This window comes from Lissotriton helveticus, chromosome 11, assembly GCF_964261635.1.
Source record: "Lissotriton helveticus chromosome 11, aLisHel1.1, whole genome shotgun sequence".
In the NCBI taxonomy this organism is placed as follows: domain Eukaryota; kingdom Metazoa; phylum Chordata; class Amphibia; order Caudata; family Salamandridae; genus Lissotriton; species Lissotriton helveticus.
Genome location: NC_136072.1, coordinates 633,352,208 through 633,424,296, shown reverse-complemented (window position 1 = coordinate 633,424,296; position 72,089 = coordinate 633,352,208).

The window sequence follows — 72,089 nt, the reverse complement described above, 5'->3', positions numbered from 1 at the left end:
TGTGCCTCACTCTCAGACGGCTGTGGTGCTGGTTCCCAAGTTTGATCCGTATCATCAGAAGGAGGTGTGCTTGAAGAGGATGTAGACACCACCCTTGATCTCTTCCTTGCTAGGGGTGTGGAAGACAATGAAGGATCATCAGGAGGAGTGGCTTCCTCAAATGATACCTCGCCTTGATTGTCGATTTCCTGATGTGCCCCTACTTCGGGAGGTACAACTATTGTGGGCACTTGTGACCCTCCATGCACCTCTGCTTGCGCATCTCCTTGCGCTGCCTCTCCTTCCACATGTACTTGGGCTTGTACTTGCACATGTGATTGTTGTTGCGGCTGTGGTTGTTCAACACTCGTCAGATGAGCTACAACAACCTGTGTTGATTGAGGGACATTGCTGCTGCTTTCTTGCGATGAGCCAACATCACTGGTCGATGGTGATTGAAGAACTATACTGGCTGCCTCTGCAGCACTCAAGGGCTTGGACTTAAGTTGGCGTGGTGGTGGTGGTGGCACTGAGCCCAATGGAGCGGGGGTGCTGCTGCCAGCTTGGTCCCCAGCAGATCCCGCTGCTGCTGCTGCAGGCATACTTTTTTTTTTACTCCCAAAAAAAGGGGCGGGCGGCACACCAGTCTCCTTGGTAACTTGCTTCTTCTGCTCCTTACTGGCACCTTTCTTGCTAGAGGAGCTACGGGTTACTTTTTTTGGGGCCATCCTCTTCAGAGCAGGTCAGCAGGCAGCAGTTGCACGAGTTGCAGAGGGTTCTGTGTCCAGACGTGACGTCGCGTGACGTTATGCTGCACACACCGCTGCAGGACTTCTTCCTGGCACTGGTGGTTCTCTTGAGTCTTCTTGTGCACCTAAAAGCAATGGAAGACAGAGGAACATCAGTTCAGTTATACACCCCAAAAAATCGACAAAACACAGAAAAATGAGCACAATCCCATGCCATCCTTGATGTTTACATTGAAGACACCCCACAGAAAGACTACGGACATGCAAGTATGCAACACTCACTACCCCTGGGCATAATGGATGAAAAGTAGGCAAAATAAGTGCAGGCCTCAGACACTGCCTCTCCTCAAAATGGCCCCCTTACACCCCAAGCACATGTTGCCTGTACCAGCCAGCACTCAAGATGGCCACCACCACCACCCACATGGCCAGTCCACATCAACAGTACACCCCCAAAAAACAGAAAAACAGCCAGAAATCACCACAATCCAATGCCATCCATGATGTTTACATCAAAGAGAGTGAGACCACACCACAGGCACACTCAGTCCATGCACCATCACCACCCCTGGGCAAGCAAAAGGCCACACCAGCAGCCCCCCAAAAACGACAAAAAACAATAAAATAAGCACAATCCCAGCCCATCCATGGCCTCAATTATGTTTAAATTCAAGAAGACACCACACAGAAAGACTAGGCCCATGCAACACTCACCACCACCCCTGGGCAAAGGGCCACACCAGCAGGCCCAAAAAAACGACAAAAAACAATAAAATCTGCACAATCCCAGCCCATCCATGGCCTCAATAGAGTTTAAATTCAAGAAGACACCCCTCAGAAACACTAGGCCCATGCAACACTCACTACCCCTGGGCATAAGGGATGAAAAGTAGGCAAAATAAGTGCAGGCCTCAGACACTGCCTCTCCTCAAAATGGCCCCCTTACACCCCAAGCACATGTTGCCTGTACCAGCCAGCACTCAAGATGGCCACCACCACCACCCACATGGCCAGTCCACATCAACAGTACACCCCCAAAAAACAGAAAAACAGCCAGAAATCACCACAATCCAATGCCATCCATGATGTTTACATCAAAGAGAGTGAGACCACACCACAGGCACACTCAGTCCATGCACCACCACCACCCCTGGGCAAGCAAAAGGCCACACCAGCAGCCCCCCAAAAACGACAAAAAACAATAAAATAAGCACAATCCCAGCCCATCCATGGCCTCAATTATGTTTAAATTCAAGAAGACACCCCACAGAAAGACTAGGCCCATGCAACACACACCACCCCTGGGCAAAGGGCCACACCAGCAGGCCCAAAAAAACGACAAAAAACAATAAAATCTGCACAATCCCAGCCCATCCATGGCCTCAATAGAGTTTAAATTCAAGAAGACACCCCTCAGAAACACTAGGCCCATGCAACACTCACTACCCCTGGGCATAAGGGATGAAAAGTAGGCAAAATAAGTGCAGGCCTCAGACACTGCCTCTCCTCAAAATGGCCCCCTTACACCCCAAGCACATGTTGCCTGTACCAGCCAGCACTCAAGATGGCCACCACCACCACCCACATGGCCAGTCCACATCAACAGTACACCCCCAAAAAACAGAAAAACAGCCAGAAATCACCACAATCCAATGCCATCCATGATGTTTACATCAAAGAGAGTGAGACCACACCACAGGCACACTCAGTCCATGCACCACCACCACCCCTGGGCAAGCAAAAGGCCACACCAGCAGCCCCCCAAAAACGACAAAAAACAATAAAATAAGCACAATCCCAGCCCATCCATGGCCTCAATTATGTTTAAATTCAAGAAGACACCCCACAGAAAGACTAGGCCCATGCAACACTCACCACCCCTGGGCAAAGGGCCACACCAGCAGGCCCAAAAAAACGACAAAAAACAATAAAATCTGCACAATCCCAGCCCATCCATGGCCTCAATGGTGTTTAAATTCAAGAAGACACCCCTCAGAAACACTAGGCCCATGCAACACTCACTACCCCTGGGCATAAGGGATGAAAAGTAGGCAAAATAAGTGCAGGCCTCAGACACTGCCTCTCCTCAAAATGGCCCCCTTACACCCCAAGCACATGTTGCCTGTACCAGCCAGCACTCAAGATGGCCACCACCACCACCCACATGGCCAGTCCACATCAACAGTACACCCCCAAAAAACAGAAAAACAGCCAGAAATCACCACAATCCAATGCCATCCATGATGTTTACATCAAAGAGAGTGAGACCACACCACAGGCACACTCAGTCCATGCACCACCACCACCCCTGGGCAAGCAAAAGGCCACACCAGCAGCCCCCCAAAAACGACAAAAAACAATAAAATAAGCACAATCCCAGCCCATCCATGGCCTCAATTATGTTTAAATTCAAGAAGACACCCCACAGAAAGACTAGGCCCATGCAACACTCACCACCCCTGGGCAAAGGGCCACACCAGCAGGCCCAAAAAAACGACAAAAAACAATAAAATCTGCACAATCCCAGCCCATCCATGGCCTCAATGGTGTTTAAATTCAACAAAACAGTTGTATCATGCACCCATAACCAACCCTGGTCCTACTGGATACTGTGGCTACCCACAATATAATTTATTTAATTTTCTGAAAAAGTTCAAAAATTGTACTTGCAGCAACTGTAATGCCCCAAACAAACTTACTTGTGAAAGTTGATTTCTAATCCAAAAGTGATCCAAAGACAGTCAAAAAGGCCTCAAATCCAAATATCCAGCAGCACCCACAAAAAGTAATCCTTCCAGCTCCAGATCCAAATGAAAGTGACCAGGAGATGGACAAAGCACTGGGAGGAGCCTGCTGGACAGGAACAGGAAGTTGGAGACTGTGGGGCACTTCCTTACTCCCCCCCCCCCAAATGGACTCCTTGCAAAAAAAAAGGCCATGCAAATGTCAACCTGAGGAGTGATTCTGATAAAAATCATAATTTTCTGAAGGTTTATCCTGTTTGCTGGTGATTTTCTTGTGCGAAATTGCAAAATCTCTATTTCGCAAGTGCGAGATTGTTCCTTTCCGCCGCAACTACGTGTTCGCAATTGCGAACTCTCGCGAGGTGTGCTGTGCAAGGTGGCAAGCCGCGAGTACGTATTCGCGGGCGACAAACTCCCGCGGGAACACGCAGCAAGATCTAAAATGGCGCGTCACTCGCAAAGAAAAACAACTCGGCAAACGCTAAAATGACGGAAAGTGAACGCCGTGCACCACGCCGCGCGCCGCAACCAAGCAAAAAATCCGCCGCGAGCGGATTCACGGATTTTTGACAAATTCGCGAGCGTTCGCGGATTGCGAATTTGCCGAAAATCCGAAAAATCCGCGAGCGGAGCGGATTTTACGCCCATGCTTAGTCAGTACACTTGACATCGAAGCTCTCTACACCAACATGCCCCAGGATGCTACCATTAACACAATTCGGAGCATCTTGGGGCATACATATTGTAGAGGGGCCAATGTCGATTTTATTATATCCTGTACAGAATTAGTACTGAAATGTAACCAATTTCTCTTCAAGGTTGACCTCTTCCTGCAATGCAAGGGGACCAGTATGGGGGCCACTTGTGCCCCCAGGCTGGCACGCTTGTATGTGGGGCAATTCGAAGAGAGGCATGTGTTCAATGAATCTGCTCCTTTTTATGAGAATGTTATCGCTTGGAGCAGATTCATTGACGATATCTTCTTTATATGGGAAGGAACAGAGGAACATCTGCATGACTTCCTGGAGTGGCTAAACCTTGGTGATGTGAATTTGAAGTTCACATCAGAATGCAGTACAGAGAATGTACACTTTCTGGACCTCAACATTAAAGATGTGAGGGGGAGGTTGGAAGGTAAACTTTTTGAAAACCCACTAACAAGAACACATTATTGTACTACTCCAGATTCCACCCTAAAGCCCAGAAAGATAATATCCCCTTTGGACAGTTCCTGCGGCTCCGCAGGAACAGCTCAACATTGGAAGATTTTTACATACATTCGAAAAACCTCAAATCCAAATTAAAAGATAGAGGTTATCCCAATAAATTGATTTCCAACTCATTTAAGAGAGCAAGGTTCTACGACAGAGAGAGTATGTTCACCCAGAGAGAAGCAGGGCCAGAAAACTAAAATAAAAATGAAAGCCAGAAAATGGTCTTTGTTAGTCAGTACTCTAATCTCAGCAATAAGATCAACAATGGCATTAATTCAACCTGGAGCATCCTAAATGATAACCAGTTAGGTAAATTGGAAAAACCATTATTCGCCTTTGAAAGAAAAAATAACCTAAGCCGTGACCTGGTGCACACATACAGAAAAGGTCCAAAACAACATCAACTAACAATTGCAGGTAATACAGCAACAGGCAATTACAAATACAGAAATTGCCTCATGTGCGATCAATGTATTCTAGGAAAGGAGTATACTTACAATACTTACAATGGACACACTCTGAGACCCAGAACATTAAACAATTGCAGAACAAAAAACGCTGTATATTTAATTGTATGTCCATGCAATTTAGGTTATGTGGGCGAAACGGCATGTGAAGTTCATGTCCGATTACTGGAACACAGGTCAGCTATTAAAAACCAAAAACTCAACTCCCCCTGGTGGACCACTTTAAGGAGAAAGCACATACTCTTTCAGACTTCAAGTGGTTTATTATCGAACGTATAGAGGGGAATAGGAGGGGTGGTGACCCCATGGTAAAGAGAAAAAAACGCGAACAGTGGTACATTTCCATTCTCAATACCATTAGAAATGGTTTAAATGCGAAGGAGGATTAGATGCGCATAGTAGAAGGGTGAACAGAATCGTTGTTGAATTCTGAAATTTAGAGAAGGGCAAAATTATCTTTAAGAATTGGTATGAGAGGGTACTGGATGGGAGGTGTTGACATGTATGTACCAGCCGTACATTCACCTCTGTGTACACACCCCCACAAAGTCACCCTTGAACTAGTTATGATTCTTAAACAATAGAATACATTCTTTTTTTTTAAACAAACTTGTTTTAAAACACTTCTGGTGTCTGGATAAACCCACTCATATTAAAATACTTCCTAGTATGAGTCATGATGATAATGAATGTAAGGCATTTCCATGATGCCATGTATTTGTTTTGTAGAGTAAGAGTACGACTCTAGCCCCAATTTTACAAGTTTAGTGTACGAACAGATGTGGGCGGCGTTATATTAGTGGGAATCTATTAAAATCAATAGCTGATGCAGTATTTAGAACGCAGCATATGTAAGGTAGTTTTTGCTATCACAATAGTTTATGGTGGGGCTCAACGAGGATGTTAGAGGTGATGTTGCCCTTTTAACTAATCCTGAATTGCACGGCCCAAACCGGTCGACCATTGCCCTTTTAATTCACCTTTGGGCAGAGTAGAGCTACTAACAAAACGGAAGAACTGACGTAGCTGCAATGACTGAACGCCCTGGGGCGACATCAGCGCCACCACAGGTGTTCCCAGTTTGGCAATATATTTAAAGTGCAGGTCATGTGCGGCTTCCGTGTATAAGAGAATCACTGTATCTCGGAGGGGCCGCACACGCGAGTGGAAATTAGCAGTAGACGTAAGGTAAGCCAGGGTGCTTGGGGCACGATTGAATTGAACTTTACTCCATAAAGGGGAGGATTGCTTTTATCTTGTTACGAAGGACAGTTTTTATTATAACTTGGAGACTAAACACGGGCAATATATTTACAACAAGTCCAGTAGTGATTAGTAAAGATAGGTGGGATCGCCAGGATCTTTTAGACCGTAACTTGAAGACTGAATGCGGGTGGCACGTTTATAATAAGTCGGGTAACAATTAGCAAAGACTGTCACTTTTCCCCGTAGCGGTGAGGATGATGATGCTCCAAAATTCTAGTTTGAATCTTGAAAAAGCGGACATCTAGTTTAAACGGCAGGAGCTATTTCAATCCGATTTACAGCTATAGGGCAACATGCCTGGAGATGAATATAGCAATCCCCACACATATATATATGTATATATTTCTTCATTGTTTAGCATTTAGGGTAACATGTGATACTCTTAATAGTGATATATCCCTCTAAAAAATAGGTGGACACATTTTTTATACTTATAGGTCCAGTTGTAATTGGAGAATATTGTGGGTCCGATGCATCTGGACTAATCAGCATACGGCTCTTGGTTTTAACTTAATACTGAAGCCCATCTCATCCAAAATAACTTCTGGTGAGTGCTCATGCTGTACAATTTAAGCGTAGAAGCTTGGCAGTGGGGATATTGACTTACCGTCTCTTATATGTATAATTATTTCCTCAGTATTCCTGAAATGGAACGACATTAAACGGGGTGAGCGGTTGGATCTTCAGAATTAGAATACCTGAGGTGCAGGGTTTGGAGCGCCCTCTAGGTAGGTTGCCCAAGGAAACGAGGGTGTGAAAATGGTGAAATTCCTAACATTTTTCAGACAACTGGGTCTTACATCAAAACTTGTTTTCTATCCAAACATATTGTGAATGTTCACGCTTGGAGAGCTAAGGAGCCCCTTGTATGGAAATCTAAGGATATTATTTCTAAACCTCTCTGGATTTTATGAATATGCTGAAAATAGTACCCATTATGGGATGAGGGGGGTAGAGACTGTAATGAGCCGCCCCACAAGATGTGTGCGATAGATTGAGAATGGTTGTTTGGAATTGGACCCTATGGACAATTATATATAATAACTCAGTGTTTAGACACTGATATTAGCAATAGGATTATTCCTAGTGAAATGCACTGTATTTATTTTGGAAAGACTTTGTAATCATGAATGCTGATATATATATTGATACAATGTGATCCTTCCTAGTGAAATGCACTGTATTCATTTTGGAAAGTTTTTTTTAATAGTTTATGTTTATATGTATATTGAGGCAATGTATCTATTATGGAAGGTTTTGCTTAATTATGAATGATGATATGTATATTCATGTTTGTATTAGGTTTTTTGTGATTTAACACAAGAGAGACTATTATGTTTTTGTCTTGAAGAAGGTGGTTGGTATCAAGGTAAACACCACCGAAACGCGTCGATGCCTTTGTGTCTTTATATGTGGTTGTATTCAAGGAACATGTTCATACCCAATAGATGATCAGGTTTATGGACATTTGAACAAACAAATGAATGAATTCCATGTGGAACAACCGAAACAGAATGTGATTAATAGTTTACACTTTTTTTGTGTTAGGTCTCTCATTATCATATTTGTATAAAATTGTGGTTTTAATGTACTGTTGAGGAGTGGATCACTCCATGATTCTCATGAAATTATACCCTTGTTTTTAAAGAAAAATATATATTCTTGGAGCACCGCATGTGTGTATTATAATTGCCAAGTAGGGTTCATGGTTTTAAATTGAGTGTGTATGGATTGTGTGTCTTTAGTTCATTGAAAAAAGGGGAATCAGATAACATTAGAAGTAATTGTGAAGCTTTTCGTTTTCCCAAGAGATTTCCATATTTTTTTTTACGCTCCTCCCCTCTCCCTGGTGCAAGGGCAGAATTATGCTGCGGAGCGCCATGCACACACTTTTGTGCTATAGTACAAGAGTGTCTGCTTGCATCTTCCAGTAAAAAATTACTATGCCTAGACCAGTTTAAAACTTTTTGGGCCTCATTTACAGGAAAGTGCCTCAGTGCAGCGCTGCAAGACCTTTGGCTGTGCCACGCTGCAACACTTACAAAGCACAGGGATGCGTCACATCTACAAAGATATGACTGTTCCCTTTGCTCTCGCCTGCACTTGCACACAATTAGCTGCCATGCGCCGACACAAGCACCCTTGCACCATGGTGCAAGGATGCCTGCATCATGGGATGATTGTTTATGTACAGGAAAGTGTCCCTTCCTGCAAATAAACAATCTGAAATGGCAATTTTCAACTTCTACGTGTGCTGCATTAGCACACATAGAACTCGTAAAACATCATTTTTTTTAAATGATTCTTTATGTGCAGGAAGAAACAACTTCCTGCACTTAAACAATCATAAGAGGTGATTTTCTCGTCCTATGTATGCTGCAGATTGCAGCACGCATAGAAAAAGGAAAAGAAACGAGGCAAAATGAATACCTTTGTACTTGTGCCTCCCTACACTTCCCCTAGGGAGATGTAGCATTCAGATGCATTTCCAGGTTTTACGATTCCTTGTAAATCTGGAAATTTGTCAGGTTCCATAGGTGTTGTGTGGGAACACCCATGGAATGCCCCTTTCACGCAAAGTGCTGCATGTAAAGGGGCCATTTTTACAAGGACAGGAAAAGCCACACAGGGTGGCTTTTCCTGTCCTTGTAAATATGGGGCAGCAAAATGCGCCACCAGTGTATCGAAAAAAGAAACAAACCGGTGGTGCAAGGGGCTTGTAAGTAAGCCCCTTCCTACTTTGTATATGTGCTGTACAGTTCTGCACACATGCACTGTCTGAAAAGAAACAGTACAAATTCTATGCTAGTCTCACAAACACCCTTAAACTATGGCATAAATGTGTGTACTTGGTGGTCAGCAGCAAAATACTGTGCTGGTGCTAGCGAGAGAGAAGGAGAGTGCTGTATATGTGTAGATATGGAGCTTTCCTGCTCTCTCCCTATCACATAATGCAGAGTAGTACCTTTGGGTGCTGCGCAGTGTTGTGTGACACCTTTGTAAATCTTGGCCGACATGTTTTCCCATGAGTTTTTAAACCCATACCGTTTGGGACATGCATCTGGCTCATAGCACTTTTTGTCAACATAGAGGATTAAGAATTTTGACACAACAGCAGCTTTGTCACATTGGTCCATCTCCCAGTGTTCATGCTGCATCATGTACATGTGTGAATCTTAGCTTTGAAAACTTCTGATCCAGAGACAAGAGTCTCAGGCAGCCATGTTGCACCCAAAAACACTCGTCCAGGAACAATGCTGAAACAGGCCATGGTGGAGAGGCAGTCAGGTCATCCCATGGAAGCAGTCAGTGACAGTCTCAGATAGAAAGAGTAAACTCCTGGCCTGAGAGAGAAGGGGTCTGTGAAATACCCCCTGCAGTGAAGGAAGGATGTCCCAAGCACAAGTAGGCAAAATGTTACAGTCCTGGAAGAGGAGAGTCACAGTTCATTTCCTCATCCATCTTCCTTCATACAGGCCACATATCATAAAGGTTCAAATTCCCACTGTGGAATACCCTGGTTGGTGGGCACAAATAGAAATTTTAGCAGACGCAGCAGGGGGCAAAGATGTATAATACATTTCAAGTATGCTTTATTGATATGAGTAAACTATATTTCCAAAGCTCAGCTGAGCAGAGTATTCCTTTCACATAATCATGAGTCACACCTTACATATCAATGAAGGGTGTGTGTTGTATTGTGCAGCATTGTCCTTAAACTGAACAACCCTATAATGGTTGAAAGTGGCCTAGACAATATCATGACATGCTTTTGATATAGTGCTTCATACTACACGTCTACTGTTTCTAAGCACCGTAGATACAGGTGTTACCATTACTGCATTTAATGGAATTCTGGTATGTCTCTACTCAAACTCTGGGCCACACCTCATGGTCCCCTTTGCAAGGTAACAGCTTTTGACATTGTTTCTGCCGTGAAATACATGTTTTGAGTTTTCAGTAGGATCCTGTAAGAAAAGAGTATGCGACAGACCCAGCAAAAAGATTTTAGCAACTGTGTAGTTGTTTTGAGACTGTTCACAGACCTCAACAGTGTGACCAAAGTGTCATTTGTGAAATATATCTAATTACATGGACATGACTGCTTCGCTCCACTCACGATATTGCTAGTCAAAGTGTCACACATAAGTCATTGAAATATCACAAATCATACCCATCGCAGAAATATCGAAAATAATAAAAATCTGGCAGTTATGAACAGGGTAAGTACAAATATAAAAGTATTAGTAAATAGTAGTGTTACACGTGAAAATGCAAATTAATAAACAATTTATAAACAAATGGACCTATATCAACCATATGAACTGGGTAACTGGTGTTATCCACGGAGAGTAATTCCCAAGTTTGCTAGAACTGTACACACGCAAAAACTTTTTATAGTGAGAAATGGCATTTAAAAAACATACTTTTCAATTCCTTTTTGAAGATGTTGTCCTGATGTTTAGTGTGTTCGTCAAGGAAAGTTTTCTCCCAGAGTTCTGCTTCCGGCGAAGGATTATTTGATTCCTTTGTATTCTGTAAGGATGGCATTTCAACAAGCAAGCGGTCCGCACCTTTAAGTTGGTGATGACCTCTGAGATGGGCAGGTTTTGGGGAAAATAGTTTTAGGTAACAAAGTGGAAGGCTGTCCTGGTATCGCATAGATGGGTACGAGAATTGGATGTGCTGGCGTCTTTTTCAAAGGATACTGAGAATCAATTCAGTACTGCATTGTTCAGTCCCATTCTATTCTTAAGGAATCTCATTGGATGGAGTGATTTGCTGTGCCAAACACACCCGAAAGGTCTAGGAGAATAAGGACACTTAACTCACTTTTTCTTGAATGTTAATTACGTTATAAATTCTTTTGGAAATTGCAGTTTCTAGGCTGCATTGTGGCTTGGGGCCAGAATATAGCTCATGTAATAAATAGGTCATTGTCAGCTATGAAGGGACTGAACTGTGCGTCATAACGGCTTTTTCAACAAAGAGCAAGTAGTGCACGGGTTGGGCGTTATTCCTATTTTCCAGGTCCACTCATGTTTTTTCCGAGAAGGATGAGACGCCCTTCTTTTACACAGCTAAGAACCATTCAACCAGTAGTATGTAAGGGACAACTAATCTCTTTGACATTGTAGATGATAAGAGTTCTATAAATGTGGTGGTGTGGCCTTGTTAAAGCTGCTGAGTTATTCCATGTTTGTGATTTCTCTGAAAGTTGACCAGGTGACCTCAGGTTTCTGAACGTTATCACATGAATTATGGACAGCTGGGACATGTGCAACGTAGAAATCAAAAATGTTCTCTTTGGCCTCAAAAATGGCAAACCTCCCACATGGAGTATATTTTCTTACTATTTTGAAATGTTTTTAGGGTGTTTCTTGCAATGCCAACCTCTGTTTTGATAACAGAAGATTTGGTTTTGAAAATATGGAGTTGGTATTTTCTTCTCCCAGTCTTCAGTTGTGCAATGATTTCTGGTGGAGGGATTTCCCTCATCATAGTCCTAGTGCAGCTCTATATGGCATTTTAGTTTATAAAGAGTGGTTCTGCCTGTGCATGAATCTGTGTGCTTAAATAGTCTGGACCCAACAGATGAGGAGGCTCTGTGTGCGAGGATAGGGATTGAAGTTCAACAGTATTCTTGATGGGTGATACATGAGATTTGGTGATTGTGAGTTCATTAGACAAAGATCTAGTCTTCCTGAAGATGTCAATTTTAGATGAGATAGTATTTAGTGTATGTAGAAGGTGAAATCAGTTACATGTTGTTTTCGTAGGTGGCCACAACCTTGTAGAGGTCCCAGGAATTAAGCAGTTAGAGAGGGTGCTATTCTTTCAAACTTATTTGTGGTGCTATTCTTTCATAATTAATGTCAAGTGTACATGGGAGGTAAAACAACTGACCTTGTGTAATGTACCTGGGACTCATGTAAAGCATTTCAATAGTTTTGGCCCAAGTTCACACCATATAATACTATAAAAGAGGGAGGGTATATCTAGAGGAAGAGGAAGGGTTAATCCAGAGGAAGAATGTTTGATGTGTCAGAAAGGGAATTTTGTGGAGGGTATATGCTAGTGGATGCTAGAAGAAGAAGGTGATGAGGTAAATGTAGGGGTATCGACAATTTATATCCAGGAAAGCTCTAGGATGGAGGAAAATTAATGTTTATATGATGAAGAGGAGATGAGGGAGATGAAGAGGTGTCCCAGCATTCCATCGCCATGGTAGTGTGAGAATATTTGGTCATGGATGAGACTACTGGGCACACCGGACAAGAGTGATTCTTCCAGGTTAAAAGAACTGTGGTGAATAAGAGATCAAGTTCTTCAAATATGTCTGTGGATTGTTATTATTTCAGGTGAAAATCAATAGATTGGTTCTGTTTGCATTGAGGTCAGCTCGATTTTCACATTTGAGAGAATGTCCAAATCATTCAATTTCTGTTCACAGTGGTATGTCATGGTTCAAAAAAATGTGGTTGGTTTTAAAATCTATGGGCTCGATTCACGAAAGTAATCTGAAACAAAATCCTAACTTTATGACTTTCGGTTTTTTACAGAAGACATTTAGGAGTACTAAAGTTAGGATTCCTAACTTCACTACTCCTAAACTGAGAAAAATCCTAAATTTATGACATTCGGTATTCACAGAAGGCATTTAGGAGTACCAAAGTTAGGAGTCCTAACTTTACTACTCCTAAACTAAGAAAAATCCTGACTTTCGGCACTCACAAAAGGCATTTAATTAATAATCATTTAGGCTCCTATTAATCATCAATGAAGGGACTGAACTGTGCGTCATAACGGCTTTTTCAACGAAGAGCAAGTAGTGCACGGGTTGGGCGTTATTCCTATTTTCCGGGTCCACTCATGTTTTTTCCGAGAAGGATGAGACGCCCTTCTTTTACACAGCTAAGAACCATTCAACCAGTAGTATGTAAGGGACAACTAATCTCTTTGACAGTGTAGATGATAAGAGTTCTATAAATGTGGTGGTGTGGCCTTGTTAAAGCTGCTGAGTTATTCCATGTTTGTGATTTCTCTGAAAGTTGACCAGGTGACCTCAGGTTTCTGAACGTTATCACATCAATTATGGACAGCTGGGACATGTGCAACGGAGAAATCAAAAATATTCTGTTTGGCCTCAAAAATGGCAAACCTCCCACATGGAGTATATTGTCTTACTATTTTGAAATGCTTTTAGGGTGTTTCTTGCAATGCCAACCTCTGTTTTGATAACAGAAGATTTGGTTTTGAAAATTTGGTGTTGGTATTTTCTTCTCCCAGTCTTCAGTTGTGCAATGATTTCTGGTGGAGGGATTTCCCTCATCATAGTCCTAGTGCAGCTCTATATGACATTTTAGTTTATAGAGAGTGGTTCTGCCTGTGCATGAATCTGTGTGCTTAAACAGTCTGCACCCAACAGATGAGGAGGCTGTGTGTGCGAGGATAGGGATTGAAGTTCAACAGTATTCTTGATGGGTGATACATGAGATTTGGTGATTGTGAGTTCATTAGACAAAGATCTAGTCTTCCTGAAGATGTCAATTTTAGATGAGATAGTATTTAGTGTATGTAGAAGGTGAAATCAGTTACATGTTGTTTTCGTAGGTGGCCACAACCTTGTAGAGGTCCCAGGAACTAAGCAGTTAGAGAGGGTGCTATTCTTTCAAACTTATTTGCGGTGCTATTCTTTCATAATTAATGTCAAGTGTACATGGGAGGTAAAACAACTGACCTTGTGTAATGTACCTGGGACTCATGTAAAGCATTTCAATAGTTTTGGCCCAAGTTCACACCATATAATACTGTAAAAGAGGGAGGGTATATCTAGAGGAAGAGGAAGGGTTTATCCAGAGGAAGAATGTTCGATGTGTCAGAAAGGGACTTTTGTGGAGGGTATATGCTAGTGGATGCTAGAAGAAGAAGGTGATGAGGTAAATGTAGGGGTATCGACAATTTATACCCAGGAAAGCTCTAGGATGGAGGAAAATAATGTTTGTATGATGAAGAGGAGATGAGGGAGATGAAGAGGTGTCCCAGCATTCCATCGCCATGGTAGTGTGAGAATATTTGGTCATGGAGGAGACTACTGGGCACACCGGACAAGAGTGATTCTTCCAGGTTAAAAGAACTGTGGTGAATAAGAGATCAAGTTCTTCAAATATGTCTTTGGATTGTCATTATTCCAGGTGGAAATCAATAGATTGGTTCTGTTTGCATTGAGGTCAGCTCGATTTTCACATTTGAGAGAATGTCCAAATCATTCGATTTCTGTTCACAGTGGTATGTCATGGTTGAAAAAAATTTGGTTGGTTTTAAAATCTATGGGCCCGGTTCTCAAAAGTAATCTGAAACAAAATCCTAACTTTATGACTTTCGGTTTTCACAGAAGACATTTAGGAGTACTAAAGTTAGGATTCCTAACTTCACTACTCCTAAACTGAGAAAAATCCTAACTTTACAACGTTCGGTATTCACAGAAGGCATTTAGGAGTACCAAAGTTAGGAGTCCTAACTTTACTACTCCTAAACTGAGAAAAATCCTAACTTTCGACTTTCAGCACCCACAAAAGGCATTTAATTAATAATCATTTAGGCTCCTATTAATAATCATCATCAGCGTCTTGTGTCTGAAGACAGAAAGGCATGCCTTCACAAATCCCCCATTGATATGCATCCAATTACCTCTGGAGTGTACTCCTTTTGTCATTGTCCTTGAGCAAGACCCACCCATTACAGCCAAATAAGTATGAGGACTGGCTGGTTTTAAACTATAAGGTTATTCACTGGATTAACGAGAACTCAGGATGGCCAGGTAACCTAGCCACGGAGATTTTGGCAGTCAGGAGGGTGTCTTGGGTTGTTCGAAAACCAGAAAACCTAATTGGTGATTGAGATGTCATCAATTTCAGAAAACTTCAGCCAGTGGAAAATGTACTACTACACCTGAAGCATCTGGCGGGATCTCAAGGTCGAATAAAAGCTTAACTGTTGGATTTCTTGTAGAAGATTACAAACAATATTATCCAGGGGGCTAGCAGAGCCACCCAGGGAGGGACACAAATTTTGGATCTGAGTCTGGCCCCTAACATCATTTTAAGCAACCAATTTTCCCCTGAGCTTATCTCCAGGACACTGACTGACATCCCATATTGAATAACTCTCCGGACCCGACCATCCCTCCTGCAGTTCCTATTTCACAACACAGGGTTGCATCTGGGGTCTCACTAACCACTTCAACAGCAAAGATAATAAACTCAGAGAGTATGGAGACGTTAGATTCTTATCCTGGAATATTGCAAGTGTGTATTCTAAATTGCTAAGTGAAAATTGGGTAACATTTATGAAGGAGTTTGTTATCATTTGTGTCCAAGAGACCTGGTTAGTAGGGAACTTTTATGTTGCTGGTTTTCAATCACATTGCAACCCCACAGTTCTATCATCTTTCGGGAGGGCAAAGGGTGGTTTTCCTGTTCTTATTTCTGTTAAGCTCCCTTGCTTAAAAGTGAAGACCCTGTGCACTACCATTTGGTACCAATTATTGATGTTGGCAGGTGCAGGGTTTGTTGACTTATTAATTATAAATGTATGTCATAATATTTTCGATCACCATTGTACTGTGGTAGTAAACATGTTCAACAAATTTAAATTTAAATGATACATCTTGCTGTAAGATCTGGACTGGTGACCTTAATTGTTCATTATGCATGTTTAGCAGAACCTTGGTATGTGGGGTGGAGGATACGAAAGCCACGAGATGGCCCATTTTAACACACTCAGTAGAGGGACATGTTAAACAGGATTATTCTAAATAATGATTTTATTTTTGTCAATGAGTGTGGTGTATCAACCTCTAATGACCATCCAACTTACACCGGGGAAGGAAAATGTAACATCATTGATTTTATATTAATGTCAAAAGATTATAAATTATTCCAAATTGCATAGGTGACCACAATCCACTTGTATTGTATTTGAACATTGATCAGAAAAAGGGATGGGGAGACCCTGGATGAGGCAAAATTGTTTTTTTCTGCAAACAAGTTCTTGAGACTTAAATGGGATACAGTGGACAAACAAGATTCATCGGGGGTTAGGGCCAAATTTAGGAGTCCAATTGCATCGCTCTTACACCACACAACATGGTTTTCTTTGTATTGCCCTAAGTGTCTTCAGAAATCTGGAGTAAAGCAATGCAGTGCAAATCACTGCATTGCGTTACTCTGTCCTGGGAAGGCGCTCCGTGGGCATTGTTAGGTTGTTCCCATGCAAATTCCATAGTTTGTTATGCATTCCCAGATTTAGTGGTAGACTTGGAAATGCAGAATGCAAAACTACTTGAGGGTAGTGAAGTCACTGCCGAACAATCGCAGTTCAGACTTTCTTGAACAGAGGGTCATCAAAAGCTTTTTGAGAGCTCATCTCACCCTTAACTTATCAAGGAATTCTTAATCATTTGGCGACCTCTCATACTCGTTTAGGAACAATGCCTCTCCTGTGGACTCCACTGAGGGAAGCTATTCTTAACCCTGGGAGTTCCTAGAAATCAGGACAATACCTTAGGTACTGTTAGTTTGGTCATAAAAAGAGCTTTAAAAATACCTATGGGTATACTCAAAACGATACTTTATTACTTAGTACCTCTTGTATGGTTAAAATCATGAACTAAGGGTCATAATGTTAAAAACAATCACTCACTTGACCTCCAAAGGACACTGCGATTTCCAACATGCTTCTGACCCTATGGCAGCCTATACAGGTCTTCTTCAGGGTAATAAATAACTCAACAGTATATAATAACACCATGCACGAAGGGTAAATATTAAAACCCCATCAGTCCCTAGAACTAATAGCACAAAATGAATCTTATTATACCACAAGCTTCATAGCAAACTTTGGGGAGAGTCACCTCCGTAGTTACACATTCTTCAGAAGGATGACACATCTATGTCACCTAAATGATCAACCTCCACTGCCGCATCCTGTATCTTCTTGTTACTTCCTCTTTCTATGTGTGCTGCATCTTGCAGCACGCATAGAAAGAGGAATATGCCTCTCAGGATTGTTTTTGTACAAGAAGGTGTCTCTTCCTGCATAAAAACAATCCTGCCTGCAACAAAAGCACCCTTGCACCATGGTGCAAATCGGCCTATGTTGGCTCTATGCAGCCCATTGTGCGCCAGAACTGGGGAAAGGACAGGAATGAGATGAAGTGCAATAAATACCTGTAACACAGCTCAGCATAGCAAGGTGACTTGCTATGCTGCATTGCATTACAATCCCATAAATATGCCCCTTAGTGCCTGAAACTTTAGATGCACTAAATAAGTGTCTGTTCATTGATGCCCCAGCGAATTCCATAATAAATTGTTTTGCCATTATTTGTCAATTAGTTTCCCATTCACTAACTTCAGATTGAAGGTCAATCACTCCACTTCCACGTCGTTGGTTTAACGCTACCTGCTCTGAAGCCCATAAATGACTTAAGATAACCTTGAATAGTCAGCCGAGAAATAAGGAGGGCACTAAGTCAGCTCACAGGGCCTATACAGCCGGGCTTGGGGCCAGTAAGTTAGAACAAGCAGCTGGGAGCGCAAGGGACCCTAAACTCTTTCGGTAAGTAGTAAACCACCCTATTATTCACGGAATGTCTGCCCTTGAAGGTTGGATTTATAATTTCAGTAGATCCGTGGGTCTCTCATGTTTTTGGGGTGTTTAAATCTGACAGCCTTCTCCCAAAGACTCAGGGCTTTGAGAAGTTTTAGTGTTTGATAGGGAGGCTGCTTTACGGTTTAGTAACACTTTGGGGTAAATGAAATAGCCCAAGCAATTAAAAAGAGTCAACGCGGAAAGTCCCTAGGCCCGGATGGAGTCCCTATGGATATTTTTAAAGAAAAAATTGATCTTTGGGCACCTCTGTTCACTAATGTGTTCAGTACTGCAAATACGGGTCCATTAATACCCACATGGAAAGAAGCAATTATTTTTCCTGTTTTTAAAAAGGGCGTGAGAAACAATATAGCTTGCTACTGCCCAATATCTTTCCTGGATTCCACGGTAAAGGGTTTGGTCTGGGTACTCCTTGCAAGGCTGGAGGAGTGGGCTGAGACAAATAAAATGTTGTTAGATATTCAATATGGTTTCAGATCAGGAACAGGCACAGTGGCATAATATTTAAATCTCCCCTCTCTTGGAAAGGATGTCTAAGTTAGGAAAAGTGCATTGTACTTAGCTTTTATGGATCTTTTGAGTGTGTTCCATACAGTGAACTGCTCTAAATGATGTTTAAAATTAGAAAACATGGGGCTGAGAATGCACTGGTCACTTTATTGCATCGTCTCCATTGGGATTCTACGGCCAAAATAAGCTATGGATTAAGGGGGGAATGCACTTTACCCTTACGCAGTAACCCGGGAGTACGACATGGACTAGAAGAGTATTTGTTGCAAAATAAGCCTGATATCCCAAGGGTGGACAATCATTATGTACCCACGCTTTTATATGCAAATTATGCTATCCTTTTTCCGAGGGACGCAAATGGGCAATAGATTTGGATGGATGCCTTTTGTGAGTTTATGGCCCCTTTGGATTTAGAGTTAAATCGTTCGAAGTCCTTTACTATTATCTGCAGGTGTAAAGGCATAAAATCTATAGTTCTTCAAATGGATGGCACCCCAGTTGCTAAAGTAAACATTTTTTTTTAGGAATCCCCTTTGACTCACAACATAAATGGGGCCCTCTGATGATGCTGAGATCCCAACAATGTTCAAGAACGATAGAAGCATTATTTGTTTTGCAACAAAATAAGGACATTGCCCGATGAGTCAGAGGCCAACTCTATTTAAGTCCCAATGCATTTTGGTTGCTACATATGGCCCAGGCAGGTGGGGCTACTCCAATTGTAAAATCCTTCAAAAGTTACAAAATAGATTGCTTCATTGACTGTTAGAAGTTCCAGCAGGGACAACCACCTTTTTTTGCCATGCTGAGGTTGGATTGACTTCCTGTGTGGATTTAATTTGGGTGGACCCCTCTCTTGTAATGGCTTAAGATTTGACAAACCCCAGAGGTAAGTCTCACAAAAAACAATCTTAAAAGATTGTATGGCATTGGACAACATGGCAAATATCCCCAGCTTAGCCTATTTCAGGGGCACTTTTGCAAGTTTGGGGGTATCTGAGTTCTTCATTAACCCAGATACAATTGGGGATACCACTAAAGCCAGGATTAGGCTTCTTTTTTCTGAACAGCAGCAGTACGAGCATCAAAGAAATGATCTTCAACTGTATTCAATGACAAATTATTTATCTTTGTCCCCTCAATATGAATTGAATTGTATCTAACATATTAGAAACCCTCAGTATAAGTTGTATTTAACACACTTACGTCTTGGCCTTTACATTTTCTTCTAGCCTTTCCCCAAAAGGGAGCGTGGTTTGCAAACCTCGTGAATTGCCAATGTGATAATCGCTCACAGCAAAGCCTACTTTATGCTTTTTAGCTCCTTATATCAGTCTTGGTGGACATGCTTTTTAGCTTCACCCTATGCCCTTGTATGTAAATACAACAGGAAGAGTGTTATACCTACAGCAGATAGGTTCATCTGCAGTTGATTGTTCCATTATCCGCTTCTTTAGATGCTCATCAGTCACGAGAAAAAGATATTCTTAAATAGACAATTGATTAGTGTACTTTGCATCATGTATCTTTATATTAAATAGAACTGGTTGCTGATTATCGTGATTGGTTTTTTTTTGGTCTTTGTTTTATTTCAATATGACTTATGGATTTTAGAAAATTATTTTAACTAGATTATGTCAATTTTAATTGTTTATAATTGTTGAATGTATTGTGTACTTGAAATTGTCGTGTAGTTCCTATAAACCTATATAGGATCAGTGAGTTTAGACAACATAGACTGTGGGATTGGTGTCCAGACTGATTCCAGACACCCCCACAGGGTATGTTCACCTGTATAACTGCTAGCACACAGTGCCACTGTAAACTCCTCTTACCAAGGAGAGAATAGTTCTTGTCAAACATCGAACATTACAACTCTATCCCATCAGGGATCGTGGATACAGTACAGTACTTTTTGCTCAGTCAGGTATAGGCAGGTATATAATTACATACCAGTAATAATGCATAGTCCTACAATGCAACTCTAACTAGATGTACCTACATGTATGTAGGTGTCGAGCCAAGAATACCCCTAGGCTGAAGAAAACCTCATTACCTGAAGTGAGAGACTGTGGGACCCCGTCTTGGTCTTGAGATGGACACCCCTTTTTCTCCTCTCTCACCTCAGAGAAGATATTGTGGTTATAGACCCAAAGAGGTATCCATAGGGGATCTACCTTGCTGTGTCATGTCGGACTAGGATGACGGAAGGAATGACCCTTATACATAGTTATTATGCAGGAGATGGTAGTCCTGCTGAGATTCCAAGAATCCTCATGCATAATGAATGAGGCACGTTTTCAGAGAAAACCTCACGTCATTTAGGCATTACCAACTGAACTGTGCCAGGTTTCTGTAAAGTTTTATTACCTTTTTGTGAAGTGGACGTAAGTCTGCCACAGGCATTGTGTCAATGTCTGGGTGTGGTGAGTAAGCCGCTAGGACTGGCCAAGTTGCTCTATCTCTTTTGAGCGGACCGAGTCTCACTTTTTCTTTTGTATATGGGAGGGCACATCAAACCAGTTTATGTTCTCCTGGTAGGTGAGCCCAACTTCAATGTCCTCATACTGACAGTATTAATTTGGTGTTTCATCTCCAGTGTAAGAATTAAATATATTTGTGCGTGTATCTGGTGGTGGGAATTTTACCCATGAATAGAATACCTCTGTTCTATATTACTCATGTGACTAAATCACGAAAGTTACTGTCCTACCCCAGCTGTGACTCTATAGTCTGCTAATTTTAAAGTGAGGGCAATTATGACATTTACTGACATTTTAATTTCACCGTCCTGCTTTCTTTCTTCTGCTGCGTTCGCACGTTGTGCTGGAGCAGCGGCGTCTTAGTCAGCCATTATTGTAGAGAGAGGAACACATTTCTTTTTCAAGAGAACTGGGATAAGGTTTTATGCACAATATGGAACTGTTTGTCCTTCAAGCTTGACTAAACCTACAGCCAATACATAGGATATGCCTATTCGGCTGTGGCGGATTGTTCTCTTCCCACTCCAGACGTCTCTGGATAAAGTGTGAGTACGGATCTCTGAGAATAGCTCAACTGAACTACTCAGATTTGACCATTAAATAAGTACCAAACCAACGTTGGCGGTGCCATGTTATGTAGTTCCTATAAACCTATATAGGATCTGCAAGTTTAGACAACATAGACTGTGGGATTGGTTTCCAGACTGATTCCAGACACCCCCACCGGGTATGTTCGCCTGTATTCCAGCTAGCTCATAGTGCCACTGTAAACTCCTCTTTCCAAGGAGAGAATTGTTCTTGGCAACTATCGAACATGACAACTATGTCTCATCAGGGATCGTGGAAACTGTACAGTAGGTTTTGATCAGTCACTTGTGCTCACTTTGTCTCAGAGAGATACACAGAATAAACAGTGGGACGTTTTCAATACGCATTTATGGGGACTAATATTAGGTTGTTAAACTCTGATACAGAGAATATTCTGGCACTGGAATTGACTCTATACTGTGGCTGTAGATTGTGCTACAGAGGAAACAGCTACCATGTACAAGTTAGACGATGCCCTAGCCAAATACTCAGATAGCACCCCGACTATAGTTGCAGGTGATTTTAACTGCATTTTTGAACCTTTTATTTCTACTCCCCGAGACCTCACTGAGGATTGGGATTGCCTATGGTCTATTTCCCCTTTAGATTTGCTCACAGTAAGGTGGTCAAAGAGAGGGGCACAGGTGCTTGCAATAACTCTTCAACACGAGCTTAGAGCCACAAACGGCAGGACAAAATCTGATCCAAAAGGGTAACATACTTTTAACAGACCAGGCAAAACCAGTAAAATTTACTATTGCCTAATTACCCCAAATATATGGTCCCAACTATTAGATATGAAGGTGGTGAAAAGCATATAAAGAGACCATCATGCTCTTGCCCTAACCCTACTAACAGGCCACTTTCCAGTCAACCCCCAGAGTACATCCCGATGTGGGTATACTATCTGTGACAAATAATGAGAAAGCTTTAAAATGGACCTTGGTAGCAAAACATCCAGAAGCCCTAGAAATAGTAAAAACTAAAGCAAAGCAGCTGATTGAGGATCTGAGTGGTCTTTGTCTTATTAATGCAATTATAACTCTAGGGCCCACCCATGACCTCTTTTTCAGCGAGATAAGGAGTGTACTGAGCCAACCATTAAAAACCAGGAGCAATGAGGGTCATTGTATCGCCCTAAAGCATGATAACAAGAATTCCTGGTTTAACCAGGACGGTAGGAAGGCAAAGGGGACACTCATTTGGGCAATTAAAAGAGGAGTCCATGTAGAAATTTCTACTAGTGGAGCTGGATACAAAAAAACCATTAATAAAGCAAAAAAGGAGTAGGAAGACTCGCTATGGGAATCTTTACATGTGGCCCTGTCGGAAAGCGACCCCAAAGGATTTTGGAGACATGTGGCATATTGGTTAAAAGGGGAAGGACCCACACTGGAGTATACTATACAACCGGAGGAGTGGGTTACGCATTTTGACCCTCTCTATGGAGATGATCCTTATATAGCTAGTAATACATCAGTGGACATGGATCTCTCCAGGGGGCATGAAGAAGGAAATTTGGTCATCTCACTAGAGGAAACATTAACAGAAATATCCTCTTATGTGTTGGCACGTGTCCCTGGTCCAGATAGAATCCCTAATGATCTATATAAAGAAGATAAAATGTTATGGGGTTTATATATAAATTTGATAGCTAACCTGATATTGTCTGGTGCCCGTATTCCATCTTCCTGGCAGATAGCTGAAATTGTGCCAATTTTTAAAAAAGGAGATAGATCTGCCCCATTGAATTATAGGTCTATCAGCCTTATTGACTCCCTTCAAAAAATCTTCTGTAAGCAGGTCTTAGGTAGGGTTCAAAATTGGATGAGGTAAGCTCAGATTTTAAGGTATTTTCAGGCAGGTTTTCGTTCTAAAATCAGTACACTGGACCAGGTGTTTCGATTGATTTGTATTTATTGGAAGGAAGAGGTTGTGAAAGGCGGAAGGCTTTATGTGGCTTTTGTGGATTTGCGCACAGGTTTTGATCTTGTTCCACGAAACAAACTTTGGAAGTGTTAATAGGGATGGGCGTCCCAAAAAATATCTTAAACATTTTAATTTGATTGCACTCAGATAATCCTGCACAGGTTAGATGGGGTGCCAATAGTCAAGTCACTGAAACTTTTCCAGTTAAGCGAGGAGTGAGACAGGGGTGTGTGCTGGCTCCAACACTTTTTACTTTATTTATTAATGGAGTGGGCGAGTTTTTAGATAAAGATGGCTGTGACGCCCCAAAAATAGGGTTAGGTAGAGTCCCGGCATTGTTATTTGCCGACGACACTCTTTTAATTTCTAAATCACCCCAAGGATTGCAGCAACTTTTTAATTATTTTTTAAAGTTTTGCAAAGAAAGAGGCCTCAGCCTAAATAAGTCCAAGACAAAATCTATGATCTTCGACAAAGGTAAAAATGTAGCAAAGACCAGACCAATGTGGGCGGGTAGCACTAAACTGGAGAAAGTCGAAGCTTTTGACTACTTGGGGATTCAACTTACTCCTTCAATTAGCTGGACCTCACAGGTAGAAGAAGCAAAACTCCAACTAATTCAACAATGTGCCCACATAAGTAAGATACATAGGAGGACAGTATCCAGGCAAATAGCCCCCGCTCTTCACATTTACAATACTAAGGTTTTTCGACGGGGCACTTTATGGGGTGGAACTCTGGGGTGTTAGTTCACTGACCTCTTTGTCCACAACTGAAAATCGATTCCTAAGATCGCTTGTAGATCTCCCTGCCAGTTCCCCTTTGATTCCTTTTTACTTTGATATTGCTCATAAACAACTAAAGCATAAAGTAAACTACAAAATAATATAATTCTGATTTAGACTATGGACAACAGACGAGCTGCATCCTTATCGGGATGCCCTAAGGGATCTCTTAAGGTTTCCTTAGGCTGCATCTATAAGGTGGTTGTCCCACTTGCATGATCTACTAGGGAAACTGGGGATGGACAGCTTTTGGTCTAGCCCAGGAACCATGAGCAGTCTCTCGAGAGACAAGCTGAAAAAGATGTACTGGGAAAAAATAGTACAATTGGAACTAACAGAACATGACTCAGGCCTAACTTATAAACAAGTTCCATGTTTTAAAACAGCAATAGATGAAATTACTCCGCCGTTGGCCCGCAAGCTCTTTTTGCAGTTTAGATACGAGACCCTACCACTAACTCTTTCTGTTCGAGATGGTGCATGTATCCTCCTGTAGTTGATCTATGTCCTGCATGTAAATCCCCAACAAAATCTATTGTTCATTTATTTTTTTTCTGTCCCTTATGTATTACTGAGGACAAAATGGATAATACCACTATGTAGAGCTGTTGGTCCAGGCCACTATCTTGAAATCCTGAGGCTGCTGTCTACGGATACCCGTAGACTGATAGTCTTCGGTATCTCCCATTTTCTGTATGCTATGTGGGTCAGGCGAAGGAAGTTATTAATCTGATTTTTGTCTTTTTATCCTTGAATTTATACTTATTGTATAATAATTTGCTGCAATGTCTTCTGATAACCCTTTCTTAAATATTTTATTATATGGTTTTATTGCTTTTTAAATGGTACCTGTGCTGTGATGTACTTTTTTGAATCTCTGAGATTGTAATAAAGTTTATATGATGATGATAAGCATTTGTTGAACCAGCGTCATTCTAGTTTAAAATAGGTGTGCTGAATCAACCATAAGACAGAAACAGATATACATGATTATAAGTACTAACAGAGTAAAAGGATGGTAGATTCCTACCATGGTGCTAAAACAATAAATGCAGGCAGATATATAAATATATGACAGTAATAATGCGTACTCGGACGATGGAACCCTAACAATATGTACCTACGTATACCTAGCATGTATGTAGGTGTTGAGCCAAGCATTTCCCTAGGCTGAAGCCAACCCCATTACCTGAGGTGAGAGACTGTGGGACCCCTCCTTGGTCTCGAGAGGACACCCAGCGAGGGATGTCAGACCACTGCGAGCTGGAGTGTCTGCATGCAGGAACTTCAGAATTTTGCATCTGTGTGTTAGCATGGAAGTCCTTTTTCTCCTCTCTCACCTCAGTCAAGGTATGGTGTTCATATACCCACAATGGTACCCACAGGGGATCTGCCTTGCTGTGTCATGTCAGATTAGGATGACGGAAGGAATGACCCTTATACATAGTTATTATGCCGGAGATGGTAGTCCTGCTGAGATTCCAAGAATCCTCATGCTTAATGAATGAGGCACGTTTTCAGAAAAAAACCCACAACATTTAAGCATTACCTAACTAGGTAAAAGGTCAGTACAAAGAACCGTTTTGTAGTGTAATGGCAGTGGAAAATGTAGGTGAAAGGTTCGGTTACTATCTGAGCCTATGTCAGGGTACCCGTATGAAAATAACAAAATAATTTGTCATGTACTTTTATGGCATTCTTGCAGAATAAAGATATTTTGACTGACTAATTGAGAGTAGTCCAGATGATCATGATCTGTTTAACTGATTATTAATATGTTTATCTAGAATTTCAGATGGGTAAGGGAGCAGAGAGATTGGACTATGATTATTGAGAATTTATAGAATATCAGCTGTTTTTTTTAACAAGGGCATAACAGTAGCATGTTTCTAGAAGGGGGAACAGTGCCAGTCTCAAGCCTAAAATTACAGAGCTTGGTAGGAGATGGGCCAGCAATATCCACAACAAGATTAATAATAATTAAAGGACACAGTTCAAGAGGGGAGCTCAATGTAACAGAAGAGAGAAGAGTAGATACGGGACTGGTCTTGATAGGAAAAATCAAAACTCAAACAGAGAGCAGCCTGGAGTGGAGACAGATAGAATATTGAGGCAGGTCAGATAGCATGTCAGAAACTGTGCTGGAAAGCTAGCTTGAATCACAATGATTTTGTCTCGACAAAAGAGGAGAGAGCATTGTAAAGCTCTTGAGTTGCTGGAACTTTGTTTCTAAGTGCTGATTGGTAAAGAAAAGTGTTAACTATAGAAATAATTTACCTGTTAATGTGTTTGATTTCAGCTCACCGCAGCTCAGAGATATATGACCAGGAAGCAACCCTATGCTTCATGGACATGTTGATCCAGATGAAAAGTGAGCATTCAAACATCCAAACCTGTTGTTTGGCTAAATTCACACCACAATTTAAAACTCTACCAGTAGTGGGACACATATTTATTTATCCTTTGTGAGGAGGATATCTCAGTACGTCCTTAAAATCTTCGTTTATTGTAAATCCATACAAGAAATGAAGATCTGTGCTCAAATGATACCTGTCTCCACAGTTACAGATTGAGTGGCATATAACCTTGCCATGCCCAAGTAATGGAACATTGCAATTTAATAGAAATATCAAAATGCCCACACCTTTTTATATTTACAAAATTATTAATCTCTCATTTCCAATGATGTCACCTCTTATGAAATCAGGACATTGGGTTGGCCAATGAAAGCAAAAGCATACATACTCACAGACACAATAGGTTATTAGTTACCATACCACATTTGAAATTCCTCCAGGGCCAGTGATCTTATCAACAATCTAATATCTTCTGCATCTCAAGTTTGGTTTGTAGCTCACACTGACGGATGTCCACAAAACCACCATGCTTTTCAGGACACATTTTAATCTAAAGGCAACAAATGAGTTATTAGGGCCATATTACGATTTCCCATTATTTCCACAGGGAGATAAAGGAGCCAGAATAAATGATCACAGCTGGATTCTCTCTTTGAGATATAGAAGATTACATGTTAAAATTCACAGAATTTGGAATATTCGGGTTGACTTGGAATAACTGGATCCTGCTGTGCAGGATTTTCCCGGTTCTATGGACTATAATGCATATATTTACCACCAACTCTGAGCTAGTCGTAAATATTTGCTGAAATCAAGTGGAGGTCAGGGGATGAGGGGTGGTGGCATCAATGGTGGAGGTGGGGATGATGTAGGCTCTCAGAGTGGTGAATTGTCTTCTCTCCCCATGATGCCTAACGGGGGAGGGAAGGACAGGATCTGCCATGCAACCCCTCCCCCGGATTTCCTGGGTGTGGATCCGCACCTGGGAAAACATGTTTGGGGTTTCTATACCCATATATTTTGAATCCAGAAACACTGGACCACTTTGTGTTGTCTGGAGCAGTATCCTCCTGGTGATGACATTCTGTGCAAGACATTATGAAGGCCGAAGTCTCTCTGGCTGTTCTCACAGCATTTATCTACTTACAAGGTACAGAATAGTTTAACTACAATAAAGATAGCAAAACAAATTCCAAACCATAATTATGATTACTTTTTTTTAAATAAACATGTATATCTTATCAGAGCTTAAAAATGATTACATACGTTTTTATACTAACAAGAATTTAAATTGCCAAGAAAAAGCAACACATTGTAAGGCAGTGCAAGCCCTGGTCTAGAATTTCACTAGTGTAACCTCTGTATACAAACATGATGTATTAGTTTGCAAATAATGGAAACAAAAGTGCCTCAAATAATACCAACTAACTCTATCCATGATCGAGCAACGAATGGCATATTTGGATTACATTATTACAGTGAATGCTGTGTAATTATGAGAAGTGACATCATTTCAGGGGTTGTGCCTTACAAGCGTAACGAGAAATTACCAAAATTGCATTAATTGTGATGGGATCATTGAAGTTTTGCCCACGCCTAGTTATGTTGTGTCTGGATTGCCAAATGCATTTTGTTTTGTAGCCATGGTGACAAATAAAAAGTTTCTTTTAATTAAGTCCCTTCAAGCGTCTGCAAAAATATTAATGACGTGCAAGGAGTCACAATAACACACATTGGTCCCTGTTCAGAAATGATCGAATAGTTCATTTTCGCCATTCAGTGGAAATAAACAAACATGTGGGTTTACCTCCACCAACTGGACGTCTATAAAGTTTTTTGAAACTTAATAAGACTATTGAAATCTGCACGTGTTTCAAATTGAAGCTGCCGCCAGGGCTGTCCTGGCAGCCTGCTCATTACAATGGAAAACGCTTGTGACAGACCCTATCTTCGGTGTCTGCCGAATGCCCTTTAAGACTCAGACATGTGTTGCAGATTAGAAATGTGAAAATCCCTTCCTGCAAAGGGTGCAACGCTGAGTGTTGACAGCCTCTATATACACGTGCAAACCACATGTAGGATTCACACTCGAAATCGAATACTTGTGTGAATATCACTGGTGTATAAACCCAGCACGTCACAATTCTGTGAGGAATATGTTAATTCGCTGGATTAACAAAACGCCTTCAGGCAGCTGTTATTTTCGGCTTTTTGGGTGTACATTTCTACGCGGGCTGGTGCTGGAAAATCAGCCTAAATATATTTTACTGCCTGTTCAATTTTCATTGCTGCAATTTGTCTCTGTATTAATTACACGAATTCATTTTAATCTGCTTTTTTAAAATTCAGAATATATGTTTTCGTTTCTTGCTTTCATCGCCTCAGAAATGTTAAAGTTGGTACTATTTGTATTTATAATGAGTGCATAAAATATTCAATAATGAATTCCATTGGGCTGTACCGATAGCTTAAATAAAATCCAGATATATCAAAATAGTCAGGGTATAAGAAAATATTTTTACTAAATTTTACGTGGCCTATTCCTAATGGTCTTCAGGAAATATTTCTTATGATAAAGCAGCCCTCTAAAGCCAAGTACAAGGAAGGCATGCATTAGTAGTTATTGTAATCTGATTGACACATGGGTTCAGTGGGGGCACGAGCGAGCTGCCGGCGTGGCGGTCCGCTCCTGCACCACCAAACTCTTAATCAGGCCCTAATGGTTCAATTTCATTTCATACAATACTCAGTACCGATATAAGTTATTCCAGTGCAGTTACCACCAGCAAAATCTTCTGGTAAGGTGTAAATACTTTTTTGGATAGTCTCCTCTTCCATTTCCTTAAGCAGTCAGATGGGGCGCATAGCCAGTCATTTCTTCTTAATGTAACACAGGTTTGAACTCTTAATGAACGCTGTGTGTTATTTTCAAAATGCATTTCTAATTAATTTGCCAATGGCTTTGCTCTGTTTTTGATAACAATAACGCAGGAAAAAATAAACAGAACCTATACCTCAGATCTCCTGCTTCTCTTTTTAGAGGTTTTCAACCTAGAATCAAACACTGAAGGAGCCGGAATGTACAGTGTTACCGGGAAATGTCCATATGTTTCTTTTTGTAATCTATCTGACAGTAAATCTAATAGATAAAATCCATTGGTGTAGTGATTTCACATCTCACTGTCTGACATGGAAACGCAGCTCTCATAGACATCAAACAAATAAAATATGGAATAATTGAATTACCAGGAATAAGATGACCCGTAATAATGAGGTATAGATAGTTCGTTGTGTAATAGGAGAAAATAACCAACCTGGGTGTGTCTGCACTGACACAGTGAACAAGGCAGTGTTTTTTTTGTCTGTGCAATCCGTTGTCTTCTCATGCATGCAGCTCACCAGTCTTACATAACTCTGCTGCGTCACATTTGGCAGAGGGAGTGCAGTACTGCCAGGAAGAAGGCCTCCAAGGAATAGTATTGATGAAGAACCTTTCTCAAAGTAGTTACAAATTACATTTCGGCTTGAAATACTTCCTTTACCCTCACTTCTAAATGGAAATATGTTACTCACACCTTTTTGCATTATTCCAACTTTATTATTATAAAGGAGTCAAGAACCCACTTCTTTTTTTGTCTATTTTCTGTCAACCAGTGTAAAATATGGATTGTTTCCGTTATGAGAGAAATGCGCATTAGGTGCTGTGCAGTGGCACTGTTAGCTTAAAAACTAGCCACTCATTCCCAGGTTGTTTTCGCTGTCTTTCGATATCTGATGTACATAAATATAAGGGCTCTATTGTATAGTCACCTGTTACATCGTTCATTGATTGTAGTGCTAAACGTTCTTTTTCTTTAACTCCTGATCAACAAGAGGTTGCTCGGCCTCCATGACATTCCATATCTTAGATATTAATATTTTATAATATGTTCTAATATTGTGGTTAATGCTACGTTGTTATATGGTTGTTACATGCAATGTAATGCTTTATGGATATATTGATGTTTTTAATGCCTTTTCATTCCAACCTTTTTTGTTTCCCTTTTCCGTTTCTTTACCCCCCTATATTGCATTGTACTTTCACTTGTTTTCTTAATAAACTTACTTTTTGAATAACAAAAACAAAGTGTACATAAATATATATTTCATGCCTCTGATTGTTTATGTGAAATACATTGAGTTTTGTAGGCCTGATAACTCAAAGCACAATGTTTTTTTGATTGATTGACTGACTAGTTTTATTAGATGAGAAGGTACAGTTCAGGAGCATCAGCAAGGCCTCTCTGAGAGCCGGGAAGTTAAGGTCGACAGTAACCTCTGATGAACCTCTCCCTAAATCAGATGAAAGAAAGATGCTAATTCCTCAAACTTGCTAGCCCGACTGCGGTCACTAACAACTGAGAGTGGAAGTATGACTCAGGAAGAAATCAGTAAGCCTGTCAACTTGATCAAATATTGCTGCTACTGGTAGAGACAAACTAATTTCTGCAATCCTGTCACCAGGCGTGGCCGGTATATGTAAGAACAGTGGGGCAGCGGGGCGGGGTGGGGATAGGGCGGGGTGGGGGTAAGTCAACAGGTTAGAAAAACCTAAATAAATAGATGAAACCGCTTACTTTGCGCTGACCACATCGCTGAGTCGGCGTACCCACGAGCGCAAAGTAAGTGGTTTTATTTATTTCTTTTATTTTCCCTATCCCTTCGTCTGTTGACGCCCCCCTCGGACGCCCAGCCCCACCACTCTTTTGTGTACCAGCCGCGCTTGCCTGTCAAGCTAGCACAGCGGCGGCTGGTGAACTTAAGTGGTGAAACCTACACAGTTATCACTGACAGCATAAGCCAGTGAAGCGATTCATTCTTAGCTCCTCTTCATCAATTTTGTGACGTTTTCCCTGTGAAAACCCCATATAGAAGGCCTGGCCAAGATGGCGGCCGAGTGGGACGTGCCTGCTCGCTGCTCCTGCGCATAGCCCAGGCCTTACCTGCATAGCTGCATCCAGCAAGACCCTACCTGCAGTTTCGGACCCTGTCTGGGCCCACAGCATGCTCTAGCACCTCAAACCTGTCATTGGTGATATCGTCTAGCACCTGTTCTTGTGGCCCGGGGCGTGCTGAGCTGGGAGCGCCCTGCGGCCGGCCCAACGTGGAGGCGAGCAGAAGTTACAGAGACCGCTGCTGCAGCCTGTAGGTGCCACCCGCTGATCACTGGTCGAGAAACAGGAGGTTTGAACAGACCTGGCGCCTAGTGACTGGAGGGGACCTGAGCACACGTTGCACACCTCGACTGCAGGGACAAGATGGCGGTGCGGGTCTGAGATAGCCGAAGGAGTTACGCTGTCCCCGCTGAGGTGAACCTTGACAGAGCACGTTGGGCTATCCCTACCCTGCACCGCTGCACTCCCCAAGATCTGCCGCAATAGGGACCCATCACCACTGCACCGGGACCAGCGGACTTTTCTGAAGGAGGTGCACCGTGCCAATTTCGGACCTTTGCCTGCATCTCCGATCACTGTCTCTTGCTGGGCGGCGCATTGCCCCTTCACGTCCTGGGAGAAGATCGCTGAGAGCGGCGAAGGTGAGGAGCCTGACACCTGGGGGCTGTCCCTGAGCCCTGCATAATGTCCACTGATGCTGCACCCTGAGGCAGCCCCCCACCTGTGCTGCATTGAGAGAGGCTTGAGGTGACTCAGCTCTAGGGGCTGACCGTGTAGACTGCCTGGTTTGGTGGCCTATGACACCACCATCTTACCTGCACCCGCCCACGCCGTTGTGCAGGCAGTGAACAGCTGTTGTCGGTTGGGGGCTGGAGGCCTGCCTTGTGGAGGGACCCATCACCAGATTGGGTGTGCGCCCCCTTCCCCCACAGAGTCGTCTGTCGCTAGCCAGCAGAGAGTTGCGGCCTTTCCTGATGGCTACTAAAAAATAAACCCTGGAATATGCGTAGGGACATCGACTCGGTGGGGGAGAGAGTTGATGACCTGGAGAACCAGACGACTGCCCGAGAGGAAGAGCTGTCCCAGCTCCAACAGGAGGTCCTGCTCCTCAGGGATCAGCATTTAGATCTCCAGGCACACGCCAAAGGTCTCGAGAAACAATCCCGACAGAACAACATACGAATCCGGTGGTGCCTCAGGGAATGGAAGTCATTCTCTCAGAATGAGGACGCACGATCGCCCCCCCAAACGTGCAACTGGAGTAGCCTAATGTGGGCCATAATCCAACTATTCAAAATGAATCCGTGTATTACTTTGTAATCCATTTTCTGCACACTGTCATCAAATTTTTCAACCTTTCTTTCCCACACGCGGAGTGGATTTGCCAATTTACAAGATTTCACATGTTAGGGCTGGGCCATCCGAACCTCTTGCACAGAACACGAGTAAAACCATTTCGTCAGACACAGTGTGGTTTATTATAATACCCAATGCATTTCGGGCCTCTGGTGCCCTTCGTCAGGGGTCACTGGAATAGCAAAAATAACTGCTGTTACCATTTAGTGCATAAAACATCATCAAACGGATACATTGATATTCAGTTACATTTCGTAACACCATGTCTCTGGACAAACTTAACATGTTTCTTATATAGACATAGTTATGCACAATAATAATGGGATTGGTTGACTATGCCCATGTTTAACTGCTCTCACATACTGCTATATGACTTAACGTGCTCTAACTCCTACGTTCACGTTCCCACCCGACCTTGTGTTCTATAGCTTACCCCGGCCCCATGGTGAATCTCCAACTCGCAGACTCACCCGTTAAATCCTGCTGTTACTAGCTCCTTGTCAACCTAACTTCCATACAACACTATTCACCCGCTTATTCCACGCAAATACATCTCTCCCTCTTGGCTGACATCTATTCCCTCACATCCGCGCTCCCAACTTAGCTAACATCATTCACATGTATTATCCAACTCCTCTCCTCCCTCCTATATTATCACGCATCCATACCCATATTATCTAACTCTCAAATCTTTCAACCCCATTCCTTCCCGCAATTGCATCGTAACACTTCAAACCCACATCCGCACTCTCATTTGATCTCACTCATCAAATCCTACGACTGTCTCATACCGCGAAAAACATCAATCTTGCTATTTCATTGCCAACACAGTTCATACCTGCCACTGCCGTTACGAGACGTCCAACTTAATTTCTTAACTGACCGAGGAATACGCCCTCCCTCTTCACTCACCCTATTTAAACACCTCCCCCATTGGTCCACATAATATGCATTTCCCGCCAGTTAAACCGTAAGCAGTATTTTTCTTGCATAAAGACTACGTTTCCCATCATCCATGGTGATTATAAAATTGACAACAACATTCCTGTCGTTTGATTCTCTAAAAACACCAAATGATCGTCGTTAGTGTAAACAAAATTAATTTTTTGTCCAACTTGTAAGAGTTTTGTTATTCCATTTCTGTCATTCCATTTCTGTCAATTGTGACGAACCACGCTGTATCGCCTTCCGTGTGTGGTCGTAATGTTCATTGATTCTCTCCACTTTACCTTTATTTACTCACGGTTGCTATCCCATTGCGGGCATACATTTCAACAAGAATTCACTAGAGAGGGGAAGCACACCATTTTTTTCTGACTTTTCAAACTTCATACATATACGTTCTCTGCAAGCGTGCCGTTTAGGTCAGCACCATGCCCACACGGTGCCTGGGTAAATCATTCTCTCAGAATGGGGACGCACGATCGCCCCCCGCCAAACGCACAACTGGAGTAGCCTAATGCGGCAATAATCCAACTATTCAAAATGAATTTGGGTATTACTTTGTAATCCAGTTTCTGCACACTGTCATCAAATTTTTCAACCTTTCTTTCCCACACGCGGAGTGGATTTGCAATTTACAAGATTTCACATGTTAGGGCTGGGCCATCCAAACCTCTTGCACAGAACACGAGTAAAGCCATTTCGTCAGAGACAGTGTGGTTTATTATAATACCCAATGCATTTCGGGCCTCTGGTGCCCTTCATCGGGAGTCACTGGAATAACAAAAATAACTGCTGTTACCATTTAGTGCATAAAACATCATCAAACGAATACAGTGATATTCAGTTACATTTCGTAACACCATGTCTCTGGACAAACTTAACATGTTTCTTATATAGCCATAGTTATGCACAATAATAATGGGATTGATTGACTTGGACTGCTCGGGAATGAGATGGGGCAGACAGGGGTCCTTTCTAGAGAAGGGCAGCGCTTGTTGACAGAGGCCGGACTTAAAGACGCTTGGAGACTTAGGCACCCCGGGTCTAGGGCATACACTTTCTACTCACACCCACACAAGGCTTATGATAGAATCAACTATTTTCTCTCCTCTGCCTCTCTGGCACAACAGACGCGGGATGCGGAGATCCTACCCTGACCTTTACCTGACCACTCAGCGATGAAGATATCTCTATCGCTACATCTCCGGTGCCTTAGTCGTCGTTTTTGGCGCTTTACCGAGATTATGTTGCAGTGCCCTTCAGTAGTACAGAAAATTCAGAAGTGCATTAGGCCTTAATGAATCCATCTCGGCGACAACTCTATGGGAAGTACTGAAGTGGTGGTTCAGGGGGAAATTCTGGGCATAGCGGTGGCCGATAACAAAGACAGGAGAGAGAAACAAGAGCGCTTGATGGGGGAGGTAACCGAGTTAGAGCATATACATCAACGGATCAGGGCACCCAGAGTCTGGAAACTCCTGGAAGCCACCAGGGACAACTGGCAGGGTTAGATGTTGACCAGGCTAAGTACGCAGCCCTTCCCCTAAAACATGTATTTTATGTAGGGGGTGATCGGGGCGGGCGCCTTCTTGCAAATCTACTCCGGGCGCTATGACAAGCGTCTAAAGTCGCGGAGATACGGGATCAGCAGGAGAGGGACTGCGGCGATGACTCAGAAATTGTGGACACATTCCAGCACTTCTACGAGACAATATACGCGGCTCAATCCTTGCCTGAGAGTGGGCCGACCAACTACCATCAAGGTGTCGCCACAGCTAAATTACTGCGGAACCATACAGGATAGCTTTAGGCTCCTATCCAGCTGGAGGAGGTCATCTCGGCAATCTCCCGTTTGAAACCTAACAAGTCGCCAGGCCCCGATGGGTTTCCTCCCTTTTTTGTATAAAAAGTTTTGCGTGACCCTGGCCCCACTCTTGTACGAGTGTTTAAGGGCTTCCTCCTTTCTGCCCTCCATGTTGGAGGCATTGATATCACATATCAGTCATCCTTAAACCCGGCAAGGAAAAGCGTCTTTGCTGCTCATACCACCCTATATCCCTCCTCAACGTGGACTTAACATTTTTGCTGGAATTCTAGCGACCAGACTCTCTCGTCACCTTCCCGGGTTGATTGACCCGGATCAGTCTGGATTTGTTCCCGGACGCCAATGCTCCGACAATACCAAACTGCTCCTCCATCTCATGGATCGATCGAAACGCTTCCCAGCGGAATGAATGATTCTCTCTGTTGAAGATGAAAAGGCGTTTGATAGGGTCCACTGACCATATCTCCTGGCGACTCTGGTCCATTTCGGCCTCCTGGACCGCTTCATCGACTCTGTGTTTGAGAGTTATGTGAACCCTACGGCTACCGTGCTGGTGAATGGGGTGGTTTCCTCGGCCTTTCCTATCTGTAGAGGGACCAGACAAGGGTACCCGTTGTCGCAGCTCCTGCTCGCCCTCTATATGGAGCCCATGGCTCAGAGGGTTCGGGACGACCCTGGTATTAGAGGAGCGCACTTCGGGGGTTCGGAACATAAGCTCTGCTTATATGCGGACGATGTAGTGGCGACGCTGGAACATCCTAGGGAATTTTTACCATCTCTCCTGGACGAATTAGACAGGTTCGCACTGGCCTCCGGCTTTAAAACTAATGTGCACAAGTCACAAGCTCTTAACCTGTCTTTGGGGTCCGAGACATTGCAGCTATTACAGCGCTATTACCCTATCCAGTGGGCCCGTGACTCAATTCCTTACCTGGGGCTGCAGGTATCCGCTACTATCAAAGACACTAGAACATTGAACTACACAGTAATCCTGAGACATATCCGCGATTCACTCATGAAATGGAGACCGCATTCCCTCTCATGGCTGGGCCGTATAGCAGCTGTGAAAATGGTGATATTACCCCAAATTCTCTACTTGTTCCATAAGCTTCCGCTGATGCCACCTACCGGGGCATACACGCACTGCAACATGATATTGAGGGTTTTGACTGGCAAGATCAGAGGGCTCGGTTACATTGGGAACTTTACTATCGAGACCCGGTGGAGGGGGGGCTGGGAATCCCCGACCTTTTAGTTTACTGGCAGACGGCCCAGATGAGGACACTGGTGGAGTGGTCCCGCCCGGAATCTGAGAAGCCCTGATTGTTTATGGATAGGTCCCTTGCTGTCCAGCTGTTATGAGGGTCCCCTTTCTCACTCGCACGGGGCGCCCTCACAACTCATACCTCTCAGAGGTGACCGGACCTATCTTGTTAGCATGGGACAAGACTGCGGCTTCACAGGGGCTTACGACATTCCCATCCCCGATTACGCCCATCGCACAAAACCCTGACTTTACGCCAGGCCTCGACCCCTGGGAGTTCCACCACTGGACTACGGAGGCCTGCCGTTCCATAGGCCACCTCTTTGATCTTTCAGGACCCGTTCTTTCTCTTCTCTCCGCACTGAACAGAGCATTCCTGAAACAGAGCGATATCGATACTCACAGATCCGCCACTGGGTTCTCCAAAGAAACATGCGCAAAGGGGCAGAGAGACATCTCACCTCATTCGAGAAGTGGCTGCTCACACAACACACAGTGACGCGTGGCTGACTTTGGACTTATATAATTCGCAAGAGGCACCTCCAACACCAGGAAGTCCCCTGGACAGCTACGCTGGGAGGGGGAGTTGGGCAGGGTCCTTTCACAGAAGAAATGGAATAACATTTATCACAGAGTCAGACGCACAGTGCGTAAGGTCGCATCTATTGAGACTGCCACTAAAGTGGCCACTTACTGGTACCTCACCACTGTTAGACTCCATAAAGGCAACCTCTCCTGTAGTCCGCAGTGCTGGCACACCTGTGATTCACTAGGCACCCTTACACACCTTCTGTGGGAGTGCCCCTTTCTGGGGACATATTGGCAACAAAAGAATTTACAGAGCTCACCTGCCCCAAATATCTACAACTACTGAGATTCGCAGACCCTCCTATACAGACTGCCCCCAACATCTCTACCGCTAGGATCCTCTAAATAATCCTTCCCTAGGTTGTTCCTCATTCTCTCATCTTGTAGGGGTATTTTCTTTTTTTGAGGGAGGAGGAGGGGGTGGGTGGTGGGCTGTTTCTTCATTTTCATCTTGCTTTTGATTGTTGGACATAGCAATATGACTGCTGGGTTGCATCCCGATGTCTATAGTGCACATTAGCTCGTTTGTTCTATTTCTATGCTGAAACTAATACATTTAAACAAAAAACAAAAATGGTTCCAAGTAATGCACTTCACAGCACAATTTTCACTTACATTGGGTGTTAGACCTGGCACCATTGACGTGGGTCTCCCTTCTATATTTTTTGCTGTTGCCTCATGTATTTTTGCTGGGGTTAGATGCTTTGGGCACTGTGCCACTGCTAGTGTGTGAATATCACCATTTAGGAACAATGAAAATATAGGTGGACCTAAGCATAAATAGTAGACATCATGTACATGCAATCCAGTACAATGATATCAAAAATATTTTTATTATTTGTTTTAGATTTATAAATATATATTGAGAACGATAAATACAAAACAGTTGAATAGAACAATTACATCCTTTGATATCAGTCATTGATTCGGACAATCACATTGCTGCTATTTGACATCATTATGCTAAAACAATTCAAATATTCAATTTATCTAAAGGCAAAGTGATCATGTCATAAATACAAATGGCAGTCCTAATTCAGCATGGCTAATAAAAATCTGTGTCCTACGTGTGTTTCGGCTGGGTGCCTTCATCAGGAAGCCAGCTGTATTAAAATAAAACCTTATGAAAAATCCTGCTGGATATGGAACAAAAAGTAAATAGATGCCTCGTAGCTGAATAGTCAAATTTATGATTGACAATGTATCCTCCAGGGATGAAATTATGCCATGGCTCATAAAGAGAAAAAAAGTTCTGGTTCACAAGGCAGAGGGCGAGGCCCGAAATGAATGAACCAGAAACGTGACGAGCTTTGAATCAAGTTCACGCCGATACCCTACCTCAAATAGTAGTAGTGATAATAATAAAGAAACACTCTTTCTCTTTTCAATTCTAAAAGATGGAGGGTTTTCTGACAGTTTCCCAAAAATGTGTCCTCAGGATATCATTACCTACTGCCTTATGAGGGGTTTTAGGAGAGGTGGCATTTTGAGAACGGGAATCGAGAACACGCTGTTTGGCCAAAATGGCTCCGGGGTACATCGAAAGGCGTTTAGGCATGACGGCCTTTCCTCTTCTCTTAAACTCAATAGTTTATGAAGAATAAGCCTCCCTTTTTAAACCTGTGAAGCACTTGAAACAACAGTTCTGAGTTTCTCTGTCTTCTCCTCGCCTGATCTAGGCTGTGAGGACACCTACTGTAAGTTTACAGGAAGGTTTTTTCTGGAAACGAGGGTTGGGTACACGTTAGAGTGTGTATACCGCCCAGTTTCCTCACACTTGGTCCTGAAGAAAACCTGGTAGATCCCATTGCAGGTTGTAACATGTAGACCACTATTTGACATTTCACATAGATACAGCCGGCCATTGAAGCCAACTGAAGTATCTCTCAATTTATTTTAATATTGTTCAGTAGCTTCAGAATAAAAAAAATTTCAAAGGAGTTTTACTTGGACAATTTTTAACATCACATTTTTTATTGCACTTCACTCACAAAAAAACCCGCTCCACTGTAGTCAGGTGTTGCAGCACACCCGGACAGCACTCGGCTCTCCGGGTGGGACCCCGATGATGAAGCATGTCATCAACCAGGTTGGTGAGTGAGGGGTCTTCTAACAAAAGAATATCTTTCTTTTGTTAATTCTTTTTCTCCCCCTATCCCATTCAGGACCAGTGGAGGAGTGTGGCTCACTGATTAGAGTGGCAGACCCTGATGCAGAGGTCTGGCCCGGGACCAGGGTTCAATTCCTGACACGGCAGGGTCCTGAGCCCAAAAATGTCCACGGAAGCGATAATTCTCACCTCGGTGCCTATTCTAATCAGGGGGTCCCACGCTGCAACTCTGGGCAATAGTTGCTATATCTCCACTACGGCAGCCCACCCGCTGCCGTATGCCTGGCTTTCACCCTGGGGATACCCAGTAGGGGCTATCTCACAGGGAAAAGCCAGGACGGATTCCCAAGGCAAGCGCCTTGATGCCTTCGGGTGATACGTGCGCTATATAAGTCGCAATACATTTACAGGACCATCATTTTGGTCCTCTGGTGATACTCCTCTGTTGTTTATTGAATTTAGGTCCAGGGGACCAGGAGTTTCTCCTTCCACCTCTGTGGAAAATCCCTTACTCTCCTTTTTTTGTTATTACGCAAAATGGAAGGAAACCAGGATGGGAAACATTTTTTAGGGTGTGTACCTGAACAGTGGAGGCCGGCAACATTTTGACATTTGAAAGAAGTGGGCGTAAACGTTTGGGATGAGTGCCCTGTGGAGAGCATAGGGAGCAAACCCGACAATCATAAGGGGGGTTGGCGATGCTTCTTCCCCCCAAATTGTTTTGAAAAATAAGTGGGTAAATGGAGCATTTTGAAGCAAATTTGAGAAAGCAAGGAATGTCTGTGCCAATGAAGTAGGCTTCAAATTCATATACATTTCATGTGCGTTTCCACCAGGCCATTTTCCTGAACTGGTCCCTCTCTGTTTCTTCTAAAGTATGTCTACTGAGAATACTGCCTACCAAAGCTTGTTTGTGCTTCTTGCCACTGGAGCTACCGTTGGGGTAGAAAACAAACTGCCATAAACTGGAAAGGCTCAAAAACGGTTGCATTTGTCTTGGCACAGGGATTTGAGTAATTGGACGTTAATCTTTTATTTGGAGATTTATAGAGCGCGTAGTTACCCGGAAGCATCCCAGCGCAATCTGATAGGTTTACTGGAATAGAAGACCCTCCTATGCATCTTGCTGTGTTGCTTTTTCCGATGATTACCTACAATTGAAGCGGAATGAATCTGATTATCCCAGTAGAATTTTAAGACCAGTAGAAAGGAACTGGGCAGAGACCTGGGAAGAAGATATGTCCAAGCGGCAAAAACTGCTAACTTTGACACTAAGAACCCAGTTTCGAGTGGTGGGGTCAGATTAAGGGCAAGTCACTTAATTTTTCCGTGTCTAAAAAATAAAATATGTAATGCAACTGGCTCTCATGTTCAGCGCTCTAAAGCCATTGGACCACGTTTGCGCAGTAACAGTGTGATTTCTACAAACTATTTCTTAATACTTTTTTTCGTGCTACAGGCCCACTTGACTGTTGGCACAGTTGCAGTTTTGTGTGTACCCTTTCCGCATATATACTTGTCACTTACCCCCAGTAGCGCAGCAGCACAAACAGCTTTGGAAATGCATGGATGAGAATAAGGAAATACATTAGGATAGAGTGTAATTGAATATTGTGGTGATGTGAGAAATGAACAAAGAAAATATTTTTAACACTGCAGGAGCCCTAGTAGGATCAACACATGGTTGACATATGCATTACTCTGCCAAATACTACTTAAAAAAGAGCAAACCAAGTAATTGGATTCGTAGTCAAACCCCAAAAGTAAACATTAACACTGTGGGGCATATTCTCAAGGACTTATCGCCGAGTTATCAGCACTTAAGTGGCGATAAATTTGCCGCCCCATTCACAAGCTGGTGCTAACAGCCCATATCACCAGTTTACCTGCGATAGCAGCCGCAAAAATCATCGCCACAGATGACCCCGGCAACTATCGGTAATGAGATGCAGTGTAGGTTTTCCTGTGCAAAAAGCCGCGACAACCCCAAGCCGCAAAATTCACAACGACCAGCCAGATCGGTGATAAGAACCCAAAACAGGTGATAAGGCACGTTAGCAGCAGGAAACTAACACCTGCTCTGACCTGGTGTAAAGTCGGATGACAACCGGCAGCAGAAAAGGGAGCCCATCCCAGAGCCACACCTGAAGTACAAAAGATGCCATGGAGCCGACGATGATGCAGCTCGGACAAGTAAGAGGGCCACAATACCCTTTGCCACCAACTCCAGGACCCCCCCGGGCACTCCCGACAAAGATATGTTACATCAACTTCACGAAATCATGAAAAAAACGATTCACCTGATGTTGCACAATTACAACAAGTAACATGTATGTGTTGTTACAAAAAGGATAATCACACATTCACCTTGGAATTACCAAACAAAACATTTTATTAAAATAAACTCAAAACAACAATTTTGAAGACTCACGGCGGGTCTCCTCAGGACAATTTGTAGGTCACAGCCTGCAAGACAAAAATCCAGATAAGAAGGTGTGACATGCGCTCACCAAAGGACAGAGAGAGAGTGAAAGAGAGAGAGAGATACAGAGAGAGAGAAAGAAAGAGAGAGAGAAAGACGGAAAGAGTGGGAGAGAGAGGGAGAGAGAGAGAGAGAGAAAGAGAGGGAGAGAGAGAGAAAGAGAGAGAAAGATGGAAAGAAGGAGGGAGAGAGAGAGACAGTGAAAAGAAGAGAGGAATAGGGAGAGAGAGTGCCGACACTGCGCACCCAGGCCTCACTGCTCACCTGCTGGCACCGGTGTGTCTCCAGCCATGTGCCGGTATGTACTGCAGTTCACCAGGTCCCTTATAGAGTCCAGAGTTATGAATGGCAGAGTACATACAATTGTACACACCATCATCATCGCTGGTCCAGCTGTGCCCACCCAGGCAGCTGCACCCCAGCCGCTCCTGCTGCCCAGCAGTGCATGCTCGCCCCTGCGCACCCAGGCTGCTGCACCCCAGCCCCTCCCACCACCCAGCGGTGCATGCCCACCCCAGCGCACCCGGGCTACTGCACCCCAGTCCCTTCTGGCAGCCCAGAACTGCATGCCCGCCCCTGCGCACCCAGGCCTTGCTGCTCAGCTTCCGGAATGGTGTGTCTCCAAGAGGGCCCACCACTTGACGGTGCAAGCCCCAAGCATGGGGCCCGCGAACATGGCACCCTCCACATCATGCAGCCACGCTCTATGGGCCACCAGGTCTCACACTTAATTCTGGGTCTTGATTTCACTAGGGCAGAGATCATACCAGTGCACACGGAATCTTCACAGGCTGCACACCTGCTTAGCCCTTTAGGTGGCACTAACTCTGTGACCCATGAGGCAATGCCACTTGGAGGTAGGCTGGCACTGCCCATTGGCTCAGGCCTTAACTGCGGTCCAGCAGGGCTCACAATGATCCTCACCAGTCCAGACCGCCAGGATGGGGCATCATCGCAGGCTGCACACCCGCTCAGCACTTATGGTGCCCTACCTCAGTGCACCGAAAGTCACCGGCCCGTGGCAGGTGTGCCTGTGCCGGACGCAGTGTATCCGGTGCCACCAAGTCTGTGCCCCGCAAGTAATGGACTTTCTATGATTGAGTATCGTGGTGCAGATCCCATCATGTCACCTCCAGCCCTGGGGAATGTGATGTTGCAGGGCCCTAGGCCTCATGCATAAATATTAACCACACAAATACACCCAGAGAGACAGTGGAAATGGCGTCAAGCATGTGTGCCCAGCCCTTTTTATTGGCAGGGTCACATGTCCTGTGACGCGTGTGCTGGATGGGTGTGGTGTGGGTGTAAACCAGCCATGAGGGAGTGGCTGTGGCATGCTGACAACTAGACCTGTGATCAGCAGATCACTACAGAGAAGACCTGGGACACGTAGCGTTGTTGTTCCCCCTGTGAGCATAAGCAGAGTGGGCTTGCCTGGCGTATGCCAGTCCAGTGTAAGGGTGTGAACAAAGACCCCGGCGCTCTGGGCGTGGTTCCGCACTGGGCTGGACAAGGAAGTAACTAATGCGTGTGTCTCAGTGTTGTGTGAGCGCCACCGAGACCGCATTTGGTAATGTGTCACCTGTGACCCAAGTCCAACAACATGAGCAACATGGACGTAAGGGGGAATAACTGACCCTACAATTAACCATACTTCCACACTTGAAAGATCATAGACATGACACATCTGTGTGAATATGAATGTTTAATGCACATTCAGTGGAGTGTTGCAGCTGGAGCAGTACAGGGCCATGCAAACCCCACTTTAAAATGTTGGCCCGTGGAGGACCAGCCAGAGTCTTTCAGGGAATGACAAGTCCAAAGGAAGAGGAAGAGTTCAGTCCACAATCTGAATGCTGTGTCATTGGCGATCAAACAGAATATGGCAGTCCATTTTGAGGTCCAAGGTGAGTGTCGGGGACAGTGGAAGGTGATGATGCAGAGGGCAGAACCAAGCAGAAACCTACCATATGGCTGAGATGAATGCTACTGCGTCCTACTTACCACGAAGGCAGGTTCATCAGCATCTTCGTCCACTGCTGTTTCATGTGCCTCGTGTGGGTGGTGGTGTTCTGTCCCCAGCACTGTGTGGCAGTGACACCTCAGGGGCCAGAGGTGGAAGGTCTGCCGCACTGTGTGGCACTGACACTTCAGGGTCAGAGATGTGATGTAGTGGTAGCAGCAGCATGCATCAGCGCCAGGCCTTGTGGCAGCAATGCCATAAGGATGGTCTTGAGGTCATTGAGGAACCCAGCTACCACTCGCTGGTGTGCAGCCATGGCAGCTGCTGTTTCTGCCTGTGTCAGCTCCATGGTCTCCATTATCCTCTGCATGTGTCCCAACTCCCGGGTGACATCGCTAGAGCCACTCTGACTGGACAGTTGTTCTTGTCTCTGAGTCAGGACTCCAGCGATATCCGCCATGGTTCGTTGGAGAGCATGGAGCGGACTGTGGGTGTCCGTTAAGGACTGTGAGTGGTCCCTGATGGGACTTAGACACCCACGTATGGCATCTAGTTTGACTTCCATGCAGTCAAATCCCCATCCGCACCTGTTCAGTCAGCTTCTCCAGGCTCCCCAACACACGGCATTGGAAGCCATATGTTGTTCATGGGTGTCCTGGGAGGCATCTGTGGTGGTGGGTGCTGCCTGCTGTGTGGTCTGTGCAGGGGGTGGGGTCTCATCGATGCAGCTGGGCTGCCCTGCTCCTGGAGGTGGGGTGCGGAGGCTGTCAATGAACTCTTGGAGGGTGTCAGTGTCGTAGGTGTGGTGGTCCTCTTCGTCATCAGAGGAGAGAGGTTCAACCTGCTCTGCAGGAGGTGTTGCTTTTTCCACTGCAACGTGAAGGGGAGATGCAGTTTAACAATGTGTTCACATGTATGTTGTCACATTGGACATGTTTACATACAGAATGCATGACATTGTACATTGTGGCTGTTTGGGAGGAACTGCCTATTTGAAGGGGGACAGTGGACATTTCGACAACATCACAGATGTGTGTTTGCACTTTTAAATTATCAACTCACATTTTCTTGCAATGCCAAATGTGATTGGCCAGTTTCTACATAAAAGTGTCACCAGTTGTGTCCTTTTCTCTGTTGTGGACGTGTTGTGGTTTGTACCACATCGTTGTCAATGTTGATGTGCTCTGCATGTTATGTGTGTGTGCTACATTTTGGGGGAGTTGCCCCTGCAGCTCTGATTTTTCTGTCCCTGCAGCTCTGATTGTGCTGCCCCTTATCCATTTCATGCAGTGTGCCTTTGACTTCCGTGCTTATGCAGTGCTGAGATTTTGCATACTTGTGTACATTGGTCTCTTGCTGGGAGTTGGGGGTCTGGGGCATGGTTTGTCTGCAGATATGCTCTACTTAATTGTGCATGTGTGCCATTGTGTGCCATCTCCCCCAATCCCCCCAATCCCTGGTTGTTACTCACCCTGGTGCTGTTGTGTCAGGTCATGTTGAGCAGTGTCCGGTCCCCCAGCTTCTGCCACCGTCTCCCCACTGATGACTGTGGACACCATTTCCTCCCCATCGTCCAGCTCCTCCTGTGGCGCAGGACTCCCACCTCCAGTCTGCAATGCTGCCTTCCGGTTGTGGGCGAGTTTCTGCTTGGTTTTGCGCTAAACATCATTTCAGCGCCTCTTGACCTCTTCCATTGTCCTCTTCAGCCCTCCGACCGCATTCACCTTGTCCACGATGAACTGCCATATTCCATTTGTTGTTGCCAATGACACAGTGGAGGGGAATGCACAGTAGTTGATGGTGTTCTACCACCTCCATTATCAGGATCCTGCTTTCCTGCTGACTGAACCGCTTCTTCCTACTCTTCTTGTCCTTGCCCTTCCCTGACCCCAAGGTCCCAGGCTGGTCCTCCCGGGGGCTTGTGGGGTTTTGGTTGTCCTCTGTACTTGATCCGGCAACATCCATTGTGCTGCGCTGTTGTTTGGCTTTTGTTTGTATGGTTCTTTCTACTATTATGGTGATTTTTCCTGCCTGACGTGTGTGAATTGCAGGCCTGTTGCTGGTTTTCTCTGATTTTTGTATCGCGATTGATCTTATTACAACTTTTTTTGCGTTTGTGTTTCGCATTTTTGCGGCGTCTCGTTGATTTTATCGCGGTCATTTGACATGCTATTGTGAGCCTTTCACATAGTTCCGCCGTGTAAAGAATACAATGTTAACACAGCGTTATTTTCTCGCGATAGACTGCGATGTGAAGAGTTGTGTTAAGCTTATTTTGCGTTAATTATCACACGTTCTTGAGAATATCCACTAGTAGTTATGTCTTTCCCAGGAGATTTCGTCAAAGAAAATCAAAGATGCATTGTTATGAAAGAGTAACGCCAGGATGGGAGGAAAGATAGCAAAAAAATAGAAGTGGTCTAATCCAGTCAACTCGTACAGAGAGAACCAAAATCCAGTAGACTCATACAGAGAGAAACAAAAGAATGTTCTCCTTGACAGAGACGAGAAAGTCCAAAGCAGGGGCATGTGTGCATAGGTTCCATGAGATCAGCGCCTTGAGAAGTTAGGGAATAAGTGTTAGGCAGTGGCTTGAGTAACCAACTACAAAAAATCTCGAGGGCCCGAGGAAGGGCTGCTGTCTGACTGTGAGGAGAGGGGTCATGGGAGCCACAGCCACAAAGGACCATCTGAGAATCCAAGCCCCTTCCACCGGGATGGAGGAACAGGTGGCTGGTACAGGCAAGGTTCTCTCTGCTGCTTGCTTCAGAGTTATGAACACCGCAGCACGTGACCCGCTCAATATTTGAATATATTTTCAGCACCATGTAGGTGTCGGTGGGAATTCACCTGTATTATTGCAAAGCAGGGGAACGCTACAGAAGAAAAATTGGTGGTAGAATGGCTGAGAATTTCATGCATTTCTTAATTGACGTCCGTTGCACTGAGGTGTATTTTGCAAGGCAGAGCAGAAGCAAAAAGTTATGTGTTCACTGAAAGTGGAAATTTCACACTTCAGAATGATGACTGTATTTTTTATCCATGGAGGGGAATTCTTATCAAACTCAAAGATGCATACTCTGCTCCCTCTGAAACAATACACCAATCGAGGCAAACATTTACTCAAATAGTGACCACGTAATTCAGTGCAGTGTTAATAACTACGGAGGGGAAAAGAAGATCTTTTATTAAGAAGCAGTTTCCACAACAATTTCAGTCTAACACTGCATTAACATGTTGCACAAACCTGGTCACTCTTAAACAATGTACGCAACCTCTACCTCCCCCTCTCTGACAGCGTTCATGAATAAAATAAAATAAAATAAAATAAAACTTACCTAACGCCTAAGTTCTCCCCTGGTGATGCACAGGTTCCCAGACTCCTGACACCTAGGCCAATCCAGACACTGCTCTCATGCTGATAATGCTATTACCCAGCATGAGAGAAGAACCAGGATTGGCCTGTGCGGCCTGGTTTGATGCTCAGTCAAGCCCTGGAAGCCTGTGCCTGTTCTGCACCTGGCTGTGCAGCACAGCTCGGTGGAGAAATCTAAGTGTGCATGTCAGTTTGGACGGCCCGCCTAACGGCATACGCACTTACAGTGCCTACCACACCCACTCCCTGCTGCTGTTTATCATGGGCCTGCCCCTCCTTTGACTATCAGTGATGAAAAATAAAATTATAATAACTTTGTTTTATTATCGTTTCATTTTTTATAATTGCACTGCTGAAAGCTCAGTGGGGTGATGCTACTCCACCTTAACGGAGGAGCCGCCGCTGTACCTGTAGATCGTTCTAATGAAAGTCCTAGTTTTCACTGGTCAGTGGCTTTCACATTTCCCCCTGGACAGGAATCCTCATTCCGATATGAGGCCTGTCTGCTCCTGACTTTCTTCCTCTTCAGCATACGTGTGTCTTACAGACTCTGACTTGCTTTTCAGTGATGATGTAATTTTTACATAGCCCACTATGCCTCTATCCCTGCTATAAATCTACATTATTTATCATGATGATGTTTATAATCAAATGTTATTCAATTATCTATTCTTGTATTCAATGTATTTTAAAGCACATTGTACATGCTAAGGGCTCCATTAGGATGTCGGGCGGATTGCCTCCGCCTGAGTGGCGGTGGCCACCGCCACCCTGGCGGAGGCAATCCGCCCGACATCCTTCCCTGCATCCCCCCCCCGCCATATTACGATGGCGGAGGGGACCGCAGCCGTGGGAAACACCGCCCGCCTGTTTACCGCCCGGTCGCCTGGCGGCCGGGGCGGATAAGTGATAACATGGTGGCGGTGTCTATCAGACACCGCCAGCCATATTAGAATAGGCATCTGACAATGCCTTTCCGTGGCGGCAATGCCGCCACGGAAAGGCAGGCGGACTTCACTCTGGGGGCCCCCTGCGGGCCCCCAGAGTGCAGCACAGTAGGGGGGTGCACACAGGGGGGTACCTATGGTACCCCCCTGCATTTGCATAATGAAAGCGGCAGGCACCGCGCGGTGCCTGCCGCTTTCGTCATGCAAATGCTGCAAAGCATTTTCAGCATTGTGGCGGGCAGTGCAGAGTGCACCGCCCGCCACAATGATGGGAATACAGGATGCGCCCGCCACTGTGGCGGGCGCATCCTAATGCTGCCAACGGGACCCCCGCCCTCATGGCGGCCGGTCCCTAGTACCGTGAGGATGGCGGGCGGGCAAAGTCCGCCCGCCATCCTAATGGGGCCCCTAAGTTTTGTCTGACTCTTACACTGTCAGTCACACTGCCTTCCTGAATCCAACCACACTTTCTCTGTCAGTGCTAACTATTTCTGGGTATGGCGCATAAAAGGCAAAGGTCCATACTCAAACTCATACAAGCCTGTGCTGCAGCATGCCTGTAACGCAAAAAAAAAACCATTAGGAGAGCGCACATATATCTATACAATCTGCACTAAGGGGCTTATTTATGAGAGACCTGTGTCACTTTTGCACCGAGTAAAATGGTACATGCGTGACACAGGGCTCTCAGAAAGATTTATGAAGCCACGCAAAGTCACCCTGGGTGGCTTTGTGTGGCCTCATAAATCATGAGAAAAGTGAAGCAGTGCAAATCGCTGCATCACCTTACTCTGTGCCCAGGAGGCATTCAAAGGGAATTGCTGTGGGTTCTCCCAGGCAGCACCCATGGAATTTGAAGGTGCCCCAGATTTACAAAAACATGCAAACCTGGGGAAGCAGCAAATCTTCAATCTTGCGTGAGGCGTAACGAGGAGAAATAACTTAATTTCTCGCCATTTTTCCTCTTTCCATGAGTGGTGTATTCTGCAGCACACATACAAAGGGTAAAATACCTCTTAGGATTGTTTTTGTGGAGGAAGGTGCCCCTTCTGGCACAAAAACAAGAGTCTGTAACAGACGCACCCTTGCACCATGGTGCAAGAATGCCTATGTTGGTGCTATGAACACAAAACCACTGGGTATGGGCTCCCACAGGCATTGCTTGCCACACTTGTGTAAGAAACAAAACAGTTGCAAATGCCACTACTTTTTTCAAAATAACATTACTTGAATAAACATGTGAACCAAACAATATGTTTACCGTGAAATAAATTCAGTTTGTTTTAATCTTTTTTCATTTTCATTTGACACTTCTATTTCAAAAATGATCTCACAATATATTGTACAAATATTAAAAACCTGAGGTGCGCAACAAATATCAAATACAGTGATGACAAAATTTGTCAGATATTTACAGTGTAATACAACTTATTCACCATTCAATCTCCACTCATACACCACTCAATCCACTACAGATAGACAAACTCACAACAAAACATAAATGATTCGAAACGTTACTGGATGCACTCTCCAGTAACACAAGCCAATTATTTTTTCAGTATTTACAAATTCTAATAGATTAAAGATTCAATAATAGACTCTGTTTGGCTATTAACGGGGTCAAACAGAGTCTATTATTGAATCTTTAATCTATTAGAATTTGTAAATACTGAAAAAATAATTGGCTTGTGTTACTGGAGAGTGCATCCAGTAACGTTTCGAATCATTTATGTTTTGTTGTGAGTTTGTCTATCTGTAGTGGATTGAGTGGTGTATGAGTGGAGATTGAATGGTGAATAAGTTGTATTACACTGTAAATATCTGACAAATTTTGTCATCACTGTATTTGATATTTGTTGCGCACCTCAGGTTTTTAATATTTGTACAATATATTGTGAGATCATTTTTGAAATAGAAGTGTCAAATGAAAATGAAAAAAGATTAAAACAAACTGAATTTATTTCACGGTAAACATATTGTTTAGTTCACATGTTTATTCAAGTAATGTTATGTTGGTGCTAGGCTGCCGAAACTGTGCCAGCGCAGGCAGAAAGTACAGAAATGCCCTGTATTGCTTAAATACAGTGCATTACTGCCATTTAAAAAATAAGGTACCTTGCTGCACTGCCCTATGCCAAAATGCCCGCAAACAAGGCCTTGATGTTTTCCCTAAGAAAGGCGCAGGATAGCTTCTTACTTGGAGCAGTGGCCCTGCCCCTTTCTTGTAAGGATTTTCCTCAGTACCTAGATTCAAACGTTCAAGTAATTCAATTTATCTCCTTGACTCTAGCTAATTGAGGACAAATAATTGAATAGTTATTAGCTCAAATCCTAGGTGTGGTATTGCTAGCCTTTTTATGCTCTTTTCTAATTAACCAACGAATAGAGAGAACGGTGATGTCAGTTTTTACTTTGTTTTTTATTTTCCAATATAATGTACACGTTGTTGGACTATCACCTCGGGAATATGCAACATATTTAAGACACACTAAATTAATATCTGCATAGACTGCAGCTGTGTCGGACACTACAAGTATATGTGCATGGGTCTCAATCCCTGTTGCTTAGGATATTCTATACATTTTGCATCTAATTCTACCCGAGTCATTTCTATTAGACAGATAATCTACACAATAGGCCTCTCTGTGCCTCAGTCTCACTCTGTGATATAGTATACTCTACACATCCTGCACCTATCCTTGCCAGAGTCTCCACCTATATCATAAAGGATAGTCTACACATATACCACTTATCTCTGCCTCAGTCTTTCTGTCATACAGCCTACTCTGGTCACACTCGCAGACACACACTATTGCACTGCCATCTCTGTTACCCAAGATACTATACACACTGGACGAATCTCTTCCTGAGCCTGACTGAGACTGGAAGTGCAAGCTGTGAATACCTTATGGAATCACTGACATTTTCCTATTTGTTCCCTCATTGAAAAATGTGGTTTTGACCATCTATAAACAATTACATACTATACTGTACCCTAGGAAGGGGTTCTAGGCCCTGTAGACTTTAAACTGATACCTATAATAGGTAAGTATTGCTAGGCTTTGCAAGGGTTTGAACTTGAAGGGGGCATAGAGAGAGGTTAATCCAGTCTATTGCAACTTGTTAAAAACACAACTTAATTCACCATTTCAGGTTTCGGTGTGAAAGATTGAGTGGAAAGAAGGAGTGCATAAGGTACAAGCAAGGGACCAACACTGTATTTTTGGATACTGACGTGAGATAAGGGGCTATGTCTTCTACGCATTTTATTAAAATGCCAAACAGGTCATTTTAAACACAATAATTTAGTTTGACGTCAGTAGAACCGCCGGTAAATTCTTAACTTGGTCCGTTATTTTGCAAGCCATGCACTAGACGTATTGTTTATTTAGTAGCTGTTGACGTTTTCAAAGAGAGGATTGAGGAAGCCGTAAGTAAACTGAAATATTGCCATCCCACCAAGAGCTAATTGTTGTCCCACTAGAGAGAAAAGGCGTCACTTTTTCTAGTGTAGTTAAGAAGATATTCACAGCACTGAATTAAAGCTGGAATCAGAGTAAACCTGACGCTTGTTTAACGTTGTCTCCAAAGTGAAATCTAAATAAGTTCTGCTTCTTTTAGTAACTGAGAACAGTCTCAAACTTAAATTACTGGCAACCAGTAAAATACCTGTCACGTTGAAACCAATTTAGGCAGCATACAGACACACAACCGAGAACAGACTCATATGTGCTAGTGAAAAGGGACATGTAGGTCGAGGGCCTGCTGTTGAGAATAGTTTGACATGTGCGTTTAAATACAGTGACTGAGCCCTTCATCCTTCAGAGTAAAAAGCAACTTGGGCCGTGACATAAAAAAACGAATACACGCTCTTCCCCCAACTCCCTAAGCCCACACGTCCCACGTCCCCTCCCCCTCTCTCATTAGTTTATGTAGAAGACAGGCCGCCCCTGGAGCTCTCCGCGTCTCTTCTCTGCTGTAGGAGGGCATGCAGCAGGTACCGAATTTGTTACATTCTTATATGTGGAACCCGCAGGCAGCACTATCGGAAACCAGGGTAGACGGGCATTTTTCTTCAACCTTGCTCTGTCCTCCATTCTCATAGACCTTGGGGCAACATTACTGACAACGCCTCACCGCCCGAAAAGGCGTCAGTGAATTGTCGATGCCTGAGGGGAGCAGACAGGAAAAGTGTCCCTCGGACATGCGCAGTCCATGTGCCCCATCCCTCCCCATATTGCTGACATGCTCATTTTGCCTTGTCAGCAATACACGCCTCATAAACACCTGCACTGACAAGTCAGTTTCCTGTTTACTTTATCTACTGCTCACCTCGAAGTTGCTCAAACCATCTTCCCTTTCTGTCCTGGCTGGTGAGTGTGGGAGAGAGCTCTTGTGCCCCCTAAACACTTTACTTCTTAGTTCTGTCGCCTATTAGGTTTTATCTTTTTTTGGTTCTTCTTTTATTTACATTCCCTGTTGTGTTATGAGATTAGTGTGCAATTCAAAGCGTCGGGACACTCCTTCGAGTAGCCGCACGCTATATAAAACCCTTGTATAACATATATAACATAAACAGTAGCCTCACCTGCACTAGCAGCTACCTCTGCAGGTCAAAAATACTGTTCCTCATTGATAGTGCCATATTTGCCATGATACAAGCAGTTCTTAATTTTTGCTGGTGGTTGCAGTTAGTGGACACCAGCACTCACGTTCGGGGATCAGGATTTATTTCTCATCATAACCCTGCAATCCAGAGCAAGAGAGAGACACTCAGGAAAGAGAGCATGAAGGAAGAAGAGAACAATAGCAAAAGAGTAACAATAGGAGAAGGCACGGATGAAAAATAACTAGCCCGGGGTGAAATTTTAATTAAACTAGCACAATTCATGAAACGTGTAATATATCTAAAAAATGTGGAATTCAATTCCAGTGACGGTTCTAGCAGAGGCCGGCCTCCGAAGGGGGCCTCAAGGGCCGGCGCCGTAACTACCGCCATGACCCACGAGGAACAGAACCGGTTGGCACCGGTTAGCGCCACCAGGAATCGCGGCAAAGAGTGCCCTAGGCCCTGCCCCCTCCCCAGTACCAAAGGGAAGGGGGGAAGGGGGATATAAGGCGCGCTCCCCCTGGGCAGCTCACATTTTGCATTAGGGAGCTGGGGGAGCGGCGCCAAACGAATTTCGAGTCCCACCCACCCACACCTACAACAGTGGCGTCGCAGTGCTGTACAGGGATGAAAAGAACCAAGGGTGCAACGAGTGGCATTGGAGACTCACCGAGCAGTGTTTGGAAGGAAGACCCCTCACTTTCTGATGCCTCACGGCTGAGTGAAGCGGTCTATCAAGAAGGGGTAGGAAATGGAGACGGCACTCGCAGCCCAGTCCCCGCCGGTTGGCAGGGCACAAAAGAGTCCAACATGGTAGCGAGCTGAGGCCTAACTCCAGGAAGAGACCACCCGCAAGCAAGGAGACCCCAGAGAGAGGGCAAATCCAACCAAAAGGGTCAGAAACAAAAGGTTATTGGTTTGGTTATGGAGACACACCGACAGGGCGGTGTGGAGAAGGAGGGCCACTCACTCTCAGATGCCTCACGGCTGGGTGAGTACGCCTGACGGAAAATCGGGGTAGCAAACGGAGACGGCACTCGCAGCCCAGCCCCGGCAGACGGCAGGGCGCAGGAGAGACTAGCAAGGTAGCGAGTTGGGCCTGGCTCCGGGAAAAGGCTACCCCCCACACGCAAAGGGGCGTGGAAAACAACAGGATATGCCAATGAGCAAATGACAAACCAGTGATTTATGGTCAGCCGATGATTTATGGCTGATGATTTATGATGCCCATGCAGAATGATTTGTGATAACCAAATGATGACAGATTTGTGACCAAATGATTTATGATAGCATGATGATTTATGACCATGATTTATGGTGACAGATTCACGGCGATTCGTTGGAGCGATTTATGAAAAATAAGATGATGACCGATTTGTGACAGAGTGATTTATGATACCCGATGATTTATGACCCACGACTTATGACGTACGAATGACACTGAGCGATAACCAATTATGTGAATGTATGATAATGATTTATGACCCTGGCCTGAGAAGGTACCCAGGGGAGTTGTACAAATATGGCGTATGTCATGAGTAATAAAAACTGCGGCCAACAACCACCACAAAATAACAATGTCTGTTGGCTGTGTTTCTAGTTATACATGTACATGGGTATAGGACAGTTCCGGGATTGGGGCAGTGCGGCCGTTACGATAATTATTAATATCCTTCTGTGCAATACATCCACCCTGTTTCATGTTGGTATATAAACATCATAAAAACATATCATACACAATTATATGAAGCAAACTAGGTGTATTTAGTTTTCAACTGATCAATAAACTGAATCAGATAACAGGCCCAGAGTCTAAAAACCATGCCATCATAAATCTATCTTCACTATAGATTAAATACAATCTTCTACATTTTGCATTTCTATGTGAAGCGAGTACTGTACTTCTTCCATTTTCACTATTGAACGCAGGGAATAATGTATACCTTTTGTGTAGCAGTCTGAAGTTGAATGATTTACTCATGCACATTGTTTACTTGTGTTCACTGTACTTCTGAATGTGTTCCTAGCCCACCTAGTCCTTTCCAAGGATCTGATATTAATAAAAACAATATATCTTATGTCATCTATAGAGAAAACATTTTATAAATCGTTGGTGAATCCTCCACAATGAGCTGCAAAGCTTGCACTCTGAGAGGTGCTGGCGGAACAGACATAAAATGTTTAGCAATCCTCAAACTACTGACCCTTGGGTCAGACCTAATGACAGACCACAGAGGGTAACTCCTGCAAAATGCTTGATGAGTTTGCCTGGCATGCAGCTCCTTCCATCCAGTAGCGGCTGCTACTGGATCCGGGTGGTAGGCGAGGGGCAGGGGAGAGGACGACAACAAAGATTACAAAAAACAAAAACACTTACCTCAAACAGCCAGCTGCCACCTCTCCTCCCTTCTCCATCCTCTTCATCTTCCTGCACCCACCCAGGCTTACCTAAGCCAATCACAATGCTGCAATTCAGCATTGTGATTGGTCTGAGCACTGTGGATTGGTGCTCAGAATGGAGCTTGCAGGCTTTGCATGTTCCTCACCAGGCTGCATAATGCAGCCGGGTGGGGAAGATGCAAAGTGCGCATGTTCGTTTGGCTGGCCCGAGAGGGCCGGTTAAGCAGTCATTTTAGTTTTCCTTTTGTCCAGTGGGGCGATGATCCTCCACCATAGAGGAGGAGCCACCACTGCTTCCATCCTTCCAGTTTCCTATAGAGGATGTATGCCCAGGTGTTTCTGCATCATACTGACAGCCCTCAACTATGTGACAGAATCAATGTTGAGCCACTAGAATTTGAGGCACTGGAGGACAAAATTATGCTGCAAGGTTATGCAGCAAGAAAAGGCAAATTATGCAGCATTTTTCAGTGCAATCTCTGGTATTAATTGATTGTTTGAGATAGCAACCACATTTTGTAAAATGTGCAAATAATGTGACAAATTATGTAGCAACTGGGGGAAATTCATAATTGTGAGGTAAATGCCAAAGCCACAGATTACAGTTTCACTGTCTGTCGCGGCTGGCACAACTTCCAGGTGGGGGGACGCGGGGTGGGGGGTCATGCGGGGAGGGAAAATCATACAGGGGGAGTGAATTTAATTAAAAAAATATATAGATAATGAAACTTACCTCTCCGACGTCCGAAGCTAGCGTCTTCTCTGCTCTCCAGGAACAGGAAGCAGAAGCAGGCAGCCAGGCTCCCTCCCTCCCCTAAGCCAATCACAACACTGCTCAAACAGCGTTGTGATTGGTCGGGATGCCGACCAGCCAGGGGCTAAAGGTGAGACCATGTTCTCCATGTAGCAGCCTACATGGAGAAAAGGCAGAGTGGCATGACCGGTTTGGGCGGCCGCAGGGGCCGACCAAACAGTCTTTGCACACTTGGGAGAGGGCAGGCATACCACTCCTCCCCTCCCCTCCTCTCAGAGCAGCCCGACCCACCCACTAGCTGGCAACCAAACATAAAATGGTAATAACGGAAAGTTATTGCAATTTTATGTTCCTGCTTCTCGCACTGTGAGAACCAGTGGGGCGACGCTCCTCAGCCCTAGTGGAGGTGCCGCCACTGTTCGCTGGCCTTAGCCATTGTCCGTAGTTTTATTAACAATGCACCTTGAAGAGAGCAGCTTCACAATCTCTACGTTGTGCAGGCGGAATGTCGTTTTAACAAGGCAACATGTTTTTTCCCAAACTCTACCTGTTTAGCTAGACATTAAAATATAATTCTCTGCGTTTTACTGCATATATTGTTTTATCACACACATAAAGTTTGCAACAATTCGAAATGTACCTTTTTAAAATCAAACAATATCAATAGTGTTTGGAATGTTGAATGTACGCTGCAAAATGTGGCAATGGGTTGGCACTTACTAGAACTAGAATTCTATATACAGCCTGATGCAGCACAAAATAGTGGTCATATCTTTTTTGTGAAGTTAATCTAGAACGCAAAAAATCTTATGACCCTCCAGACAACAAAAGCAGCACATCATTACTGGGTGGAGGCCTTTTCTCTAAGGGCAACATTGAAGCCTGGTCTGGTTGGTGTGATCTGAGCATGCAACAGTACATGAGACATCAGCCACAGATCTATTGGAAAGATTTCTGGGCCGCAGTGGCAGCCTGTCAGTGACAGACACACTTGATATGCTGGTGGCTGGCAAGGCGATTTTGGCTACGCCAGCACAACTTTTCTTGGACTATTTGAGTCTGGAACAATTTGGAAGTACTTTGACTTAACATAACTCACCATTTAAAAATGCAGGTTTTTGACGTGTCAGTGATATTTATACATTCTGCTTTGGAAATCTCAACCTGCTTCAACTTATTTCTTAACTTCTGGTGTCCTATTATCTTTGGGACTTAACCATTATGTCAGAGGTCCAGATGATGGGATGTGAGGTTTCTAAACAATCTTTCTTCAATTGGCCATTCTCTGTATTTTTGTTTTGGGTGCTTTGTGTTTGGGTGGGGTTTTTAAGTAGTGCAATTCATTTTAGTTAGTGACGCCGGCTCTAGACATGCAAACATTAGGCCTCTTCTATTTTTCAGGTGTAACTCTGGAGAATCTCCCAAGTGATGGGTTAGATGGCAGAAGGTTTTTGAGAACTAAGCCGGGGTTTGTGGGTCCAACATGGGGGTGGCAGGAAGTTTCCATTCTGTAGGAGTGGAAGAACAGGAGATTCTGGAGGACATAGCAGATTTGGACAGGGAAAATGTGTGAGGGGATGAATGCATACAATGTGTATGTCAAAAAATTTGTTCTGCATTTTCTGCTACAGGCTTCATCCATATAGAAATTTTCTACTTCAGGAGACGCAAGCAATGTGATGTTGGATCTGTGTAAGAGACAGCTTTGAAAAAGCTTACTTCGACCTGCAAATTTGGACACCAAACTGATGAATGTATTGTGACGAGTTCTCATTTTTGTGCAATTATTAAGAGCCATTTGAAGAGTTGTGGGTGAAAGATAAACCACCACTCAGCAAATTAATTTTAGTGGCTAAGAAGATATAGCATATGTGAAGTGTGCTCAAGCAGTAAAATGTTAGGCTTTGTGTTTATTGTGTTGTCATGGCTGTAAACTGGGAGAGAAAGGAGGAGGTAGGAGGTAAGTTCAACGGAGAGTGTTTCAGATCTGTTATGAAAGGTCACATAACCAGTAGAAAGTGTCAACAGTGAAGGATATCCCATCCGCTAAAATATAAATCCCATTATATCCAATATGATTTATATTTCAGCGGACGGGATATCCTGTCTGACAAAATCTAAATCAGGCCCAAAATGTGGAGTGTAGGCATTATGAAGAGTGGGTGCTAGTGGACAAGAGACAGTATTGATACTTTTTGACTCGTTTTCCAATTTGTCAATTATTTCTGAAAGTGTCTTAATAACCTGTTTACGAATTCTGTGAAACATAGGCCCACGGTTATAAGACCTAGTGGAAATGGCGGGCAGCCAATAAGAATGTTAGGTTACTTTGAGGCCACCACTGAGCTTAGAGGAAGGATCACTATAGGCAAGGTGTATGTGGAAAGAAGAGTGATAACATTTTGATGTGGAAAAAGGAATTAAGCATTTGTATACATCCTATTGGAAACCTTCATGTCCAGATGAAACTGGTGAATGAATGTTGTGTGCAGTCTGTGCCTAATGTTACAACATTTATTTATTCGACATGCATAGTTAATTAAAACCATTCCATGTTCAAAAATAAACAAGCATTTACAATGCAACGGTTTCGCCTTTGGAAATGTTTGAGCTATTGGCATTGTAAATGGAAACATTTGTATTTATGTGTTGGTTTTGAAAACAGATAAATAAATGGCATTGTCCTTTACATTGCCAATAGCTCTAACTTTTCCAAAGGCGAAACCGTTGCATTGTAAATGCTTGTTTATGTTTTGTATGATGGTCAGGATTTGTTTTACTGTATGCTTTGTTTTATGTTTCGTTCTCACCTTCTTTCCCTTATACTGCATTAAGCATTTTTGTTTAAGTAATTAATTCACTTTAACTGCCTTTTCCAACAGGTGTTCTGCATTGCTGTATACTAGCGACTTTATTTTGTTTATAAAATCCAATAAAGCACTTTGAAAGAAAAAAAGGGCCAAATTCCAAAGTTGGCATTTTGAGTACTAGTGCATATGTTCTGTTTTTTTGGGTGCATTTTACACCATTTCTGGAAAGGGAAATTACGCAGTCACCCAGGCTCAGTCAAGGTGCATGGTATAAAAAGTGTGAGGTAAAGATTTGTTGGAGGGTTTGTTAAGTTTACTTGAGGGGAGAAAGAATAGCCATTGCCATCGATGCGCTTGGTAGAAAGGCGAGGTATTGAGAAAGGGAAATGGAGAGGCAGGGGAGAATGAGTGTAGTTGTGAGGTCGAACATGGTAAAAATGGGCCTTTAACCGTACCTTTCCCAGATGCGGTGTGTGGAAACCAAGCAGTCAAAGCACATATGCCGACCCGAAGGTTTTAGAGCGCTTTACATGAGAACCTGTTACGTTTCACATTTTTTTTTTCTAGGTACCGGAGATTAATAAATTTGCCCGGAATAACAGGCTGTTGCGCTGATGCCGATACTCCAACCTCGTTCCCCAGTTTCTAAGTCGTGAGCATTGGCGGTTATGGGTCATCCTCTCTATAAGAAGGAAACTCGCCTCTGTGGGCAGTCAGATTTCGAGGGTGAATAATGCACAGTTCGGTGGTGCGCTGGGGGCAGTTAATTGGGTGTAACGCTTTGAGCGCCAATGGGCACAGTACACATGGTGCTTTTGACATGTGGTTAATTTGTGAAGAAAAAAAAAGATAAGTGCCGGGGCTCCCGTCAGGGGGCAGTACTTTGCACCTGCCCAGTTCTCCTGTTAGCGCCGCTTAAAACAAAACCAACTACAAACAAGCAAGTACCCCTCTATACATGCTTCCATAAAGTGTACACTCGTTATGTAAACTGCTGCCAGTGTTATAACCAGCACGTTATCCTAGAATTGGTAATAGTAGCACAGACATTGAAAAGCAGATCCAACTTTTACTTTCATACTGGTTCGTGCTACAGAAAAAATGCTGACAGTTTCATTTTAAAAACTGTGAATGCAGGACATATTGCTCAAGAGAGGTCAGTTTAAGTTGTGTAACGTGTAACATAAGAGAAAACGTATGCCACTTAACACGATTTTCTGTTATTAACCTCAAAACGCTGACATACAAAAATAGTTCATTGCTTATTGTATCGATCTTGACTTTATGGGTAATTCTTAGAGGTATGCAACCTGAAAGAAGTGAGCTTCAACCTGGTCTTGTAGCAGAGGCATCCCATAACAACTACATTGCCCAAGTGGCAAGTTTACGTGACACGAATCGTTTACGGGGAACTTCTGTCATTAGCGACGTCAGGGTTGGGCACTTGTTTCCCTTTCGGTGACGAGTGAAGCAAGCCAAAAGCGGACAGTTCCCATGCCACCGCCCCAATGCTGCTGGAGACCGGACGGGGTGCGGCAGTAACACAGTGTAACAATTTACATTGCTGGGGTAGCCATGCGCTATACAAGCTCCGTTGACCTAACATAACATGATGGCCAAGCAACAGGTAAGGATGATTGTGCTTAAGTTACAGACAACAGAACCTCACTCAATCTTCCACCGCCTACCACAAATGAATGAGTCCTTGTGTAATGAAACCGGTGCCCATGTAAAGTGCTCCAATACCTGCGGGTCCAGTTCGCGCTAAATAAAACTGCAAAAAAAAAACAAAAAAAACATCAACAGTCGAGGCTCACCTCATGCGGCCCGTACACCACAGCCAGCGCCTTGGTGTTGCCCTGCTCGATGTAGGCGGATCCGTCGGCCTGCGCGAAGACCCCCATGCGGGCCTGGATCTTGCGCAACTCGCCCGGCTTCCGCCCGTCCACCCGGTAGCCCTGGTCGGACAGCAGCTCCATTCCCGCCATGTCAGCGGCCCGCGAGGATGCACAGACAGACTACACCCGTGCAGTAGCTTGGGCAAAGAGAGACCAAAATACTACCTCTCCCGACATGCTGCTCACCATGACGCCATTTCCGCCTGGGCCAGGCTCTGCGGGCCGTGACCCTTCTTTCTTTCCACTATGGAAGCCTCAACACTTGTCTTTAATATGCTCAAAAGATCAAATTAAGGGTCTAATGCCGCGAATATTCTCAACGAAGACGGCCATCTTTATAAAGAGTGACTCGAAGCCAAATACAAAGAGAATTCCACAGTAGATCTAAATAATTTGGTAATATCATTGTACCAAAGCGTAAACACTCTTGTAGTAAACGCTTAAGATAGACCCTGTTAATTTCTGATATATTAAGTAATATATTATTAACTATGTTATTCAATTTTTTTTGCCGAAATAAAGATCTTTTTGACTTGACTTGAATAATAATAATAAGAAAATGAATATTACATATTGAAAAAAGTATATACTATACTCGTAAACAACGCTTTGCTTGCTGCTGAAGGACGTTTGGTGCATTGAGCGAAACAACTGCTCCACTGCAAAATGGCCGCGTGGTTTACGTATACTCAGTACGGCGGTGTATCACACACGTGTTTATTTGCGCTCCAATTCCGATGTTTGTCTGTTTCCTCTGGCCTCATCACAGTGCCTATTCGCTGGTGTCGAAATCTAGGTTCTTCGTTGAAGATAAGGCAGGGGGGTAAGTAGCCTCATTTAATCTTGGGTGGGGAGGATCAAACCTGAATTCTCAGACGAGTAGGAGGTTGCATAGACAAGGCTCCAGTGGAATGCCGCCGTCCACAGATCAAACAGGATGAACACAATGTCCTGGAATGGAGGTACAAGCAAGGCTTCTTCCCCCCGGCTCTTCAAGAGACCGGCCGAGCCCCTCCTGTGCGAGATGCTCTTGCGAAGGAAGAAGGAACTGAGAACAAGTCAGGTCCCGGGCCGCGCTGTGATTGGCTGACGTCACGGGGGTGTCCCGGGCCGGCAGCCAATCACAGCGCGGCCCGGGAATGACGTCACGGGGGTGTCCCGGGCCGGCAGCCAATGGCAGCGCGGCCCGGGACAAAGGGGCGGGGCTTAAAAAAAGCACCAGAAACGCCCCCGAATCGCGTTTTCGAGAGAAAACGCGATTGACAGCCTCTGCCTCCCAATGGCTAGCCTCCATTTATGGAGCTAGCCAATGAGAGGCAGAGGCGGTTCTAACCCCACTATTAAAAACAACAGATTTCGATCTGGGAGGGGCTTCGCCCCTCGCCAGGTTACGAAACCTAAAAAGGATAAACACATTAAAAGAATGCCGTATGATGTACATTACATTTCTATTTCATTTTGGCTAAACCTGACTAGCGTTTAAAACTGCACAATTCCAGGACGTGCTAAGTAATAAAATGTTTAGAATAAATATTAAAGTCCACAGGAGACAACATGAATCGAAATCTTATTATGCTTTATCTCATGAGGGCCACCCATCTTAGTGTCTGTTGATAAAGTGCTGAAAAGTGCAAAAAATTGATTTTAACCACATTTTAAAGATTTTTAATATACATTTACTAAAAAAAACCTTGGCAATCTTAATAGGATAAAAGTTCCTAGACCAATATCAGCTATTGCTCTACCAGTTGAACCTGAAGTGCCAGAATGTGTTAGGCGCCTTGGTAACTTGGCCGTTGGAGCACGATTACACTGTGAAATTGCTCAAAGCCTCAGTAGTTTATACTGTTCCAGAGGTTAATTTTTGATGTAGGCGCTTTTTTGTTTGCCTGATGAAATGTGGTAGTTGATTGAGTTGGTTTGGATGCTATGGTTTGAGAATGAGTCAGTGGTTGATAGAATAAGTGATTGATTTGGGTGCCATTTTCTATTGCTCTCCGTGTCTCTGGGCTGATGTTGCACTATTTGATATGTATTTATATGAAATGAAGTATGTATTGCTCTCTATTATTCAAACTTGATATATTTTTCTATGAAAATAAATAAGAGAATAAACACTTGAAAAATATTTAGCTGTTCTGTGGGCGCTTTCTATTTATTGGAATCTTTTGGTCCTTTATAGAATTGGGAACTCCCTTTTTCATGTTGTTCCATATATATGTTGCCCTGGTGGGTTGTTCCCCCTCCCTTTATCCTCTTTAGGCTTCAGGGTCCCTCTTTTGTTTTTTGCATTCATTTTCGATGTAGTGCCAGGAAATTTAGTAGTTTATAGTTAATCTGGGGATCTGTGGAATCGAGGCACTTTATAATGGCCAACCGTCTAGTTTGAATCCCCCCTTCATTTTAGATGGATAGCCCAAGACCCGCCGAGGCTGGGAATTGAACCCTGGTCCAGGACCGATCTCAGCTTCCGGGTCTGCTGCCTCTAACCCCTGAGCCACACTTCTACCAGTCACTGGCACTAACAAATCAACACTATACAACGGCTAGCGTGGTAAAAGTGATCTCGGCAGGACGAAGTGATTGAGCTCCTGGCCCAAATGGCATTCTACAGGCAATTTACAAGTTAGATCACGAATACTGGGCAAACCCGCTAAAGGCATTATACAATGAGGGGGACTCAACTGGTATAATCCCTAGCAGTTGGAGAGGGTCAATAATAAATCCAATTTACAAAGGAGGGGATGGATCAAACCCAGCAAAGTACAGGCTCATTGCGCTCATTGACTCTGAAGCTAAGTGCTTTGCCACATTAATTCTGGAAGATCTAGTCGCATGGGCCAACACTAACAACCTGGTTCCCCTAAACTAAACATGGTTGCAGAAACGTTACAGAACCACCGTCAATATGCTAGCAGTTACAACCAATGCTGACAATTGCAAGTGCCGAAATAAGCATCTTCATGCTTATTTTATAAACCGAGAGCGGGTGCCCACACCGCGAATCACCGCCGCTGCCCGAGCGGCTTGTTAAAACGTTGCTGGGCCGCTGCCTACCGTGACCCGGAAGTAATGGAGGTGGGCGGGTCCTGGTGCCCCTTTGTTCCGCTTAAGTCCCGGAGCCTCGCAGGCTCCATTTGCAAAGTCCCGGTCCCGAGATGGGGGACCGGGTGAAGCCGGGCACCCGGTGAGGCGGGGCTCTCATTAGTGGAGAGACCCCCGCAAGCAACGCAGCGTTCAAGGCGGAGGGGGCGAGGCACATTGCCGGTGCCTGCCCCTGCCGCATCTGACAAGGAGAGCGCCGAGAGGAGAGCGCCGTGCCTGGCCCCAGGTAGCACTGGTGAGTGGGGCTTCCCTGTGTTGGTGCCTTTGAGTCACCAGGTGAATGGGATATTTCCAGCGGCCCCGTCGTGCAGCGGGCCGCTCCAGCAGTGATCCCTCCTAACCTTTCCCCAAGCGCAGAGGGGCACCCCGTGGGGCATATTCACTTTGGGGTCATGATTATTTTGGAAACCAGAGTGCTCCAATGCACGCAGTTGATCCCAGAGCCTAGAAGGCTCCCACGCTGTGGCGATTATTCTAAGGGCCTCTGTCCTGTCCCCAATGGTTGGGGGGACATGCTCCTCTCCAGAGACAGATGGCTCCTACGTTTTGCGAATTGGTTGTTCCAAAGCCTAGAGGGCTTCAGCCTGTGGCGCAGTTTGTTCTGAAGGGCCAGTCAGGGCCCATGTCACAGTTCTGACTCACAGCTGCCCAGCAAGTAGTGGGCAGCTGCACCGTTTAGGTTTCTCTTTCTAGGGGACCTGTCTTTGAACCCAGGAGTGAGACACTCTACTTCACCCCTACCTTGGCCTTCCACAGCTGCACAGCACTTAGTGCCAGCTGCAGCGTTTCGTCCCCAGTTCTTGTTCTCAGCTGCCCAGCAAGTAGTGGGCAGCTGCAACGTTTAGGCTTGGCGCGGTGGCGCAACCTGGACTTTCGCTGCTTAAGGCTCTGACTCTGTGGACATAGGGCATTTGAGCCCCCGTACTTGAGATGGCCAGTTGGCCAGGGGGTTGTTACATTTGTAGGGCGCAGGCCCTAATGTGATTTATGTGCTATTGTAATTTTATGTGCTAAGGCTTTTGGGGTGCTAGGAAATCAATGTGTATTGTATGTTTTGCGCACCCTGTTTGATGCCTCTAGATATGATTTATGCATAGGAGGTTGTTTTGCACGTTTAGGTTTATGTTAGGGAGATTATACTTCCGTGTGTGATTTACACCCCTAGTGTAAGGTTTACTTAGGTGGTGAGGATCTAATGTAGTTAGACTGGTGGGATACTGGGCATGGTGGATTTCATGGCACAGACTGTTGCAAGTACAGTGATTATCAGTGTTTACTGGCTGTACGTTCTATGACCTATTTTTACTTGTATGTTTATGATTTAGTTCACCTTGACCAAGTTATCTATTTTTACCACGTTCTGATGCTGACAGTGGTCCATGTGGCCCTGTCAGGTGTACATAATCCCTTGTAAATATTGCCCATGCCAGGTGGCACAATGTATATGGTGTGATTATTATCTGATGTGTTTTGAGAATACAAAGGCTATTTTTGATATAACCTTGTGTGGAGTTCCTTATGTTGGGGACCTGGGATGTTGTTGCTGGTGGGTGCGCGCGCAAATGCTTTACACATTGCCTCCAGGATAAGCCTTACTGCTCGTGCCATGCTGCCAAGGGGGTGAGCAGGGGTTATCTTTGGCGTGTAACTCCTTTGCCCTGACTAGAGTGGTGGTTTCTGCCTGGCTTTGGCGCAAGCCTCATCCAACCAGAAATCCCATTTCTAACACATCAGATTTAGTTTGCTGCTCTACCCAGAGTTGTTTTTATATAGCTTTTTTAGATTTTTAATGTTCTCCCATGTAGCAGTGAAAGCATTGGGTTTTCTGAGCTTCCTCAATACGCATCTCAGTTCTTTCCTCAACTTTAGGTTTTTTTCAGTCAGAGTGTCTGGTTGCCAGGATGTTTGCCTTGTTCTTGTCTTTGATATTTTGCCGTGCATGAGCAATCTTGTCGAAAACAGTGTCCAGACTGTTATTGGCACTGCATCAAATGCAGGTGCATCAGCGTAGTAGATATGTGCTGCTAAGGTCAAAAGTTGACACTATTGGTACGTGAAGCAGTCAAGGTTGATTTAGGTAAGTTATGAAAAGAAGGGTTGATGGTACTGGTAGAGGCAACTGAGTATTTAGTGCAAGTTACTGTGGCGGAGAAGGCCAATAGAGACGCATGCTTGTATGTAGAGCTCTTGCTCTCCACAATTGAGTGGTGATAGATAAGTTTCTTTTGTCTAATATCACAGAGATGCACAGAAACGTGACCGGTGCCAAATATTTGCCACCCTTGACTTGGCCTTGGCTTATCACTAGATAAGGTTGTTTAAGGCTTTACAAGAGGGCACTGTTTTCATCTCTTCTATGGGTGCATAAAAGTAAAGACTCATGCCCTTTGGACAGGTCATGGCGGCCTCTTTATTTCAAAGATTGATGATTTCTAACTTAGGTTGACTCCCTAGAGGTTGTGTTACAAGGATGATTTTTTGGTGTTTGGTGCAACTTGATAAGAGCACAATCAAAAAGTTGAGATTGTTTTTAATTTTTTTTTAAAGAACATTGTCTAATTTTAAGAGTAGGCACATGTTTTTTGTGTCTGTGAGGAGTTGTCTTGGGGCACAAAATCTTTATTTATTTTTTCATTTCCCAGATTGGATACAATTATCCATTGACAAGTACAAAAATCAAAACAAAAATTAATATACAATACAAGTTTTTAAAAATAGATTAAAATCGTCAATTAAAATACTGAACAAACTTAACTATAAAATACATTTTGCACCTAAGAGCTGAGTTCATAATGTGGTCTACAACAAATATATAATTCATGATCCTGATTTCAACACTGTAGTTCTTAAGAACCAAATATATTGCAATAATTTTAAAATTGCACATATAACACACAGGCTATTCTCACAATTACACATTCTCAATGAAACCTGGTAATGTCTAATTCCATACAACTGACAGAGTGGCTTTACCCATTTAGACCTTGGACTATTTAAAAATGTACAAAATAATAATATTTGGTCCTCAGTTTTCTCTTGGCAAATACAAGATGGACATCTTGTCCCGGGGGCAACCACTTGCTCATAAAAGATGTTATTGAAAGTATCCTCAGTCTAAACTTTGCATAAGAAAGAGTTTTGGCTAATGTGTGTAGTATGTGGTCCAAATATTGGGGCACACAGTCATTTGTTATTGGAGTGCATTCCCAGGGAGCATTTGGGGGATACCATTAAATGTCTCAAGAAGCCACAGTAAAAAAGAAGGCATTACTCTGTGTCCTATGCACGGTGGAGTATTCTGCACGTTTTGTGAAAGATTTGTCACCCAAAACGCTGGTAATGAGGGGGTTGCTAAAAAAAGCTTGGAATTTGTTTGAAATGGGGTGTGTACTAAAGAACCAAATACCATCACGGATGATTTAGATGGGGCCAGTGCTTAGTTTGTGCAGTTGGCTGCCAGTGGGTGCCATCAGCACTAATTTTTGAGGGCCGGTAGGTATTTTTCCCCTTCTGACATTTTGCAAGAGTGGGAAAGACACAAAGTGAAAAGTTGGGGGAAGCAAACGACAGAAAACGTGTAAATGGGAGAAAGCAGAGACCTAGAAGAGTGAGGTAAAGGGACAGGAAGTATCTGGCAGTTGATTAAGCAGGCATGAGGTGGCTTTAGGATTACACAGCCTTGGTATATGCTGCACAGCATTTAATTGCACCGGTTGTGAGCTCCTGAGTAGGACTTTGAGCTTTGAGCACTGCCACTCATTCTTTTACAAATTAGGTTCTAGATAGGGCCCCATACTTGAAGGTTTTCATTCTTGGAGTAGAATGTGTTGTGTTCATGGAAGCCAGTTGCATGGGACTTGGAACTTTTTTGTTTCAGCTGGTGGGTAGAGAAGAGAGAACCATTGCATTGGCTTTGCTTGCTTTTTGAGAGGCATAGGTTAACTATTTTGTTATTGTGAAGGAGATGCTGGTAGTTATGTGAGACATTGACATATTCAGACTTTTTTTTCGGTGTGTTCATTTTAAGGTAAAGAATAGTCATGTGCCCCTGTGAAAATTTCAATATCTCCGGTCTTGGCAGATTGTCAGCAAGAATTGAGAAGTGAGCGATTAGCTTACCGAAATTCATATTTAATACTGAATGTCTACTAGGCATGTACAAATGTGAGTGTGATTGTTTATCCAGATTTCTGATGATGCCATTTAGTCGCAGGCAGAAGTGCACGAAGATGATATCTCGGTGGAAGTATGTGCGCTTACCGATGGTGCCATTCAGGACTGTGAGTGAAAGTCTACTGTGCTCTCTGAGGATAGCATTAAGCGTGTTGGGGGCAAGAGGAAAGGTTTTGATGTTGAATTGAGACCTTATGGTTAGTTTTGAATGAACTTTCCAAGCATGCCCGTTTGTTGTTAAGAGTAAGTGCATTGGTGCTGCAGGTTTTTTTGTTTCGTAGGAGAGGTTTTAAGCTGGTCCTAGGTTGGCATCTAGAGGTTGTGAAGGTGAAAGAAAGGATTTCTACAAAGTTTTGGTTACCAACTAATTTGGAGATGTAGAGGTCTACATGGGAGTGACTAGAATGTTGTTTTAGTGACAAGATGCTCAAGACAAGTGTATCTCCCATGTGTTTAGACCAGGCAGTGGAGCAGCCCTGGCAAGAGTTTACTTCAGACATAGTTGACACTTTAAAGGTGAACAGCCCATGCCCTGTTTATTGGTTATAAATGATTTTTATTCTTGGTAGCCTACAGTCCAAGGAGTCAGTATTGCTTCTGGTAGTGTAATAAAGTTTTTGATGATAATGTTTGTCAATGAGGAGTTTCCAAAACAATTTACGATGGATAATGGGACAACGCTTTATTCTTGGGAAAAGAGTTTCTGAGAGCTTGTGTTGGCTCTTAATCAAGACGTGTGCTCAATACCACCCCAACATTAGCAAGGTGTAAGATAGACTTAACCAAATTATCAAGGACGGTATCCAGCTGTTCTGAGTGTCTGGTTTGGACTAAATGGAAGGATTACTAAATAGAATTCTGGCCTATTGTTTATCCCTTCATCTAACCACTGGTAAAATTGCTTTTGAATTGTTCCAGGGAAGGAAGCCTAATATCTAATTGGTGCCTGGGTGGATGCATTGGAGCAAGGGATGGTGTGTTACTGCTGATGACTGCTGGAAGGCTAAAGGGTGAAATGCCAATTCGGCCAGGAAGCAGGAGTATTATAAAAGGCAGTTTGTGAAAGCTGAAGGAGTGAAGATGTGGGATTTAGTGTGGATCTGAGTTCCTAATGGAACTGCAGAGTGGTACAAAACAAATGGAAGGTAGTGGTGGAAAGAAAATTCGCACTTCGTAATACGGACAATTTATATGGGCGAAGTAATGCTAATATATAAATCAAAACAACTATAAATAATCGTGGTGCCACTCAGGGTAGTAACACACCCCACTACCTTAGGTGTGAGTACATGACAAACACTGTCCTCATCCTATAACATTATATACAAGATATACTACGGCACTCCAAACATGTAATGCTCTTTTAGTAATGTATTGTTTAAGCAGATTTTCTTAACATATTTTGTTACTTGTTCATAGGTAACACAGATACTAGAAAAAGTCATAAATGTTCAATGATTTATTAATCTCATTGTCATCAATTTATCAATTTCCATTTTTTAAACAAAAACTTTTTATGCAAGGACTGAACACCTAAATGGTGGCATTTCCAAGTCCTGAACAGTACATCAAATTTTCAGTGAAGTGACTACAGCCAATTTTCGTTGAAAAAACAACCAAGACGCTTTTTAGGCTTTATCACATTCATAAAGGTGAGTCTGGTAATATATGGAGTATGAATCACGATGCCAGAAATGGCCGTCTGGAGAGCCTCTGGATGTCAGATCGATTACTGATTTTAAAACCTATATGAATGTGATAAAGCCTTGAAAAAGTTTTGGTTGTGACAAAACCAGTGTCGGCTGTTGTTTTTTCACCGAAAATTGGCTGTTGTCACTTCATTGAAAATTGATGTACTGTTCAGGACTTGGAAACACCACAATTTAAAGTGTTCAGTCCTTGAATAAAAAGTTTCTGTTTAAAAAAATGGAAATCGATAAATTGATGCCATTGAGATTAATACATCATTGAACATTTTTGACATTTCCTAGTATCTGTGTTACCTGTAAACAAGTAACTAAATATGTTCAGAAAATCTGCTTAAACAATACATTACTAAAGGAGCATTAAATGTTTGGTGTGAGTGGGTATATCTTGTATATAATGGAACTGCAGAGTAGTCTAAATTCACCATGGCTGTCTGGAGCAGGAACCTAAGAGAGATTTAGGACACAGATGAAGGGGAGCATTGTGTGGCTGGATTCTTGTCAGATGTTGGTGATAGTCTTGTTTATGAAAATTGCACCTCCAGGGTTTCGTCAACAGTCCTATCCTATCAGGTGCTCAGGAAACCAGCTTATCTAAGAGACTGTTAAATTATGTCCTTTCTTTTGTAACTATTTTCGTTTTGTTCAGAGTTTTCCTATCTGTTTTGCATGCTGTTGTTTGTTGTTGATACGGAGGAAGGTGTATGGTGTACTGAGATACTCCAGTCCAAGGATTATAATCTAGAGTAAAACAGGAAGTGGTTTTAAGGTGGAGGTTCCATAATGGCAGTGGGAGTCCAGACAGTGGACGAGGTGCTTCTATTAAACCATCTTGTAAACGTCTTGGTCAATTGTGCCTCATTATTGACAAGTTTTTTTTTTTTTTTTTTTGCTCAGTGCTCAGTGGACACTTTTTACAGCATGGTGCTTCCGATACACACAGTAAGCAAATGTTGATTGCCATTCTCGTGGCTCAGTGCAGTATCAGCGGGAACATGTCCCCTGCAACAAGACATTGGGGCTGATCACGATGGCGTGCAGACAAAGTGCGCCCGCCATTGCAGGTGCTAAAGGGACCACCCGCAACCGTTGCAGCAGTCCCACCATAGCAATCATGATGTGCCCGCCAGTGTGGCGGGCGCATCCTGTATATTTTACATTGCGGCGGGTGGTGAAGCAAGCAGCACCCACCGCAATGTAAAATATACATGTTGTGCTTTTACATGCACAACGTGACAGGCACCCCGCGGTGCCTGCCTCATTGTACATGTAAAAGCACACCCTGGGGGCCCACAACGGGCCCCCAACAGCAGGAACCGCCAGCCTTTCCAAGGCTGCTCTGAACCTACATCGTAATATGGATGGCGGTTTCTTCCAGACACCACCACTATATTAAACCCCTTTTTCCACTGGTCGACTCGTCGACCGGCAGAAAAGCGGCGGACGGTCTTTCCGTCCACCGCGGACCCCCCAGCCATCATGATATGGCGTGGGGTCTTTGTAGTGACGATGATGGGTGGATCGCCCCCGCCGGGCGAGATCTGCCTGCCATCGTGATCAGCCCCTATGTCTCACCACCTTAGAATCTTTCTCTAGATTTGCAGTTGACAGAGCAAGAAAGGTTCAAATACATTTGGAAAGCTATGAGGGTCAGGAATTTGTAACTTCAGACTTGAGGCTGGGGGATGTCATTTTTGTCCTCTATGGGCGACCGCCATTCTCCATCTTAACAGAGTTGTGAACAACCAGTTGAGAGTACCCCAAACGACAGAAGCACCACCATTATGCATGAAGCATTCACTGTGTACACATATTCCAATTGTACATTAAGGACAAACTGTTTGGAAAATGTAAGCATAAAAAATACATTAGGGAGAGCCTTTCTTCCCAAAGCCATTATATCACATTTTCGTGAAGAGGCCAGTAGACATCGCCCCTAGCTGTTTTATTGCACCACTGAATTAATGCTTTCACCAGCGAGGGCTTGTGAAGAAGGACTTAAGACGGTCGTTCCCAAACTGTGCGCCACGGCGTCCTGGTGCGCCGTTAAGAGTAGCCAGGGGCGCCGCTGATTGCTGTAATGTGTCTTTTAAAGAG